This window comes from Schistocerca piceifrons, chromosome 8 (genome assembly GCF_021461385.2).
Source record: "Schistocerca piceifrons isolate TAMUIC-IGC-003096 chromosome 8, iqSchPice1.1, whole genome shotgun sequence".
In the NCBI taxonomy this organism is placed as follows: domain Eukaryota; kingdom Metazoa; phylum Arthropoda; class Insecta; order Orthoptera; family Acrididae; genus Schistocerca; species Schistocerca piceifrons.
The window spans coordinates 243,980,698-244,052,786 of NC_060145.1; the positions used below are offsets into that span (position 1 = coordinate 243,980,698).

At 41.8% G+C, this 72,089-nt stretch overlaps 1 protein-coding gene across 1 annotated transcript; it reads right to left on the reverse strand.

Moving 5' to 3' along the window:
- Positions 1–24,225: 24,225 nt before the first annotated feature.
- Positions 24,226–59,151, reverse strand: LOC124711823 (endocuticle structural glycoprotein ABD-5-like). The gene is made up of 3 exons (XM_047242050.1): positions 59,101–59,151; positions 40,327–40,448; positions 24,226–25,708 (listed from the first exon to the last, which is right to left on the reverse strand). Exons 1-3 carry the CDS (start codon positions 59,113–59,115, stop codon positions 25,465–25,467), a joined length of 381 nt encoding a protein of 126 aa, XP_047098006.1. The 5' UTR covers positions 59,116–59,151; the 3' UTR covers positions 24,226–25,464.
- Positions 59,152–72,089: the final 12,938 nt, after the last annotated feature.

The window sequence follows — 72,089 nt, forward strand, 5'->3', positions numbered from 1 at the left end:
ATGACCGGTATATTTGAAACGGCAATAAAAACCGTTTGTTGTAATATGCTTGGGACAACAGTACATTTTCAGGCGGACAAACATTCGAAATTACAGTAGTTACAATTTTCAACAACAGATGGCGCTGCAAGTGATGTGAAAGATATAGAAGACAACGCAGTCTGTGGGTGCGCCATTCTGTACGTCGTCTTTCTGCTGTAAGCGTGTGCTTTTCACAACGTGCAAGTTTGCTGTGGACAACATGGTTTATTCCTTAGAACAGAGGATTTTTCTGGTGTTGGAATTCCACCGCCTAGAACACAGTGTTGTTGCAACAAGACGAAGGTTTCAACGGAGGTTTAATGTAACCAAAGGACCGAAAAGCGATACAATAAAGGATCTGTTTGAAAAATTTCAACGGACTGGGAACGTGACGGATGAACGTGCTGGAAAGGTAGGGCGACCGCGTACGGCAACCACAGAGGACAACGCGCAGCTAGTGCAGCAGGTGATCCAACAGCGGCCTCGGGTTTCCGTTCGCCGTGTTGCAGCTGCGGTCCAAATGACGCCAACGTCCATGTATCGTCTCATGCGCCAGAGTTTACACCTCTATCCATACAAAATTCAAATGTGGCAACCCCTCAGCGCCGCTACCATTGCTGCACGAGAGACATTCGCTAACGATATAGTGCACAGGATTGATGACGGCGATATGCATGTCGGCAGCATTTGGATTACTGACGAAGCTTATTTTTACCTGGACGGCTTCGTCAATAAACAGAACTGGCGCATATGGGAAACCGAAAAGCCCCATGTAGCAGTCCCATCGTCCCTGCATCCTCAAAAAGTACTGGTCTGAGCCGCCATTTCTTCCAAAGGAATCATTGGCCCATTTTTCAGATCCGAAACGATTACTGAATCACGCTATCTGGACATTCTTCGTGAATTTGTGGCGGTACAAACTGCCTTAGACGACACTGCGAACACCTTGTGGTTTATGCAAGATGGTGCCCGACCACATCGCACAGCCGACGTCTTTAATTTCCTGAATGAATATTTCGATGATCGTGTGATTGCTTTGGGCTATCCGAAACATACAGGAGGCGGCGTGGATTGGCCTCCCTATTCGCCAGACATGAACCCCTGTGACTTCTTTCTGTGGGGACACTTGAAAGACCAGGTGTACCGCCAGAATCCAGAAACAATTGAACAGCTGAAGCAGTACATCTCATCTGCATGTGAAGCCATTCCGCCAGACACGTTGTCAAAGGTTTCGGGTAATTTCATTCAGAGACTACGCCATATTATTGCTACGCATGGTGGATATGTGGAAAATATCGTATTATAGAGTTTCCCAGACCGCAGCGCCATCTGTTGTTGACAATTGTAACTACTGTAATTTCGAAAGTTTGTCTGCCTGAAAATGTACTGTTGTCCCAAGCATATTGCAACAAACGGTGTATTTCTATCGCTGCTTGTTTAGTTTGTATTGCCGTTTCAAATATACCGGTCATTTTTGAAACACCCTGTATATACCAAATAAATTAATAACAGTAGCAATGATCCCCCATGGTAGGCCTACACAAAACAAGTCAGAACACTGTTTCAGAAGCAAAAGCCAAATTTAAAAGAACACTAAATCCCCAAGATTGGTGCTGTTTTACTGAAGCTCGAAAGTTACCGCGGACTTCAATGCGACATGCCCTTAATAGTTTCAACAATGAAACTCTGTCTCATATCTGCCGGAAAATCCAAGGATATTTTGGCCATATGTAATGTACACCAGTGGTAAAACACAGTAGTATCCTCGCTCTCCTGTAGCAGTGATAACGTTACCGATGACAGTATCACTGAAGCGGAGGTACAGATCATGGTTTTCCGAAATTCCTTCACCAAAGAAAAGTAAATACTCCAGAATTTCAATACAGAACAGCTGAAAATATGAGTAACTTAGGAGCACATTTCCTCGATGTTTTGATGTAACTGAATTCACTTAATGAGGGCAAGACCTGATTCCATATTGTATACCAGCTAGGTTCCTTTCATAGTACTGTGACACAGTAGCTTCTTATTTCGCAATCATATATAACCATTCGCTCGACGGAAGACGCGTACCTAAAGACTGGAGAGTTGCAAAGGTTACACCAATACTCAAGAAAGGAAATGGGTAAAATTGGCTGAACTATAGCCTCATATCATTGACGCCGATTTGCTGCAGGATTTTGGAACATAAATTGTGTTCGAACATCATGAATTACCTCGAACAAAACAGTGTATTCACACTCACCAAGGATTCAGAAAATATAGTTGTTATGAAACAGAACTGTACCTTTGTTCAACGAAGTAATGCGTGCTGTCGATAGCGGATCTCAAATTGATTCCATATTTTTAGATTTTCAGAAGGCTTGCGACACAGTTTCTCACACGCGACTTCTAAACAAATTACGTCCCTAAGAAGTATCGTCTCAGTTGTGCGACTGGATGCATGATTTATTATCAGAAAGTCCATAGTTCGTAGTAAATGTCGGAAACCTATCGAGTAACAGAAGTGATATCTGGCATTCCCCGATGCAGTGTCATAGCTTCTTTGATGTTCCTAATGTAAATGATTAGGAAACAATCTGAGCAGCAGTCTTCGATTTTTTTCAGATGCTGCTGTCATTTAACCATTTAACCACTTGTAAAATCTTCGGAAGATCAAAATCAGCCGCAAAATGATTGCATATAAATAGGGTGCCCCACATAACTCCGCCGTCTCATGTTTCCGAAACGGAATAAAATGTGAAAAGTAAAATTGGCCATGTTGTCAGAGGCTCACAGAAAGGGCAGAAAGGCAATATCCATAAATGTGAACAAACATCACTCCCGACAAAAGAAACGTCTTATTAATTGGCACATATATGTTTTTTCTACGGATATGAAAACTGGAGTTGCATTTAGTGACGGGAGTCTTTATTTCACTGTTCTGAACCTCATACCGTTTGAAATACGCGTACTTGAAAGGATGGAAACGGTGCCACAGTTTCTGCCGTAACGCGCAGAGCAAGTGTTGCCTGCAACTGGCTTCAGGACAGTGCAGACAACCCGCGTTACAACATTACGGCGGAAACTGTGGCACCGTTTCCATTATTTGAAATCTAGAGCATTCAAGAAGTTTTAACATTTACACCAGTGAAGCGAAGTATACCATCACTAATTATAACTCCATTTTTCATTTCGGTAGAAAAAACATACCTGTGCCATTTAAATAAACGTAACTTTGTGTTGAAAGTGACGTTTCCTTAACTGCAATTCCTGCCCATTGTGTGAGCCGCTGACGTAGGCACATCCCTGCTCAGGTGCATTTGTCACAACTTGTTTCATATCGGAAAAAAAGAAAGGCGGGATGTGGTGCGGATAGTGGCACTTGCGCCCAAATAATTAAAAGGAGAATGAGATTTTCACTCTGCAGCGGAGTGTGCGCTGATATGAAACTTCCTGGCAGATTAAAACTGTGTGCCCGACCGAGACTCGAACTCGGGACCTTTGCCTTTCGCGGGCAAGTGCTCTACCAACTGAGCTACCGAAGCACGACTCACGCCCGGTACTCACAGCTTTACTTCTGCCAGTACCTCGTCTCCTACCTTCCAAACTTTACAGAAGCTCTCCTGCGAACCTTGCAGAACTAGCACTCCTGAAAGAAAGGATATGGGGAGTGCTAGTTCTGCAAGGTTCGCAGGAGAGCTTCTGTAAAGTTTGGAAGGTAGGAGACGAGGTACTGGCAGAAGTAAAGCTGTGAGTACCGGGCGTGAGTCGTGTTTCGGTAGCTCAGTTGGTAGAGCACTTGCCCGCGAAAGGCAAAGGTCCCGAGTTCGAGTCTCGGTCAGGCACACAGTTTTAATCTGCCAGGAAGTTTCAATTAAAAGGAGACCTTTATATTGTGGTTGCACGATAAATCACATAAATCTAAAGGCTGTCAGTATAAGTAAAAACTTAAGGAATACAATTAAGAATAACTTAAATCTGAACGATCCCCCAGATAACGTTGTGACCAGTCTCTAGGTTTCATTGGTCTCACACATAGAAGCTACATCAAGTGTACTAAAGAGACTGCTTACGCTACGGTTGTGCGTCATTTCTGAAGTATTTCTGTGCAGGATGGGATCCGTGTCGGATAGGACTGAAGGACGTCGAAAGAGTTCAAAGAATGGCAGTTCGTTTCGTATTGTCGCAAAATGGGAGACAGATGTCACTGTTATGACACGCGAAATCTGGTGGCAATCATTAAAATAAAGACTTTTTCGTTGCATTTTTTTCGTGAAATTACAGCATTTTCCACTAAATTTCTCCTTCAAATGCGAGAGTATTTCGTTGGAGCCCACGTTCACAGGGCGAAACTGACGTCGTTGTAAGAGAAATCAGTGCTCGCATGCCAAGATTTATGAGCTTGTTTTTCCCATGTGTGGTTTGAGAATGAAACTATAGAGAGATAGGCTGAAGGTGGTTCGATGAACGCTACGTCAGGTACTTGAGCGCGGATTGCAAAGTAGTCACGTGGATGTAGATATAATGGACTCTGTTAGTAGTCACCCGTTCGCTATGAGAACTGATGATTACTTCTTCACAATTTGTCGAGTGATGCTGAACGTCGGCCACCTATGCCGAATAGGATAGTAAAAGTGCATTTTGCCCGTGCTTGAAATTTGGTCTTTGGCTTGAGAATCTTACATCCGGTAGAGATGCCTCGGCAGGCCTGTCTCATAAACCCACTTCAATTTCGCCTTTTCGGCTGCAATAGTGTTTTGCTGATACAGTACAGGTGATATCCGAAAGTGTTGCTACAGTAGGAAAATCTTTATATTGTGTAACATCGTTCCGTAAATGAAAACGTTCATTTTAACATCTATCAAATCTACTGGCGTTAATGAAACTGGAACAAGCTGCTGCAAAGATATCACACAATATTCACCGAATTTCTGTCGACACGCACATGAGATCAATATTCGCCTGCTTTATGTCACGTGCAGTAATTCATATCACTATAAATCGTACGACCATATCTGAAATAAGTACGTAGTGTCCGCCACTAACGATAATTACCGTTGCATATTATTACTAGTGAGTCTTGGGAAGCCTTATAATCGAAAAAACTGTTATTCTCAGGGATCATAAACTTTTTCTCTGACGGAACACTTCGAGAATCCTCGTAATTTGATGGAACATGCTTTTTTTTTGTTTTGAAGGTTAATAAAAACTATTAAAATGAAAGAAGATGTTTAGTAGGTGGTTACTTAAGTATAAAATCGTAAGTAGTAATACAAAGATCATAAAAAACAAATAATTTAATCTCATCGAAATGCCAACAGAACGCCATGTTATAGTTTTCCTCGGAGCACTTACTCTATTCCCAAGGAACACCAGTGTTCCGCAGAACACAGTTGGGAAACCGTGCCCCAGACGGACTGAGATTTATCGTACTGTAGCACGGACGCCATTATGCCGCCGGTGTTCCATTATTCCACGACAAGTAGTCACATTCCGTTGAGCAGACAAGATGAAGAGCTTACTTTGATCCGTCAATCACAATGTCTCGTTGATGAGCATCACTGCCTTTATCACTGCATTTACTTTGAGCTTCAGTATAACACTCAGACAGTACAGAGATCTAGTTCTACAATAATCAGTTTGTCCAAGAAAAAGGTACATTAGTATGTAGATGTTTAATGTCACCTGCCAGTTAGGGACCGATGACGTCTGCAGTTTGGTCCCTTAGGAATTCACACACACACGCACACACACACACACACACACACACACACACACACCTGCCAGTGTTTGTACTGTTGCCTTGGACAAGTTGGTTCTAGCAACACCAGAGCAGAAGAGTATCCGTATGTCATACTGAAACCGGACACAAAAATAAATACTACAGTATGTTGATTCTGCCAACTAATTTTTTCTTTGAGCAAATAGCTGTTACCCTTCCCTGCGACATCAGGTATTTACGTCCACAGGAAAGATGTGCGACTAAAGCGGAACAGCAATTGAAACAAGAACATATGAAAATCTTGCAAAGGAAGACTGATGTTGAGTGTCTCAGTTAATTACGTATCATAATGGAACTGAAAAGTGATGTGATATTGTGGTAAAATTCTGTAAGCAGTATCAGACGGCTATAAATATCACACTGGCGTTCATCTCTACTTTCACCAGAATGGGTGAAGTAACCAGTCATGTCTTTCACCCAAGTACTATCAAGGATTTGCCACGTAGATCGAATGCTTCAGTCTCGAACTGGACAATGCCACGTGTGGTATGGGCAGACAGCAGCATTCCTTATTTTCCGTAGCCAGGATATAGACGGGCAATATCTCTGAGAAATATGGGGAGATTTTCAAATGGAAGACATTACTTTGGCAGGCGTAAGCTATGGAAATACAAGTACTGAAATAAACAGGGTGTTTCTATAAGGGCGCGCAAAAATGTAACAGGAGATAGAGAATGCTCCACTGAACAATTTGAGATGCGTAACCTGGGGTCTAAGAAGTCAGTTAAGGAGATATGGAAGTAAACTTGTCTATCGCTTTGTCTAGCATTACTGTTTTCCAGCTTATTTACAGCAAACATGCGTACAAGTTTCCACATACTATGCTGTTCTTTTACATGTACATTCTTTATTTCCTGCTAGGAAATAAGGGGTACGAGCCTGATTAATAGTAAATCATGAAGCAGGTTTTGTTTGCTTTATTTGTCCATAAGGTGCCTCTGTTGCATCGTATTTGCACCGTTCCATGACAGAACGTCCTATGAATCAACGTCAGACGCAATCATTACTCAGTGCTATTCAGAGACGTACAGTACAATGCGTTGGAGCAGTACCGGTATTGTTACTGGTACCGGTACAGTACCGATACAGTACTGGTCACTGGATTGGAAAAGGAGGTCCTATACCACGGCCCACGAGATCATCTGCCCTGAATATCCTTGACCATATCCTGTGGGGATATCTAAAATCACTTGTGTATGAGACCACATTGGATTACCCGGAATTAGTTGCCAGAATTGTAGCTGCCTGTGATGTAATTCGTAATACACCAGTGATACTTGTCAGGGTGCGTCAGAAGTTTGTTCGCCGATGTCATGCTTGAATTGAGGCTGATAGCAGGCAGTTTAAGCACATTTTGTAAGATACAATGCAACTAGTACATTTATTGTGTCAATGATGGTATTTACAGTAAATGTAACTAATGCAAATAAAAACGTACACGGTAACGTTATTTTAATCCTATTATTTCCTTAAGCTGGCTTCTCCGACCTCATGTTCCTTACCTCAAATTGTTCAGTGCAACATCGTTTACGTCCTGTTATATTTTCGCACTCTCTTACGAGAACACCCCATATACACTTCATCTCTTTCCCCCGACGACCTATTTTCTTCATAAATGACTTTAAGGATATCCATAAACGTTCAGTGTTTTTGCCTGTAGACAAATGGAACGTAGGTTTAAACGGACTGTGTAGATTGGCTGACGAAGTCGATGTCGACGTCTTCTTCTCGCAAATTGCGACAACACTTACACCCATCTAATATGACTCCCGTAACAGGTAAAATAAAATGCTTTATCAGGGTACTAAAGTTGCCTCACCACGAGAGTACACACGAAGGACAGAGCACATCATCGATAGACTCTCTATGCCATCAAATACGCAAACGTGTTCGATTTCGTTTTTCAATAGACGTCCTATGCCGTGCTTCGGAGTTGCGAGGGGAAATTCGTCAGTTTCTACGTTGTTGTTGTGACCACGTGTGAGGGCATTTCCCGTTTCTAACACTGGCATAGTACACCTCTCGGTACAATATTCACACACAGCCTTGACGAATACTTCACTTTCAGAAGCAGTGGCTTCTAATGTACAGCTTCTCACCCAGCGGGTAACAGGAAGAACAGCTACTCATAGCTCAATTTTGACGAGTATTCATCTTTATTCACTTCCTTTCCTTAGATTTGGTTAAATACAGCTAGAAGGGGAACACATCACCAGATTTCTTATAAAGTTTAACACATGTCTGACCATGAAGTTATTAATTTATTACGCATTTGGCAGCAAACTCTACTTCCAACAAAACTTCAAGCACTTTCCCACTGTACGTATTCGAGTAATTAATTTCCGCCACGAAATTCTTAATTCCTTTCCGAGTGTTTGTGCCCTTGCATATTTAATTACATAAAATTCTTGCGTATACTCGTATTTGAGGGGAGTAATATTGCTTATTGATAGCTATAGAGTATAAATTCGCGAGGTCGTTAGTCAGTTGTTTGTTTTGGACAGCCAGTGCGGATTTGACACAGCAGCCGCTGGTGAAGTATCAGTGCAGCAGCGGTGCAGTAGCGAGTTGCATATTTAGCTTTCATATTTGTTTTTGATCTTAATTTCTTTCCTAGTGTTTGTGCACATGCATATTTAATTACATAAAATCCTTGCGTATTCTCGTATTTAAGAGGAGCAATATTGCTTATTGATAACCGTAGAGTATAAATTCGTGGAGTCGTTAGATATTAGCAGTAGGATGGATAGGGTGTGTGCGTGCTGTGTGTGGGCGCAGGAGGAACTGGCCACGGTTCGCGAGCAGCTGAGCGTGCTGTTGGCCACGGTCAGCCGCCTACAGGCTGCTGCCTCGAGGTGCAGCGACGGTGTAGGGTCTGGCGCGTAGCTTGAGACACCCCAGGTGTCGCTTGCTGCGTCCGATGACTCAGCCGCCGAGGCACCTTCTAGTGTACCCGGCGCATTGGGGCCGCCCTCACCTCAGGGTGAGTGGCGGACTGCAATGCGTTCGCGTCGCTCGAGGCGGAGCGCCAATGTGGAGGCTGGCCGGCTGGCCTCGCCCGTTCATCCTGTCAGTGGAAAGGTGGCCGCTCCTTCAGCAGGGCCCGAGCAGGCACAAGGGGGCAAAGGCTTGCTGGTTATTGGGAGCTCCAACGTTAGGCGGGTGATGGAGCCCCTTAGGGAAATAGCGTACAGGGCTGGAAAGAAATCCAACGTGCACTCGGTTTGTCTGTCGGGCGGCCTGATCCAAGATGTGGAGGCGGCCTTGCCTGCAGCTATCGAGCGTACGGCGTGCAGTCGTCTGCAAGTAGTTGCTCACGTTGACACCAATGATGCCTGTCGCTTGGGTTCTGAGGCGATCCTCAGTTCGTACAGGCGGCTGGCGGATTTGGTGAAGACTGCTGACCTCACACGTGGGGTGAATACAGAGCTCTGTATTTGCAGCATCGTTCCCAGAGTGGATCAGTGCCCTTTGGTTTCGAGCCGAGTGGAGGATCTCAACCAGAGGCTTCGTCGACTCTGTGACGGTCTTGGCTGCAGATTTCTAGACTTGCGCTATTGGGTGGCGAATTGTAGGATGCCCCTAGATAGGTCAGGGGTGCACTACACAAAGGAAGCGGCTACTCGGGTAGCAGAGTACTTGTGGCGTGCACATGGAGGTTTTTTAGGCTAGGCAGTAGTGCGAGGTGTCCTGATGATCACTCACCAGTCGACGTGCGGGCAGGGAAATCAGAACGCGCTCAGTGTAAAGACACTTCAGCTATCAAGATATTAGCAGTAAATTTTCAGTGTTCGGAATAAAGTTCCTGAATTTGCTGCCCTCCAGCAAGCGTGTGGCGCGCAAATTATTCTCGCGACTGAGACCTGGCTGAACCCTGAGATAGGAAGTTCTGAAATATTTAGTGAGGGTTGGAACGTGTATCGGAAAGACAGGTTAGACACCGTAGGAGGTGGTGTCTTCATTGCAGTTGACAAAAATATTGTGTCTACTGAGGTCGAAGTAGAGTGTGATTGTGAAGTTATCTGGACACGTTTAACAGGGCTAGGGGAAATAAAGTTAATTGTTGGGTGTTATTACCCGCCACCGGGTTCCACCGTGACTGTTCTGGAATCATTCAAAGGGAGTCTACTTTCTGTGTCGCAGAAGTACCCGGATCATGCTATATTAGTCGGAGGCGACTTCAACCTACCTAGTATAGACTGAGATGTCTATGGATTCATTACAGGTGGTACAGACAAGCCGTCGTGTGAATTACGTTTGAACACATTATCCGAAAACTGTCTTCAGCAGCTAAATAGACAGCCAACGCGTAATGGAAATATTTTAGATCTGGTAGCCACGAACAGACCAGACCCCATCGACGGTGTCAGTGTCGAGACAGGGATTAGTGATCATGATGTTGTCGTTACGACTATGGTTACCAAAGTAAAAAAGTCGGTCAAGAAGGCTAGGAGAGTATTCTTACTAGAAAGAGCAGATAAGCAGTTGTTAGAATCCCACTTAGTAAATGAATCGACTTCATTTACTTCCGATACGATGGACGTGGAAGAATTATGGGCAAATTTTAAACACATTCTAAATCACGCATTGGACAAGTATGTGCCGAAGAAGTGGGTTACGGATTTTAAGTGAGCTACAGCAGTTATTTGAAAGTATATTTTTCATTGTGATAATAGGACTAACTATGCAAAAGACAAGCGCGACCAACGATGGTTTACCTGTGCAATGAAAGTGTAGTACCCGAAAGTTTTCGTTTTAGAGAGCAAGATGGCTGCCGAGTGAGATCACAAGTATTTTCTTCGTCCTCTAAAAGAACTTATTGAAGATGAAATAGTGACGAATTTAAATTTTCTTTGTTTCGTATATTTGCTGTAGTGTCAGTTCTTGTCACACAACCGAATATTAGCGACCCAGCAGAGCTTATTCTTGAAAAAACTTCATGTTATCTGAAGTCCCGATTATCGCCACATAACCTGAAATTTTGCATGACATGAGCACAAGTGAGTAGAGGGATTTGTAGCCAATCTTCTAAGAAATATTTTCACTGGTGGGTGGGGGGGGGGGGGGGGATGCAGTAGGGAGAATGTTGGGAGAACAGAAGAGGCTCTCTCCTGGAACTGCAGAGTATGCAGTAGGAATATTGTGATTGGGAAACAGGAAAGGAAAATCTGTGTCCTTCAGGCACAGTTGGAGGAACCAAGGAAGGAACTGATAAGGATCAAGGGAGATAGTGGGAAGAGGGTGGCAGGGAACTGGCAGCTGGTACGAGGATTGGAAGAAAGAGAACGCGATCTGATAGTTTTATCATCAACACCAAAAACAGGTATCTACAACTGCCAGAGTTAAGTGTAGAAGAGCCTCAGGTAGAACGAGGAGCAAAAAATGTGCAGCACACTTCAACCAATGCCAAGAAGCCTAGGAATATACTAAATGTTAGGAAGAAGAAAGTGCTGCTGCTAGGTAGTAGCCATGGGCTCGGTGTAGGCCCTCAGTTACAGAAAAGTTGAGGGTCAGCGTACCTGACCACCAGTATCTTCAAGCCAAATGCAGGGCTAAGTCATGTGATAGAGGACCTAGGGTCTTTACGTAAGGAGTTTACAAAAGAGGCCCATGTGGTTACAGTGGGTGGGGCAGGAAACAGTTTGGATAGAGATGGGGCATTTGACATAGGTGGTGACAAGATTGCTTCCCTGACTCTTGGCACCAACGTACACTTTGTTGAGCTGCTCCGGCGTCATGATCGATCACACCTTGATGGAGCTGTGAGGTGAATCAGAAGTTAGGGATGGCTCTGACGGCAGCCAACTTTGCTCATGTTCCTCTGGTGCCCGTCGGGACTATCAAGAGATGGGGTTTCACTAGGCATGGCCTACATCTAAACAGGACTGGGAAGAGAAGACTGGTGCAGCAGATTCATCAAAGTATAGGGGATGGATCTCGCGCCACACACAGTCAAATACCTGTTGTCATGGGTAGGAGAAGCAGGTCTTTTTGGGATAAATCCAGACAACAGGTTCCGCTACCTAAAGACCACCTCCTGCTTTTTAAGAAATACTGAAAGAACCACTCACAAGACAGATTTTAACACTTCAAGTATCACACATACCAGATGTCACAAAGAAAAGCAAACCATTGGAAAGAGCAACATGGAGCATTTGACAGACTTAACAATCCCCCATCAAACATGCAATCAATAAAAAATAAAATACAACTATTAGACGTTGAACCCAATCTTTGAACTGCACAGTTGTTTCTGTTACCGAGACACAGATATTCAACATGCAGTATTATCATTGTATGAAATGGATAACTCTCACCGCAGAACTGCTTCAAGAGGTGAAGTATCACGCATTTATATCAGGAAACGAAAACTGTTCAAACCAAGACATGACCTCAGTATAGTAAGTGAAGACAAACTCTGTTATATATCAGCTACTGAATTAAAAGGGCTTGATATCACCAGGAAATTAATCAATTTTTGTGTGTATAGATCTTCCAGACACTTTTTCCAACAAATTAACAGAAGTTCTAGATAAAGTCTCAAATATAAGTTTCTGTGCAGGGACATGAACATCAACTTTAATAACATAAATGAATCCAGCAGGGCCATCGTAAATATCCTTCACAGTTTTGGCATGTCCCTATTGGTCAATAGTGCAAGAGGGGTTACTACAATGACTTCATCAGTAATTGACCATGTGGCCCCAAATATGAACATGGTAAAAGTGTGATGTAACTGTAAAAGATCTCGGACAATAAGACCATATCTGCGAAATAACAACAGTAAAATCAGGCATCGAACCATTCCCTAAACTAGAAGCCTACAAACGACGTCTATCAGAAATCAAAATAAAAGATTTTTCAAAAGAGCTAGAAAAACAAAGCTGGTATAAAGTGTATAAGGAAACCAATGTGAATAGGAAATTTTCTCAATTGTCCACATTATTTAAATTGAACTGTGAAAAGGTATTTCCAAAAGTATGCATGTCTGTAATAACATCACACAAAAACAGATGGATAACTGCAGGTATTAAGAAGTCCTCACAAACACTTAAGTACCTCAATTCCATGAAAAAGAGTCGCAATGAACCAGAATTCTTAAATTTCTGTCATTGATACCAAAAGATCTATGGGAAGGTGCTGATTGCTGAAAAAAAATTCATTTAATGACAAAGTAATACATAATGCAGAAAAGAAAAGAAAAGCAGCCTGGGATGTTATAAAAAACGAAACGGGGAGAGGCAAACAAATGCAGAACAGCATACTGCTAAGGGAAGGGGATAAGGTAATAAATGATCCACAGCACTTAGAAAACTATTTAAATGAGAATTTTTCAAGTATTGCAGAGAAGTTACCGCAAAAATTTCCCAAAACAAATAAGACACCTGTAAATAGTGTTGGACGAAATACAATGATGTTACTTCCGGCCAGAGATAATGAAGTCAATAAAGCTTTTCAAAACCAAAAAAATGGAGTACCAGTGTGTTACCAAAACAATGCATAGAGATTATACAAAGCCCTTAACAAATATAATAAATGTTCCTTCACACCAGGGACATTTCCAGAGCAGTAAAAACAGGCAAGAGCTGTACCTGTGCCTAAGAAAGGTAATGCAGAAGACACAGAAAATTACTGGCCTATTTCCCTGCTGTCACCATTTAAAAAATAATAGAAGCAATTATGAAAAGCAGTTTAATAAATTACCTGAATAAACACAATCTTTTAAGTGAATCACAGTTTGGTTTCCGAAGTGACAAAAATACAGTGTCAGCCATACTACAAATGATGTACTTGAGGTTCTTGATAAAGATGAGTGTGTCACAGGCATATTTTTGGATCTTTCTAAGGACTTTGATACAGTCGACCACAAGATTCTATTAAATAAATTAGAAGCATTAGAATAAAAGGGATAGCTAATGACTAGTTTCGATCATACCTAGCAGATAGGGTACAAAGTGTAGAGATAACACATACTTCAAATAGATCGAAACATTTAGTAAAACGCTTATCAGAACCAAAATACATTTATATAGGGATTCAACAAGGTAGCATATTATGACCAATTTTATTCCACATCTACATCTACATGAGTACTCTGCAATTCACATTTAAGTGCTTGGCAGGGGGTTCATCGAACCACAATCATACTATCTCTCTACCATTCCACTCCCGAACAGCGCGCGGGAAAAACGAAGACCTAAACCTTTCTGTTCGAGCTCTGATTTCTCTTATTTTATTTTGATGATCATTTCTACCTATGTAGGTTGTGCTCAACAAAATATCTTCGCATTCGGAAGAGAAAGTTGGTGACTGAAATTTCGTAAACAGATCTCGCCGCGAGGATAAACGTCTTTGCTTTAATGACTTCCATCCCAACTCGCGTATCATATCTGCCACACTCTCTCCCCTATTACGTGATAATACAAAACGAGCTGCTCTTTTTTGCACCCTTTCGATGTCCTCCGTCAATCCCACCTGGTAAGGATCCCACACCGCGCACCAATATTCTAACAGAGGACGAACGAGTGTAGTGTAATCTGTCTCTTTAGTGGACTTGCATCTTCCTGTGTCCTGCCAATGAAACGCAACCTTTGGCTCGCCTTCCCCACAATATTATCTATGTGGTCTTTCCAACTGAAGTGGTTCGTAATTTTAACACCCAGGTACTTAGTTGAATTGACAGCCTTGTGAATTGTACCATTTATCGAGAAATCGAATTCCAACGGATTTCTTTTGGAACTCATGTGGATCACCTCACACTTTTCGTTATTTAGCGTCAACTGCCACCTGCTACACCATACAGCAATCTTTTCTAAATCGCTTTGCAACTGATACTGGTCTTCGGATGACCTTTCTAGACGGTAAATTACAGCATCATCTGCGGACAACCTAAGAGAACTGCTCAAATTGTCACCCAGGTTATTTATGTAGATCAGGAACGGCAGAGGTCCCAGGACGCTTCCTTGGGGAACACCTGATATCACTTCAGTTTTACTCGATGATTTGCCGTCTATTACTACGAACTGCAACCTTCCTGACAGGAAACCACGAATCCAATCGCACAACTGAGACGATACCCCATAGGCCCGCAGCTTAATTAGAAGTCGCTTCTGAGGAACGGTGTCAAAAGCTTTCCGGTAATCCAGAAATAAGGAATCAACCTGAGATCCCCTGTCGATAGCGGCCATTACTTCGTGCGAATAAAGAGCTAACTGCGTTGCACAAGAACGATGTTTTCTGAAACCATGCTGATTACGTATCAATAGATCGTTCCCTTCGAGGTGATTCATAATGTTTGAGTACAGTATATGCTCCAAAACCCTACTGCAAATCGATGTCAATGATATAGGTCTGTAGTTCGATGGATTACTCCTACTACCCTTTTTAAACACTGGTGCGACCTGCGCAATTTTCCAATCTGTAGGTACAGATCTATCGGTGAGCGAGCGGTTGCATATGATTGCTAAGTAGGGAGCTATTGTATCAGCGTAATCTGAAAAGAACCTAATCGGTATACAATCTGGACCTGAAGACTTGCCCGTATCAAGCGATTTGAGTTGCTTCGCAACCCCTAAGGTATCTACTTCTAAGAAACTCATGCTAGCAGCTGTTCGTGTTTCATATTCTGGAATATTCCATTCGTCTTCCCTGGTGAAGGAATTTCGGAAAACTGCGTTCAATAACTCCGCTTTAGCGGCACAGTCGTCGGTAACAGTACCATCGGCACTGCGCAGCGAAGGTATTGACTGCGTCTTGCCGCTTGTGTACTTTACATACGACCAGAATTTCTTCGGATTTTCTACCAAATTTCAAGACAATGTTTCGTTGTGGAACCTATTAAAGGCATCTCGTACTGAAGTCCGAGCCAAATTTCGCGCGTCTGTAAATTTTAGCCAATCTGAACTTCGCATGCTTTTTCCGTTGCCTCTGCAACAGCATTCGGACCTGTTTTGTGTACCATGGGGGATCACTTCCATCTCTTACCAATTTATGAGGTATGAATCTCTCATTTTATGTTGCTATTATATCTTTGAATTTGAGCCACATCTCGTCTACTTTTGCATAGTCTGTTCGGAAGGAATGGAGATTGTCTCTTAGGAAGGCTTCTAGTGACACTTTATCCGCTTTTTTAAATAAAATTATATTGCGTTTGTTTTGGTGGATTTGGAAGAAATGGTATTGAGCATAGCTACAACGACCTTGTGATCACTAATCCCTGTACCAGTCATGATGCTCTTTATTAGCTCTGGATTGTTTGTGGCTAAGAGGTCAAGTGTGTTTTCGCAACCATCTACAATTCGCGTGGGTTCGTGGACTAACTGCTCGAAATAATTTTCGGAGAAAGCATTTAGGACAATCTCGGAAGATGTTTTCTGCCTACCACCGGTTTTGAACAAGTATTTTTGCCAACATATCGAGGGAAGATTGAAGTCCCCACCAACTATAACCGAATGAGTGGGGTATTTATTTGTTACGAGACTCAAATTTTTTCTGAACTGTTCAGCAACTATATCATCGGATATAATTCTGATATAATTCAATGATTTTCCCAGCACTGTTACTCATGGCGAAAAAATTCTGTTCGCTGATGACAGCAATATTATAGCCTCTGAGAAAACACTAGAACTCCTCACGGAGAAAGACAATAAAACTCTCAAGGAAGTTTACGATTGGTCAATAACCAATAAAGTGACATTGAACATAAATAAAACTAATGCCATGAATTTCAGTTTGAAGAGGGAAAATGACAGTGTTACATTACCTCTATAGACTGTGTAATAAATGCAAAATTTCCTGGAATGAATGCTGATTCTCAGTTGAAGTGGTGTGAACACACAAAGGTACTTGCAAACAGAATGTTATCAGCATGTTATGAACTTAGAATCCTGTCATCGGTGTGTAACAAGCGGTGTCTTTTAGTTACATACTATTCATGTGTACACTCACTTCTTAGCTATGGCATACTGTTTTGGGAAACAACTGCACAAAATATGAACACAGTTTTCAGACTCCAGAAAAGAGCCTTAAGAATAATAACCAAAAACAGTAGTCGAGCTCATTGTACAGATCATTTCAAAACACTGGCGATTTTTACTGCACCATGTGAATATATTTTCCACTCGGTTGTACACATAAAAAATAACGTTGGTAATTACTGCACAAAAAGCTCTGTCCACGACCGTGGAACAAGAGCTAGACTCATCTTACATTTACGAAAAAAAGAAAAAAACATAAAACTGAAAACAGCTTTTTCTATCAAGGAATAAAACTGTACAATAAATTACCCAAAGAAATTAAAGAAATTGAAAAAGTACAGTTCAAAAAGACAGCTAAAGCGTACCTGTCATGCAATACGTTTGATAGATTCAAGGATTTCTTATATAAAACCGAGTATGCGTTTGGTAAAAAAAAGTCATACAAATAAATAATAATAATGATTATAAAACATCCAACATTCCACATAACACCTTTACGCTATGTTTTTTCCTTCTTTTTTCCTATTCTATAAATTCTTACCCACAAACTACGCATAGCACAACACTAACACCTCTTCCTCTTCCTGTGCTCAACACCTCATACAGAGGGATGCTGACTCAGTTTTTCAGGATAGCAAATGGGAGTTGTGATACAGAAAATGCCCCAGAGATCACCAGTGTGTGTGTTTCTTTTATGTGTGTAGTGAGTGAAGTGTTGTGAAACAATGTGTGTGTAGTGTGTGCAGTGACTAATAGTGAGGTATGTGTGAACAGTGTGGCATTACATTACTTAATAAGTTATTTGTAATAAATGTATTGCATACCAGGAGTAAATCTATTCGACTGTAAATGTTTGTGTATGTAAAATAGCTTATTTTAAATTGATCTAAACTTGTAAACACTTAGACATGTCCTATATCCTTGTAAAAAGAGATATACAGATGAATAAAGCTACTACTACTACACCACTACTACTACGAGGGCAGTTCAATAAGTAATGCAACACATTTTTTTTTCTGAAACAGGGGTTGTTTTATTCAGCATTGAAATACACCAGGTTATCTCCCAATCTGTTAGCTACACAACACTATTTTTCATCGTAATCTCCATTCAATGCTACGGCCTTACGCCACCTTGAAATGAGGGCCTGTATGCCTGCACGGTACCATTCCACTGGTCGATGTCGGAGCCAACGTCGTACTGCATCAATAACTTCTTCATCATCCGCGTAGTGCCTCCCACGGATTGCGTCCTTCATTGGGCCAAACATATGGAAATCCGACGGTGCGAGATCGGGGCTGTAGGGTGCATGAGGAAGAACAGTCCACTGAAATTTTGTGAGGTCCTCTCGGGTGCGAAGACTTGTGTGAGGTCTTGCGTTGTCATGAAGAAGGAGAAGTTCGTTCAGATTTTTGTGCCTACGAACATGCTGAAGTCGTTTCATCAATTTCTGAAGAGTAGCACAATACATTTCAGAGTTGATCGTTTGACCATGGGGAAGGACATCGAACAGAATAACCCCTTCAGCGTCCCAGAAGACTGTAACCATGGCTTTACCGGCTGAGGGTATGGCTTTAAACTTTTTCTTGGTAGGGGAGTGGGTGTGGCGCCACCCCATTGATTGCCGTTTTGTTTCAGATTCGAAGTGATGAACCCATGTTTCATCGCCTGTAACAATCTTCGACAAGAAATTGTCACCCTCAGCCACATGACGAGCAAGCAATTCCACACAGATGGTTCTCCTTTGCTCTTTATGGTGTTCGGTTAGACAACGAGGGACCCAGCGGGAACAAACCTTTGAATATCCCAACTGGTGAACAATTGTGACAGCACTACCAACAGAGATGTGAAGTTGAGCACTGAGTTGTTTGATGGTGATCCGTCGATCATCTCGAACGAGTGTGTTCGCACGCTCAGCCATTGCAGGAGTCACAGCTGTGCACGGCCGGCCCGCACGCGGGAGATCAGACAGTCTTGCTTGACCTTGCGGCTATGATGACACACGCTTTGCCCAATGACTCACCGTGCTTTTGTCCACTGCCAGATCACCGTAGACATTCTGCAAGCGCCTATGAATATCTGAGATGCCCTGGTTTTCCGCCAAAAGAAACTCGATCACTGCCCGTTGTTTGCAACGCACATCCGTTACAGACGCCATTTTAACAGCTCCGTACAGCGCTGCCACCTGTCGGAAGTCAATGAAACTATACGAGACGAAGCGGGAATGTTTGAAAATATTCCACAAGAAATTTCCGGTTTTTTCAACCAAAATTGGCCGAGAAAAAAAATGTGTTGCATTACTTATTGAACTGCCCTCGTATTTTTACCTCAAAGATACCATCGATATCAAAAATTCAGCTGTAAATATTGAGAGAGGAGAGGTTACTCTCTCACTTATTTTCCACATAAGCACCTTGAGCCATACTCTAGAAAGTTAACAGCCTGAACAGACTCTGATGGAGCCAGGTAGGGCACTAAAAGCATGAGGTGTTTTTATGGTTCTTAGCTCATAGAAACGACATATTTGGAGTTGAAAGCAACTGGTGGCATACTATCCCTCAGTAAACCTTGCCGGACAGGCCCACAGCCATACAGGACTGGCAGGGCGGCCCCTTGTCGAGACTAGGCAGGTCTCCAGCAGAACAATGCCGAGCTACCTGTCTTGGTGCCTGTGGAAGGCAGGGCTAGTGGCGACCTGTCTGAAGGAACGTGTCTACACAGTGGAGTCGTGAACTGGGCTTGTGTGCAGAGCCACATATGGTAAAAATTCACTTGTTTTTATATTTTCCGATAGTGCAAGTAGGACTGTGAACCACTTCCCCAGCTGCCTCAGTTGTAGTCCGTTTTGCAACTTGCACCACGCACGTAACGAGCAGCCCTTAGTGACTCACCATCAGTTTTATTTATCTTAAATAGCTTTGTGACTAATGCCCTTTTGGCATACTTATTATTTTATAAATGATGTATAAGTACTGTCAGTCTTTTATGATGATTTCGTACTGTACCTTATCATACGTTTTTAGACGTTATTCTGTGACTATGTTATAGACTATAGATCATTCTTTGCTTTAAATTCTGAAGAAGACACTCCTAGCAGTGTTGAAAGCAGGTTGATTTATTAAAAATATAGTGACTGAGGGCTGTTTCTCTTTCAATTGTAACTATTCACGGTCTCTGAACGTGCAGCCATGTTCAAAATTTTGTATAAGAAAAATCCAGTGTCTGAGAAACGTTTGGAGATAGAATCCTGATTACACCTCATAGCTAGGACTAACAAGCTCCAAGGCACAGGCGATTTAGATAAAGATGTTTAAGATTGTATTTGTTCGTGGGAAGTGACACGACTTCGGGAAAAATCATCTTTCCCCTCCGCAAAAACTTAAAAAACCAGTAATTGGCGGTTTCTTTTTTTCCAGAGATCCAGGTTTCTTAACTCTTGCCTTGGCTCGATTAGAGTTTGTGCTGTCGTGTCGGAGGGACGATGTAGTGCCTCTAGAGCCCTGTGATTGGCTCAAGACGGCGTGAAGGTAGTGTCGTTTGTGCTCTTTGCGGGAAAAACGGATTTTTTTCTGATGAGCTGCGAAGCACTCGGGTGCGGGACCTTGGCCTGGTAAGCACTTGTGTTCGATGTTCTGGCACGTGTGATTGGTTCTTGGGACCTGTCCTGACATTGACTTCACTTGCCAGTAATTTAGATGGGGGGAGTCTGTGGAGAAATTCTTACTGTACCGACAGGGAGGCTTCAAATGTCTCGGACTACTTGTCTGCTGAGGGCACACATATTCGTTTTTGGTTTTCCAGTCCTGACGTTTGATATCTTTGGGCGCTCTTTCGTATGAGTGAGCCAATTGGTCCTTGGTACGACCAGCGAACAGGTGTGTCACACACTGAAATCAACCATGATTTGAGGGCTCTGGTAGATAGTAAATTGCGATCCGTCTGCCTGATCGCTAGACCGTGAGATTTTTGCATTTATTTCGTGGCCGCGACCGATTCACAGGTGCTGCCTCACGTCTCGCCTCTCCGACAAACATCTCGCTCGTCACATCACCTCATGAAGCACACAGGGTACTGTACTGCTACTCCGGTATTTTCAGGGGCGTACAGCTCTCAATCGACATTTGCTCTCAGCTGCACCTGTGTAGTGAAACTACAGTAGAGTTGATCAGTCAAACTCCGCTCAGCGTCAGATTGACTCAGGTTGCGTTATACACCTCTTCACGGCCAGAGTACTTGACTTACTGATCACCTAGTTAAACTGTCTTTGCCAACTATGGTCCACCCAGTGGAGAATTAAATCATCTGTTAGTTGTTTAGGGTATGCAGTCTATAACTTGTTTAGTATAATTTATGTCTTGTTTTAAAAAATAAGTGTTGTAAATTGTACTTCACTCTCAGTCATTTTATATAGCCCCCACAGGGTTAACTTTCAATAAAAAAATGTAGCCAGACCAGGATTCGAACCAAAATATGATGCTTCTAAAGAGCTCGAGCATTAACAGTTATGCTGTCTCCAAGTTTCATTGTCTCTAACGGTTCCACATTTTTCTCAGTAATTATCCTCTAATTGTTTCGATGCGGCTCGCCTTAAGTGTCTCACCTGAGCCAACCTCATTATCTCAGAGTAGCAGTTACATGGATTGTACTCAATTATAGATTGAATGTATTCCAATCTCTGTCGTCCCGTACAGTTTTTGCCCTCTACATCTCCGTCTAAAACCACAGAACTTACTTCCTGGATCCTTAACATACTTCCTGTAATTCTGTCCCTTCTTCATGTCAGTGTTTTCTAAACCTTTCATCGTCGATTCTGCGGAGAATATTCTCATTTAATATCTAATATCTTTCTTACCTTCCACCTATTGTTTCCGAAGATAGCAACCAGGCCTGCTACCATGGGATGGGTGTGAACAGCAGCACCCGTGGAAAACATGTGTTGAACGATTGTGGCTTTCTAAGTCTCAGTGGAGATGTATTACATGAATAAGATTGATTTACATTTTAGTGAATGTAATTCAACTGAAAAAAGTGGCATTACAAGCAATGTTTAATACCCTCTATTGTGAAATCGTAGCACAGAAAGCATCCACTATCAGTATAACTGCTGTGGTACGTCGCACGGTCATGTATACAGCACAAGGACACAAACTAAAATGATTGCACTTAATGTTTGTAGTCCTGGAATAAATTCGTATTTAGAAGGAAGTTTCAAACCCCATTAGAAAGACAGAAGTTACTTCTCCCCCAAGTTACATAATAAGCCGCGGCGGCTCATTTCACTTTCCCAGTGCAGTGCAGGCAGTTTACGTGCAATCTTCGCACAGTGTGGAGCCGGGGCCAGCGGCACTGCTTGGAGCAGCGGACACTGGGTGCGGATGGACATGACGTCTTTTCCGGGTCGTCGTTCACACTTTCTCGCCAGGACACCGTAGAAGCCAAAGAGTTTGGTTGGTCTGTACCATGCATATCTGGTTATTCAAATCTGTGCAACGTTTGGCCTCTCCGCAAGCTGTTTGAGCAGATGTTCAAGTTTATATTCATTGAGTCGTCATTCACGCCTATGTTATTTGACTTTGTATTTGGTTCTAGGACAAATTTATGTCCTGTCTGCTCTATGAGTTTTACGAAGTGACTTGCTCTGACCAGTATTGTCTCTAAGAGTTTACTGTGGCTAATATTGTTATGGCGATTTTTGTCACTATGTGACGTACGTAGCTTTTGCGCATAGTTTTTTGAAGCCTATGAGTTAACTAGCTGTTTTATGGCAGAGAACAAACTGTTTCTCAATTTTAATATTTGTTTTCACCGTTTTTTAGAAGATGGTGTGCTCTCTGGTATTATTAGTATCCGGTCCTTTAAGTTTTGCGTGTTATGGCCTCCAGTCAAGACCTTAGGGAGTTGTTATTTATATTTCGTCTGGGAAGAATTTACTGTTCTCTTTGATTAGTTCTCTTTCACACCTTACATTTTTAGTAAGGCTTAATTCCTGGGTCGTATAACCTTACTGCAAAGGTTCTTTGTGTCCAGTCGTGGTGAAACGATAACTTTCAGTTGTAGTGTAATCAGTAAGACACTTCGGTGTTTGTTGACAGCACCAGATAAGCTACCGTTAGAGCATTCCGTGTCGGCTGCTTCTTGCCGCTTGGGCCTGGATCGCTTGCGGCTACGTGCACGGCTCTGGAGCATTTCCTAGCGCGAACAGCTATTTGTCTGCAGTGGCGTGTCATGACTGTCTGTGCTCAAATTGAGTACCTTATGTTATCTGAGTTGCAAAGTAAATACAATTTTGCTGGTGGTCAAGAGGAATTTATACGATTAAACTGTCTTTTCACGGGGAATTTTCCCTTTAATCTTGTTGTTTTGTTTAATACACATTGTAAGCTTGTTCTAAACTTTCTTCTAAATTATTTAGTGTAAAACTTTTGAGTAAGCCTTAAAGGCGAACTGTTATTTTTTGTTAACTAATTAATATCAATCTCTTGGGGACCAACTTGATGTTTCGGTTCTGAGCTTGCTTGTAAAAAATCATCTAGAAGTCAGTTTTAATTGTTTGCTGGTTTATTTAAATCCTTTTTTTTAATTTAAAGTTTTTTAAAGGCCAATATTATTAAAGTGATATATTCTTGCCTCTTGTTTATGGCCATTAAAAGAGTAACTGTGTTTTTTAACATTTTTAACGCTTTTCAGGTGTTTAAATTTAACGTGGCAAAATATCTTGGAATATGCCTATATGCTTTTTCTAAAGGTGACCTGTTGTTAGTTTGAAAAATAAGCGTTTCTTGTCAAATGCGTAAATGGTGTTAGTTAAAGGGGCATAGTCCTTCTATGTCATCTCCTTGATCACGTTAATTAACGATTACACTTAAGCTAAGTAGTTGCTTCGTTCGTAATTGAGGGAGACGAATGCCTGCACCACAAAGGAAGTGGAGCTCACTTAAGAATGGCTTCAAAGTGATCTGAAAGTTGAGTTCTCTATTACTGCTGTTTTTAAAAACGTTACTGCTTTCGCATTTATAATGAATCTTATAGAGAAAATAACTGTTAATGACGGAATGTGTTCTGAAACTATTTTGGAGTACGTAGTATGTGTAGTTTTTTATGAATAGCATATCAATGTGTTTCTGGCAGGAGTACATGTTGGATAGAAATCGAACTAGTACAAGCTCTTTTTGCTATGGCATTAAGTGAACATTAAATTTGTCCTAAGATTTATTGCACTTTCAAAGGCTTTAGAGGCAGCAAAAGTATGATAATGAACACAATTTTATTTATGTTACATTCCATAAATTAGCACTTGTTAATATCGTAATATTAGTCTTTCACAATTCTAAGTTGTCACGGACAGAATCTTTGTAATAGAAAGAGATGAGATCGACAGAAAACATTGTACGATTCCCAATCGTAACGTACTACGCGATAGGAACAGAAAGTTTAAGAAACTTAAGTTCTTTCTCAGAAGTTCTGAGACATGGCACCTACTCAGACATAATTTATTTGTAAATACCTTGATCGTTTATAACTCGTTAGTCACAATAGCTTATTCACAATGGCCAGCTTCGGTTCACTGCCACCATCAGATCTGTTCTAAAAATAGAAAAAACACTAATGTGGCAGTAATACAGTTCATTACATACGGCGCCTAATAACTTATAAAAATATGAAATTAAGAATACTTGAAAAAGGATAACTTTCCACTAAAAGTATTCTGGTGAATTAGTTTTAATTAATGATTGTGAGTATTTTATGCTATTAAATTTATGATGCTGATTACTTATGTGCCTCAGAAGTAGCTTCCTCTGCTGGTTAGAGTTGTGTATGTATAAATACAGGACGCTCTCAGGCCATCACTAGCACTTAACATTGATGCTTGCATCTGATTACATTCAATGGCACGTTATCCTTTTTTATGTATTCTATCTGTTCTTACACATTTCTTTTTTACAGACACTTATATTTTCTGTAAATTAGGTTTCAATCTGTTTCAACTTATTATTCTCACTTTAGAATCTTTCCCTAGTTTTCGTAACGGATCTGATGATGGCAAAAATCAGGAACCGATCACTATGAATTATTTGTACTGTTATATGCAATCAAGAGGCAAATTTATGAATGAAGTGTCAGAAACATATGTAGACTCTTTTACAGACTGACGAAGTGGCTTGTCACGAACTTTCAACTTCCAGAAAAATTCATGCAGCGATATCGTCTTTCAGTTTGTCACACTACTTCAGAGACGATGAAATTTCAAGAAGATTCTAAGGTGTAAATGTCCCACTGACACATTATTCATAAAGCTATCTTTGACGTGTGATATTAGAGCTCTAGGAACTGCGTCATGTAGCTGCCGAAAAGACAACAATTTTTATTGGACACACATTAGGAAATATTTGATGATAAATCTGTGGACTCCATACAACGTGAGGATGATCCTTGACACTGATACCAAACGGATTAATTTTGAAACCATAGAAATTGATAATCTGTCAGTTTTCGTGACATGATCCGAAGGTTGTCCATTAAAACAATGAGTAGAGCCTACGAGTTTATCTCATCTGTACCATCGCCTGATCGCATTTGTATGTCTCATAATATCTGCAGGAAGGCTTCATTTGTAAAAGTGTTATTTACACACTATCTCAGAAGGACAGAAAATGAGTTTTCGGCATGTGGTACGTCGTATATTGGTAAGAACAGCGGGGTTCTTTAGCGGCCGATGAGCGACAGTTTGGCGTTGGGGCTGAGGAGGACTTGCTTCTCGAGCTTGGGCGGCTCCACCGTCTCGTCGACGGCCTCCAGCTTGGACTGGTAGCCATCCTTGTCGGCGACGTAGTTGACTGTGTACTTCTGGCCGCTGGGCGACTTCCATAAGTAGCTCCCGACCGTCTTGAGGAATCCGTCCACTATTCCACCAACCTCCTGTCGCTGGCTGCCGTCACTCGACTTGTAACTGCAAGAGAGGATCTTGAATGAGAATAGTATGTTAGGTACGTGTTTGGAACCTCCTCCTTTATCATCAACTCGTTGAGATGAAATTCTAATGCTCCTAACGTGCGAGGTCGCAATCTTTAATTGATGGTACATTCCTGTACTGAAAGGCTTAGGACAAGGCTGTAACGGTGACAGGTTAACACAGAAATGGAGAGCAAATACCACGTTCTTCATCTCATTTACACAAAACATCTAATTTGAGTGTTATTTATATCCTTAAGGACTATGTGCCATGAACATAACATACTAACAACCCTACATTTAATACAAATAAAACTGGAGCAGTGGTTTTCAGACTTTTTCGGCCCACGCCGCTCTTGGTCCAAACGTCAATGTTCACTGCTCCTTTTGAATCAGAAGCCGACTCGAAATGTGGGATAAATAGACTTACGTTTATAAAGAGTTAATAAGAATAGTAGCTTCTTCATTAACACCAAACACTTTAATCTACTTTTAATGTTAATGTACCTTATTCATGTAGCGATCTGAAAAGGACGAATTGCTTCTTCATCGCCCGTTCTTCAAATCTAGGCACGAGATTGGAAACTGTGACTCTTACCTCTTTCTCCACACTCATTCCTGAACTATACTTCGCGTTATTGGCTTGAAATTCAGAAAAATCCGCCTTAGATAACGAGGTTATTACAAAAAGTGTCAAAACTCCTTGCAGTTTGTTTTTAAAAGGTGCGATTTAAAAGCTTCCGCTCGGATGCCGCCGATCCAGAATTTTTTTGCCTGCAAAACTGACGTAGGCACTGAGGCCATCTCCTCGTCCGATAAGAATGCTCGACGCTTCAAGGCCTATTTTTCAGGCACTGAAGACCTGATAATGGCAAGCGGAGAGGACTGTGGGGCGAGTGCTCTCACTTGAGTTGGCGTAACTTACGCATTACCACTGTTTTCCAAAGATATGTTTCCCCATACACATACTACATTCACTGATAAATGTCTGCGGTATCTGTTCTTCCGCAGCCAAGGAAAGAAGGACAGCACGGTGGCCCTGATTGGATGCATCTGGTAATAATGTAGCCATAGTACACGTTAGCGCATTTACCGTCGCAGGTCGGAAAGACAAGAACACCACACTTACCCTCCCCTTTTTTTAATCTTAGGTGGAGCCCCTTCACGACCACACCAGTATGATGGCCAACTCAAAAGTTCTACTGCCATCTCTGCATAAGGGTTAGTTTTCACTAAAGTTAGGTGGCGCTGGATGGGGCTACTGCGATGTTTGCGTACGTCTGGTTAAGATTAACCATCTATACGCGCTCATCTGGAGATAGCTTGGGTCGAAAATCGAGCGAAGGGTAGCGGTTTGAAGGGTAGAAGGAAAAAAGTGCCAAGGCAAGCACCAAGTGGAAAAAAAAAAGCTCTGCGATAGTTAGGTCAGGTACTAAGAGCAGTAGCGGATGTCTTGCTGACTGCGACAGTTCATGCAAGGGTAGGTTATGTTAATAGCGGGTATCGCGCAAGAAGAAACCGTGTCAGTGCCATGTTCGTTATAATAAAACGAGTCCGGTGGGGCAACGCAGTGCGTTGACTTACTCCCTCTGCTGCGCTGTGTCTTCAGTAACTTGGCACAGCTTCATCAGGATGGTGCTGAGTGGCGGCAGCTCGCTGTTGGTCGGCGTCTCCTGCTACTGCGTGGCGCAGTTCTGCCGCAGCTGCTGCTCAAGCAGCTCTGCTTGCTCAGTGTGCTGCGTCGCAGTGTTATCGGAGACCTGCAGGCCGTTCTCTCGCGCTTATTCGATGTAGACTGCCCTTTTGACTTCTCGGTCCCTTGCGGGGCTGCCGCCGATACCGTTGGGGCGGTAGTTATCTTCTTTGCACCCTTCCCCTGCGGCGCTGCTGGGGCGGCTGGCGGGGCATGCGAATTTGCAGGAGCGTTCGTAGAGTTTCAAACCACTTCTGCTGCACTATTGGGCAACGGAAAATCCACGATGGCTGCGACAAGTGATCATCAGCGACGTTCGCGGGTTAATGTATGGTGCGGCATTATGGGATGAAGGATAATTGGCCACCATTTTATCGATGGCAATCTAAATGGTGCAATGTATGCTGATTTCCTACGTAATGTTCTATCGATGTTACTACAAGATGTTTCACTGCATAGCAGAACGGCGATGTACTTCCAACATGATGGATGTCCGGCACATAGCTCGCGTGCGGTTGAAACGGTACTGAACAGCATATTTCATGACAAGTGGATTGGTCGTCGAAGCACCATATCATGGCCCGCACGTTCACCGGATCTGACGTCCACGGATTTCTTTCTGTGGGGAAAGTTGAAGGATGTTTGCCATCGTGATCCACCGACAACGCCTGCCAACATGCGTCAGAGCATTGTCAATGCACGTGCGAACATTACGGAAGGCGAACTACTCGCTGTTGAGAGGAATGTCGTTGCACGTATTGCCAAATGCATTGAAGTTGACGGACATTTTGAGCATTCATTGCATTAATGTGGTATTTACAGGTAATCACGCTGTAACAGCATGCGTACGCAGAAATGATAAGTTCACAAAGGTGCATGTATCACATTGGAACAACCAGAATAAAATGTTCAAACGTACCTAAGTTCTGTATTTTAATTTAATAACTTACCTGTTACCAACTGTTCGTCTAAAATTGTGAACCATATGTTTTTGACTATTACAGCGCCATCTATCACAAAGCGAAAAAAGTGGTCCAACTAAAACATTCATATTTCTTTACATACTACACGAATATGTATTAAAAATGGGGGTTCCTACTTAAAAAATATGCAGTTGATATCCGTTTGACCTATGGCAGCGCCATCTAGCGGTCCAGCCATAGCGCCATCTGGTTTCCCCCTTCAAGCTAGACGACTTTCGTTCTTTGTAGTTTTTCCGTTTGATGCTTATTTCGTGAGATATTAGGCCCGGCCACTATCAATGGCCCACCTTGTAGACAGACTTCGGAGTTGCGCTACCTTACAGAATCATGACACTATTTTGCAAAAGGATACTGGTCCTCTATAAATGGCATGCGTCTCCATGAACTTCGGCAATGTGATGAGCTACTCCCATGGCCTGTAGTGTTTCAGGATTTGTCTCCTTTGAAGCGTGTGTGGACCCCACCTAGACGCCTACGGCGTCGCAGTGCCAGCATTGATTATCAAGGACCTGTTAGAACAGTTGCGGGCCAGCTTCCTTCTATAGAGGATAGAAAGGCAGGACACCATTACCAACCGAACCAGTGCTCGCATCCAGTTGAGAGGGGGTGCAGCGTAGTACTGATAAGTGGTCCCAGACTGCCAAGTCCTCTGTAAATTTGAGTCGATTGTGTGATCACAGAAGTAAGATCATACACCCTCTCAACCCGTGAAATTTAATCTCGTTTCTTCCTCCACTTGCGAGTCCTACATCTTTTTTTCAGGAAATGTAGTTTTCCATTACAATCTGACATGTTCGATGTCCTTATCTCAGTGGTTGGAGAAAACTACTCTATGTGTCTTTGATTTGAAGATGAGTGGTGATGACCAAACTCGGTGATATCTTATTGAAAGCGTGTTTGATCGTGTCGGGAAACGAACGAGTTTCAAAATAGGCATTTCAACAGTCATTGACGTCCACAATATGACTCGAAAGTCGTTGTTGCCGAAAGCAAATAACCATATTCCTCCATTGATTACTAATGTCAGATTACTCACTTAAAGATTCTCAAACATTTGCAAAATTTTGACTCAAAAGACTACAGATTTTAAGAAAAGTCTGTATCGCAGTCTTAAGTCAGTCAGTTGTAATGGACAGTTCTCATTACTCACTGCCCACTAACATTAATACGAGGAAGGATCGGAGAGTAACGCACAATAATTTTTTTCTCCTGGTATTGCAGCTAGAGTGTTCAAATTTCACGACGATATTGTCTTAAGCTGGCACTGCGGAGAGTATTTTGTTTTCATGTACAATTCTACTCAGAGAAGCCTGAACTACAAAACAAACATGGTGCGCATGTTACTATCGTCCAATTGTAAAGAGCAGGGAAGTGTAGTTCGATATCTGTGAGCCAAAGCGCATAAACCGAGTGAAATTCATAGGAACATGCGTGGTGTATAAGGGGACGACTGTATAGATCGGAGCCATCTCTCCACGTGGCTTGCATTCTTCAAAGGTCGTCTGAACCTTAGTGATCCGTCATGCTCCGGACGGTCGGTTGCAGCTGCAACCCCGCAGGTTGGCGTATCCATTGAGCCAGCAGTTTTTAACGACTGTGGTGAGCAATTGCGAACAGCATTCAACATTTCCTATAGTGCGGCGTACGATTTTGTTCATCATACGTCGAGATTTCATAAAGTTAATCTTCGCTGTGTGCCTAAGACCTGACAGAGAACCGCAAGGGTCAGCGAATGACGACAAGCTTGAATCATTTAACGCACTACGCAGCAGAAAAAGGCATGACTTTCTGAACAGAATTGTCATTGGTGATGAGTCGTGGGCGTACCACTACACGCCTGACGTCAAGCAAGCCTCTATGGAGTGGCAACATGCTGATTCCCCATTACGAAAAAAATTCTAAGTTAGTCAGTCTGCTAGCAAATTGCTTGTGAATGTGTTCTCGGATTTGAGTGGTGTGCTATTGGTGGACTTAACTCAAAACGAGACCACTGTAAACGCTGCAGCCTACATTAAAACTGCGGTTCAGTTCCGTTGTGTTCTTCGTGACAAAAGCCACAACATTAATTCCGACGGTGTCAAAGTTTTTCATGACAATGCTGGCACCCATGTGACTGCTCCTGTTCTTGAGAAAATTTGGATAGGAGGTGCTTCAGCATCCACCATGCTGTCCGCACCACGCACCGTCGGACTTTCATCTGTTTGGTCCCATGAAGAAATTCCTGGCCGGCCAGCGCTTTGTGACAGGTGTGGAAGTGAAACTAACAGTCGGCAGGTGGCTATACTCCAACCAAACGGACTTCTACGAGCAGGGCGTATTGAAACAGGTATCACTATGGTAGAAATGTGATGAGAACGTTCGCAACTATGTAGAAAGGTAGATAAAAGATGTAAGTTCGTTTGTGATTTTGTTATGTTTTGATGCCTGTTAAAGTTTTTGGTAACAAAATTATTGTGCGTCACTATCCGATCTTCCCTTGTATTAGTGTGATCATCTGTAGAAACCTAAATAACCCACCGTTACAATTAATGGATATTGCGTTCCTATGTGGCCAGCCACAGCAGCTTTCAGCAGAACCATCGGCTCAGCGACACATAGCAGTAAGCGGCAATGTAAGAGGGTCATTCAATAATTAAAGAGACAAACTCGTCTGGAGAGAAAAAAAACGTTTAATTTTAAAAAAACTATACTTTTTCTCCTCTTTAGTATAATTCCCTAGAACATTTATGCACTTGTTCCAACGGGCTACAAGCTTTTTTTTTATTCTGGCTGCAAAGATCTGTTTATCTTCATGTCTGAACCAATTTCCCACAAACTTTTTCATGTACCCGTTGTCCAGGAACCTTTTCCCACATAATTCGTCCTTCAGTGTACGAAACAAATCACTGAGTGCTAAATCACGAATGTAAGGGGGATGAGGCAGTACTTCCCAGCCCATTTTGTCGATGGTTTCACGGGTTTCTTCAGCAATATGAGCACGTACGTTGTCTTGCTGGAGAATCACATCTCTCGTCTGTGATCCACGACGTCCCTCGCTCATGGCTGGTTTCACCATGTTTAAAAGCAAAGCCGAGTAGTATTGGCAGTTCATTGTACGCTGTTCTTCGAGGTAATCACAAAAAAACTGTACCTTCAGCATCCCAACACTTTTCCTGCTGATGCTTGCGTTTTGAAATTTTTCTTGTCAGGTGAGTTGGTGTGCTTCCATTCCATGCTTTGTCTTTTTGATTGTGGCTCACAATAGTGAACCCAAGTTTTATGACATGTTAAAATTTTGTTGAGGAAGTGCCCACCTTCCCTTTCTTAACGTTCCTTTAGCTCTGTGCACACTCTCAACGTTGTTTCCTTGTGTAGCCGTGTCAACTCCTTTCGGACCTATCTTGCACATGTTTTGGGGCACTTCAGCTTGTTACAGATAATGTAATGAACTGTACCAGTACTAACTTGTACCTTATAAACTATCATTTCCTCAGTCACGCGGCGGTCCGCACGAATAATGTCATCAGTCCGACTTTCAAGTGAGGGAGTTGATACCGCAACTGGTCGGCCAGAACGGTGTTCGTCAGTCACTGAGAAGCGACCATTTTTGAACAGCTCTACGCACTTGTAAATATTTGCACGATTCATACAACCTTCACCATAAATTTAGACATTCTGCAGTATAAATTCACTTGTTCCTCGCCTTCAGCAAATAAAAAGCGAATAACATAACTTTGTTGAACTAATGTGGACGTTTCAAGGGGGCTCACCATCTTGAAATGTATTTTTCAGGTTATAAACAAAAAAATGTTGATACATCAGCTGATGAGGGCTCATCCCAGCTATGTCAGCTTAAAGCCATGAAAGTACGAAACTGGCCCTACTAACAGTTTTTCCCCAGATCAATTTGTCTCTTTGATTATTGAATGACCCTCATAGAAAGATGTAATATTGACAATGAAATTGATAACGAGACTCTAAAATGTAGTAATCTGGAGAACAATTAGAAATATTTCTCTTAAAAAAAGCGCGAAAGAGACACAAATCAGGTGGTCAAATTTATGGTAACACCAAAAGCACTTCACATTATCGTGCATAAAGCGTTGTTGGCACTCTCGAAACAACCTCCAGTCCTCTCGGAATGGATAAATATAGGTCTTTTATGGTTTTCAAGAAGCTCTTATACCGTTCTTCCTGCAAAACAGTAGCAAATTCATGTAACGATTTTGGGGTTGGGTAGCGATCACGCACCCTTGTCTCCAAACTAGACCACAAAGTCTCAACTATACTGAGATCTGATTAACTTCTCACGGTCGAGGTTTACAGTCACAAAGAATTTTTTTAAAGCAATAGCGAATATGTTCATTAAAAAATATTCAGATATGAGGACCGTTATGGCCAGGGAGATGTGACAATTAATCCCCGTGCTCTTAAAAACAGTCCTGGATTTTGCGAGCTTTGTGAACAGTGTCTCAGTCATCTAATAACAGCATCCCTATTGTATCTAATAACAGCATCCCTATTGTATCATGGAGTGGATCGTATCATCAAACATAGTCACATCTTTCTTTGGCAGTAACGCGACCTTGCAGAGTAACGACAGGGCCCACGATAAGGTTGTCCAAAGCATCATTGAACCCCCGCCTTCTTTCACTCGTGGGACGTAAATTCGGCCAGAAGTTGGAAAAAATCTGAAGTAACACTCATCTGACCATATGAATTTCTTATGTTGCTACATTGCCGAAATGTTGTAATGGCTTTACCACTGCAGTTTCGTTTAACTGGGATTTATATGACTGAAGAATGGTATTGTATTTCCAGATCGCCCTTACGGAACCTCGCTTTGCGTTCTTTTAGCGCTGACAGGGTTCGCGAGTGTGACCAATGTTACGATAATTCATCGCACACTTCCCAGCGCATTGTGACTTAGCGGAAATGTTTTTTTGCGTTTTGCCTGTATGAGGTACGAACGTTCAGCTTGTTGCCTTTTACAACACCCAACACTTCAGCTACCTTGTTTACGGAAGATCCCACCTTTTGAACACCAACAATTTTCACACGTTCCAGTTCACTTAGCTTCGATAATGCACTTAGAACTGCACTGTTCAGGTCACGGCTATCATTTGCCTGAGGACAATGCGCAGGTGCCGTTTATTGTCACATACACAGAGCAACCTGCAGGTTTCTCTAGCTTATATGTTCATGCATGAATTTCTCGCGGTGTTTCCAAACTTTTGTCCAACCGATGGATATTACTGATGAAAAGCTTGCAGGTTTCCAGCGGCATTGCCCTGCCAAGACACCGCGACATCTCGACGAGTATCATACTCATAATTTTCTGCCGAAGTTAATGAAGAATGTGACACTGGTCGAAACTTCGCGGTATCTTAAGGCCGTCACCCTGCAGGAAACTCGGGAGCTACTCATCAAGGAACACACTACTCAGAACACTTCACAAATAACGTGTTAGTCTAAGTTCATAAGAACGATAATCGCGAAAAACCGACGAAAAATTTATACGAAAGTTAAAACTGCGTATATGTTACTCACAATATGGAAAAAATGCTTTACTAATGTTGCTGTCAAAATGAAGAAGACGATAACAGTTTTGAAAATAACTCTTTTTCTCTTGGGTCATCAGTCCTCTGACTGTTTGATGCGGCGCGCCACCAACTGCTTCCCTGCGCCAACCTCTTCACTTCAGAGAAGCACTTGCAATCTATGTCTTCAATTAATTCCTGGACATATTCCGAAGGTTCAAATGTGTGTGACTTCCTAAGGGACCAAACTGCTGAGATAATCGGTCCCTAGAATTACACACCACTTAAAGTGACATATGCTAAGAACAACAGACCCACCCTTGCCCGAGGGAGGACTCGAAACTCCGGCGGGAGGGGCCACGCAATCCGTGACATGGCACCTCAAACAACGTGGCTATTCAGTGCGGAGGATGTATTCAAATCTCTGTCTTCCTCCATACTTTTTGACGCCTACAGCTCCCTCTAGTACGATGGAAGTTATTCCCTGATGTCTTAACAGATGTCCTATTATCTTGTCCCTTCACCATTCAGTGTTTTCCACATATTCCTTTCCTTTTTTATTCTGGACGGAACCTCTTCATTCCTTACCTCACCAGTCCATCTAATTTTCAACCTCCTCTTCTGTTCCGGTTTCCCCACAGTCCATGTTTCACTACCATACAATGCTGTGCTCAAAATGTACATTCTCAGAAATTGCTTCCTCAGTTCAGTATGTCCTCATTGCTCCGTCCGTCATAGGTTATTTTCTGCGTAGGTAGCAGAACTTTTTAACTTCATCTACTTGGTGACCATCAATTAAGTTTCTCGTTGTTCTCATACATGCTGCTGCTCATTACTATCGTCTTTTTTCGATTTACTCTCAATCCATATTCTGTACACATTAGATTGTTCATATCATTCTGTGTATCATGTAATTCTTCTTCAGTTTCACTCAGGGTAGCAATGTCTTCATTGCTTCTTCGATGTACAAATTGAACAGTAGGGAGGAAAGACTACATTCCATTCTTACACCCTTTATAATCCGAACTCTTCGTTCTTGTTTGATCACTCTATTATTCCCTCCTGCCTTTTGCACATATTGTATATTACCCGTCTCCCTCTATAGCTTACCCTTATTATTCTCAGAATTTCTAATATGTTGCACCATTTTACATTGTCTAACGCTTTTTCCAGGTCCACAAACCCTAAGAACTTTTCTTTATTTGTCTTTATTCTTGCGTCCATTATCAACTGCAACGTCAGAACTGCTTCTCTGGTGCCTTTACCTTTCCTAAAGCCAAACTGGTCGCCATCTAACACATCCTCAATTTTCTTTTCATTTCTTCTGTATACTATTATTTTCAGCAATTTGGATGCATGAGCTGTTAAGCTGATTGTACGGTTCTTGCAGTCTTCGGAATTGTGCGGATGACATTTTTCCGAAAGTCAGATGGTATGTCGCTCGACTCATACATCCTACACACCAATGTGGATGGTCGTTTTCATCCCACTTCCCCCACTGATTTTAGAAATTCTGATGAAACATTGTCTATCCCTTGTCCCTTATTTGATCTTAAATCCTCCAAAGCTTTATTAAACTCTGATTCTAATACTGGATCCCCTAGCTCTTGTAAATCGACTCCTGTTTCTTCTTCTATCACATCAGACAAATCTTCTCCCTCATAGAGGCTTTCAATGCATTCTTTCCACCTATCCTCTCCCACCTCTGTGTTTAATAGTGGAATTTCCGTTGCATTCTTAATGTTACCACCCTTGCTCTTAATATCGCTGAAACCTGACTCTCCTGTATGCTCAGACAGTCCTTCTGACAATCATCTCTATTTGGATTCCTTCAGATTCTTTATGCAGCCATTTCGTCTAAGCTTCCCTGCACATCCCATTCATTTCATCCCTCAGTGACTTGTATTTCTGTATTTCTGAATTTCCCTGAACATTTTTGTACTTTCTACTTTCATTGATCTATTGAAGTATTTCTTCTGTTACCCATAGTTCTGTTATCCACAGTTACATTCTTTTTAACTATGCATTTGTTTCCAACTTCTGTGATTGCTGTTTTTAGAGATGTCCAGTCCCCTTCAACTGTGCTGCCTATTATGCTATCCCTTATTGCAGTATCTATACCCCTAGAACTTGAAGCGTATTTCGTCATCTCTTAGTACTTCTGTGTCCAACTTCTTTGCTTATTAACTCGTCCTGATTAATTTCTTGCACTTCAGCCTGCGGTTGATCAATACCACATTATGATCTGAGTGTATATGTGCTTCTGGGTACGCCTTACATTTCATATATGATTTTGAAATCTTTTTTGCAAATATATCTCCTCCTATTGTGATTCTTGAACAGAGTATTCGCTATTACTCGCTGAAATTTATTACAGAACTCTTTCCTCTCTCATTCCTTGTCCCAAGCCTATACCCTACTGTAACCATTTCTTCTACTTCTTCCCCTATAACTGTATTCCAGCCCCCATGACTTTTAGATTTCCATCTGTCTTTATGTACGGTATTACCCTTTCAATATCCTCATATACTTTTTCTATATCTTCATTTTCAGCTTACTATGCCGGCATGTACACCTAAATCACCTTTGTTGGTGTTGGTCTACTGTCGATTCTAACAAGAACAACCCTATTACTGAATTTTTCTCTGTAACCGACTCCTTACCCTAGCTTTCTATTCATAACGAATCCAACTCCCATTATACCATTTTCTACCGCTATTGATATTACCCTATACTCATCCGAAGAGAAATCCTCGTCTTCCCCTGCCATTTCCATTGAAATTTTGCCTTCAAAATGTCAGGAGGAGTTCGTGTCGAAATATCGGCTGTTTTCGACGACGTCATCGAGCTGCATTCCTGTATGTTACCTGAACAAGGCTACACCCTGACTATAGGTCTATGTTTCCTACATAGCTCATGCTTTCCACAGAGGGCGTCATATAAAATGTTAACACATCGGTGTTAGAAGCTACGGAATTATTGGTCTAAGGTATTCAAAGTGGATATCCAATGATTATGACACGCGTCTACTGATACGTTACTGAATGACTGTGTTTTATCAAGCATTCAGGAACGAAAGGAAATATTGGAGAGTAATTTTTGATTAATGTCCCCTACGCTTCGCCTATAACCAATAGTTATGAGGATGGGTGCATACAATAGGACCTAGGTCACCCAGTCGATTAGTTCTTAAGTTGCAACAGGATGTCTCTAAAGAAAATCACGATTTTTTTTTTTATCTTTGTTGGAACTGCTATGATATTGTTGACAATGACGAAGTGTTTTGACGAGAAAAGTCCTTTGACATTCCCGCTTAAACTACAGCGTATGATCACCGTCTGTATGTGTGTGTGTGTGTGTGTGTGTGTGTGTTTTGGGGGGGGGGGGGGGGTGGCGGCTCTCAATACTCTCTGGTTTCCTCACGCCACCAACTTGGTCGGCTGTTTCGTGAACATTATTAAATTAATGTTTCCCGTAAGGCTAATGAAAGGAAAAAATACTTTTGTTAACGGTATACAAAAACTAATTACGTTGATAATTCAATCTAAGCTTAACCCTTGGAAGCAAGGTGGTTTATTAGCAAGAAGGACAGAGAAACAAAACGTTTGTTTTTTAATTTCATGCTGTCGATATTGACAATATTTTGGGAAAAAATTTTGCACAAACGTTAATTTTACATTTCGCAAGTGCAAGGAAATGTGGTTTTCCATACTTAAGGATGATTTTAGCCAAAACCGCGAGTGACGCACATGGGCAGTAGCTTAGGTGAATTTTGCAGGACAATTTTTAGATTGTTTCCCGGCTTGATACATCAGAAGTCTCCTACATTATTCTGATACTCTTCACCTCACCTACATCACTACGATATGTTGTAAACAGTTATCGTATACACACTGTATACCACACTATAAAAACTGCAGTTATTTATCTCTTGTACTGAAACAGAATACACGACGGTGCTTTTGCTTTTTGAATTCACAGGTATGAGAAAATCAAATAGTCCACAGGAGAAGCACAACGTTGACGTAATTGTGTAATTGATGTTCGTGCAACATTGGTACTAACTCAATAACGAACCAGTGTATGTAAATTGAAGGGGGTCCCTGCTATCAGCTGCAGCGGGGCATTAAGCGGAACCAGCGGCGACGAGTGAAAATGTGTACGAGACCGGGATTCGAACCCGGGATCTACTGCCTACTATACAGTTGCGGTAACCACATCACCATCCGGGACACAGCATATTCGCAATTGCACGTATTATCTCATTAGGCCTCATTGCCGATCCACACTCCCATCGAACGGCACCAATATGCAGTCGCTGTCTCTTACCATCAAGTGTTGAAAAAGATTTGTAGATCTCGTTGCCCTTGTAAAAACATACAGGGTCATTCAGATGCTCCTACTCGTGGGCTTTATGCTACCCACAACACCTTCGCCATTTCAGTAGTGCAGGAAAAATGAACCTTTTTGTAGGAAATTTAATGTAGCTAAATTTTGAACTGGGATACATTTTCGCTAGAGGCCATTGTTTTCAAATTAATCAATAAGAACATGCGACAGTGACCTTCTGGCGCAATTTTCTTGAATAACTCGAAAACCACAGCCTCCAGTGAAAACGCATTCCAGTACCAAATTTTACGTTAAATATGCTGCAACAAGGATCTGCTCATTTTTCTGAAGCACTAATAGTTTGCATGTAGTGAGGAAAAGAATATGGAAATCTCCAACACGATTTTTGAAGGTGTTGCAGGTTGCATAAAACCTATAGTAGAGGCAACTTAATCACCATGCATATACAGGGTGTCCCAAAAATCTTGTGATAAGCTTTGAGGGTTTGTAGAGTGTGTCCTAAGGAACAAATCGTGGATAGGAACCCATGACCGGACACGTTACCAAATGGCGCTGCAGAGCTTTATAGATGCCAGCGCCTGCCAACAGACCACGCCTTCGGCATTAAACGTGACTTTTTACACGGATGGATCGTAGGAGGAACATCCAGCAACGTTGTTTTTTATTCAGTGATCGTGACTGTTACGATCGCAAGTGGAGAAGATGGAGGTAGCAGCTGTGTAGACACATCTGGTCTCATGTGAACGTCACGCTCTATTGCGTTGGTGGATGATGGTTTCGGACACGGGTTTCCATCTGCAGGTTACTTCTCCCCTGTATACTCAAAAACAATGGAGGTTTTAGAGGCTTCCTAGAAAAACACAAGCAGTCGATGGAACTGCGTACAAAACTGTTATCGACCAAGGCATCAGAACACACATTCATAGGAGACCAGGTCTTTTTGTGCAGCAGCTAGCTTCATCTTCACCAATAGCGATAGAGGCAATCAGTCTCGATCAGTGAATAACAAACAAGTGTGACACTCCGCCTACAGGCAGTCAGCATAAAAAGTCACGTATGCTGCCGAAGCATTGGCATAGTGACAGCCCCGTGGAACTTTGATACTCTGTAGCATCGTTGGGTGATGTTATCCGACACGCATTTCTGTCCACTGTCTGTTCGTCAAAAGATCTTCTACAACGCCTCTAATTTGTTTCGAAAACATTTTGGGACATCTTGTATATTACTCTCCGTGCTGATCTGAATATTAGGCTGCTACAAGTGTCGCACTACCAACTCTGATGAAATGTCCGCTCGTATTTGCCAGGACCTGGTATGAATACTGTAAAACTGAGATCACTCTTTATAATTTGATGCGGCACTTTCATTTTTTTAACATCTGAAAACATGAGCTTTACAATAACCGTATGAGGCTGAAATTGAATTTACCATCGTCCAATACACCCAGAACGCCAGGCTATTCCAATTTTAGCAAATATACTTACCATTGCACTCTATAACTCATCATAAATTGCGGAATTGGTACAACAGATTCTTGTGTCATAGACCACTGCTAACCAGACACTGGATCAGACTTCGTTCAAATGACTTGGTGATACATCCCTGTTCGGGAGACAAATTGTTATGACCACATTTTTTTTTCTTTACGTTCTTTGACAAATCTACAGCGAAGGTTATCAAACAGAAAAATAGTGTTTTGTGTTTTGTAGTCCAAAATTTCTCTTTCGTAGTGGGATTTATGACTCATGAACATAACATGAAGAACAAATACCAACCAACGGAACACTAGAGTGTAAGTTCTCTCATTTTGGATTTGACGAAAAGTCCTTTCTTTCACGTACAGTATTAGTACACGGAGCAGAAAACATTGAGAAAATGAGACACCGTATTTCTCTTCGAAAAGATCTAAGTCTATGGTTATTCTTCTGTAATTACATGATACTGAGCAGAAGCGCTCTAAACGTCTTTAGAAAGGTTGTTTCCACTGAATCCTCATAACTGGAGCTGAGTCCTTCCCAGTGTTTTTATGATATTCAGTAAAGTTACATATATTTTAAATGTGACTCTATACCTCCAGCGCCAGTTGTCGACGCCATTGAAGTCGTTCTCCTGCTCCAGAATAGTAGCGTCTTTCGGATTGTCACGTTGGGGTGCCGCCAACACAACAGTCACCAACGTCGCTAGGAGGAACAGCTGAAAGCAAAAAGCAGAAAATAAGTAAGCACGATTTTGTAGCCCTGATTTATACAAGAACTAACGGCCGGCTGGCTATTCATTACTTTGGGTGTACGACGTTAGTCGGAATGTAATCACTTCAAGTTCATTGTGAAAGGAATACTAGTCAAAAATGATTATGAATGTCGTATTCACAGCACACACAAAAGTTGTCACTGGGGATGGTAATTAAAGATGTCGAAGAAAGAAATGGCGTACATATGTATACAGATTTTATAGTGTGAGCTCAAAAATGTCAGTGGTAGTTCAATGATATAAACGTGTTATAGAAAAACGAATAGACACCAAACATAAAGGCTTATTCAACGTGCAATAGAACATTATCAATGGCAAGGGATTTATAGGCCCACCCTGATATGCGGTGGTCAGACAGGTCCCATATAGTCTTTTATAAACACGGACTGACAGGGAGGAGAGCATTATTAAGTGCTCAACTGAGAATGCTTCTGGGACATCTAAAACCGATACAAGTATTTTTCCCAGTGGTAATATGGAAGGACGATGTACTTGCATTGTAAACGAATAATGGTGATCGATTGTATGATAAGGCAGTGAAGTTGGCCATATTCCAGTTGCCACAGAAGGCTATTTTAAATAACATTCCGTTTATCAAAGTAGAATTTGGCTACCTGCACAGATTGAGGTAAGCAAATACTGATGTAATGTATTGGGTAAATCGCATTGCCATGGAGAAGGAGAGCAGCTAAAACCATAAAAGGAAACTAATACAAAAATAGTTTGCTACGTACATCGAATGATATGTTAATTAGTAGATTACGGCTATGGAATCGAGTTCCATTTAGCTAAAGTACCTTGAATGTATCTAGAAATTTTTCAATATTTTAATTAATTATCATCGTATAAAATATAATAGTCATCTATCCGGTTGGCTGACTATTACATTTTATATAATTGCATACACGGTTGCTGAGCTCATAGCGACAAAATGTTTAAATTATCATAATTAACATTGTCTTTTTTACTTAACAAGTTACTTATATAGAGGTATCAAGGTATTTGGCTGTTGTACTTATAGTGAGGTAACAACTGTTTCAGTATAAAGAGTAAAAAAATTGGTTGAGTTATGCACTCTACCAGACTTGGTGGGATTACTTAACATATGAACTGTGTACTGTGTTAGTTGGAGTCTAGATCTCATGGTGGAGACAATTCCTGCAAAATAAAGACTTATGTCCAGCACAGGCAGACTCGTTTCCCCACCATTTTCCCCCACCCTAGACCGCCATCTTGGGTTACGTCACTGAAGGGATGAGAGTACTTTCTGGTGGCAGTACTGTATACTAGGTTAGTTGAACTCTGGACCCCATGGTAAACACACTGTACTGCCATTTCCCCCCACCATCTTGGATTACATCATGGAAAGAACGACAGCACACACTGGTGGCAGTAGCGTGTCCTAGGTCCAGACTTCATGGTGAACATACTGTTTGCCGCCATCTTAGATAATGATACTTGCGTCATCAGCTGACTTCATGGCTGTCATCTTGTATTACGTCACAGAATTGACGACAGTGCCCTCTGGTATTGGTACTGTGTACTAGGTCATTTGGGCTCTGGACCTTGTGGCGAACGCACTGGATGGCAGTAGTGGCTCAAATTGTTTAAGTGAAGACTGGTACATGATTTCGACAGTTGACGATTAGCAAGCATGTTTGCAGAGTCTTCTAGTGGTTTGCGTGCCTGTAGGCTGTGTGGTGTGACCCAAAGCATGTCCGAGCATGTGTTTTCTATCAGTGTAATAAGGATACTATCTCTCAAAATCCGTTCCTAAGTAAATTGTTCAAAAATAAATAAAGTACACTCCCTCCTCTCTCCAACATGGTAGCACTGGTCCTTTACCCGTGAATCCCTAGGAGGAGGTGGCAGACAGGTGACTGAGGTTAGTCCAAATGTCCTTTCTTTCCCGCCATTTTCTTACATTAATAGATATAGCACAAGTAACCTTTCTTTAACGCCAAAATTCAAACTTGGCACCAGTTCCTAGGAGGAGGTGTGGTCAGGTGACTTAGGTTAGTGTAGGTTGTCCATGTGATTTCCTGCCATTTTCTTAGGTTAGTAGAAATAACTGTGATGTGATGCATTATCCTGTTGGAATTTGAACTTCCTGTCATTTTTCTAGGGGAGGGGAGGGGGATTAGGTTAGTGGAGGTAGCCCAACTGATCTCTCACCAAAATTCAAACTTCCCACTAAAATCCGTCAGCTTGGATGGCGCCACAGCCGCCATTTTGGATGACATCATGCGGTGTTGCTACATCTACAAGCCGCAATCTTGTATGACGTCATCGCCGCCATCTTGGATACATCTGGCAACAATACGGAGTGGGGCCGCACCTCTATAACCCTACTGCTGCCCTGCAGTGAGTGTGACCCAGCAAATGCAATGGACTGTGCAATGCCACCTCGCCATCTTTCCTGCATCTTTATTTCTCTGCAGTTCACTATGAAGTACCTGGCTGAGGGTTCATTGACCACATCTAAGCTATTTCACTACCATTCTACTCTCGAACAGCGTGCAGGAGAACAAATGATTAAATGTTTCCTACGAGCTCTGATTTCTCTTATTTCATTAGGATGATCATTTCCCCAGTTCAGGTGGACACCAACAACATAATTTCGCGTTCGAAGGAGAATCGTGGTGACTGAAATTTCATCCGAAGATCTCGTGTTAAAGTGAGACGCTTTTGTTTTAATGATTGCCGCCTCAATTCGTGTATCACACCTGTGGCACTCTCTGTCCTTTATCACGATAATACAGAACGAACTGGCCTTTGAAATTTTTCGATATCTTCCGTCAATCCTATCTCAAGGTTAACGCACACTGGATAGCACAGGAAGGACAAGTTTAGTGTAAGCAGTTTCTGTAGTAGATCTGTAGCATTTTCTAAGTGTTCTGCCAATAAAGATAAGTGTTATGCATTTAGTTAAATTGAGAGCTTTTAGATATGTGTGTGATTTATTGTCTAACAGATATTTTGCAGATCCTTTTTAGTACTCATGTGGATGGCTTCACACGTTTCAATATGTAGAATCAATTACCAGTTTTTGAAATATACAGATATCCTGTCTAAATCATTTTGAAATTCCGTTTTGGACGATGACTTTACAAGAGGGCTGCTCATTTTGTCTCACAAATCGTTTGCACAGATCTGGAGCACAAGAGACAGAAAAGCCAGTAGGGAGAGCGCGTCCCCCTTTTATTCGCCACCAAAACTCAGTTCTCCATTTTTAAAAATTTCTGCATAAAATCATTCATTTTTTGGAGAGAACAACGGAGATTTCCCGTAAATTCTACACAAAAAAGATTTTGTGCATATTTTAAGTCAGACGAATAATTTTCGAAATATGAGGGTTGGATTGGATTCTGCCTTCGATATTTGGTCATTTATGCAAATAAAGAGAGTAATTTGGTATGTGGAAATATTTCGCAGATTTTTAACATGAAAAAATTTCTTGTGCTTTCAGTACTGTTCGAGTCAGGATTAGGAGCCCAACAATGAAAACGGGGAGTTCCCATTCCCATCTGTCACCGTTCCCGTGGAGCTGTCGCTGTCGTTTCTAACAAATAGCATCCAGTTTAGTTGACTTTATGTCGTGCGCTTATTAGAGCCGTGCGAAATAATTACGCCTGTTGTGTTATGTAATGCTGCTTCTTACGCTTTTGTTCTGTGGACTGAGAGAGAGATCATACTCGACCCTACCATCTGTTTTATTTGAGGTAAATTTATTTCGTAAAGAAAGGAGTCAAAAGTGACGAAGGCGTTAGAAAATTTTGTACGTGTCACCAAGGAACGGAAGCATGAAGCTCGTACTCTTCTACAAAATGTTGACATGAATGAAGTGAATAAGCTATGTCGACGAGACTATATTAAGAAACGTAAGATAAAGAAATTAGTTAACCAGACATTGATACAAGCAGATGATAGAAGTTTAAGATCGTCTTCGTCTTACCAAATTGAATTTCAAGATAAGTTCTTTGATAAGTAGTGAGAATTGTGACATGGAATTTGAAATAAAAAAGTTTCCAGTCCTGAAGCCACTGCGAAAGCGGAAGAAAAATACATTCTCTCTCTCTCTCTCTCTCTCTCTCTCTCTCTCTCTCTCTCTACCTCTCCCTCCTTTGTCTCTCTCTGTACATAAAACACGAAATAGTCGTAATTGTGCCACCTTAACTCATAAAAATTGTCAATATTTTAATGTGTTCGTGGGTCAAGCAAGCAATGCTTTCATACTCTCTCGTTTGCCACCCACCACTGACGCAGGACGCCTCAACTCCTTCCGAGCGTGTCTACAAGTCCAGCTAGGATTGGGTAACAGCTTGGATCCCAGAAACTATAATTGGAGGGAATAAAACTCATCACGCTCTCCAGTTCAAATGAAATGACTGCCATCTACAGACAAGATAATACTAGTAATTTCATGTTGCTGCACTCAAGGTCGCGGAAGAAAATGCATGTATATGAAGGCTGACTTATTCTGCACAACAGCGTGTAAAATCTGTCGAGCATGGAGATGAACCAGCATGACTCGCACTGCTTTGACAGAAGTTTCAGAGGAGAGCTTTCTGGAAATAATGATGCACAGCGGCTTATTTGTTCAACAGATATTGCAGTATTTTAGCTGTGTAGGTGTTGTGCATACAACGAGACGACAAATGTCGTGGAATAGCGTTATGCACATGTGCAGATGGCAGGTTTAAAAAGGCAGTACATTAGCGGAGCTGTCATTTGCCATCGAGTGATTTATGTGTAAAGGTTTCCGACGTGATTAGCGGCACACGACGGGAATTACCAGGCCTTGAACGCAGAATGGTAGCTGGAGCTAGACCCATGGGGCATTCCATTTTGGAAACGTTTAGGGAATGCAATATATTCCGAGATCCACAGTGCCAAAAGTTTGTCGACGATACCAAGTTTTAGGAATTACCTCTCACCATGGACAACGCAGAGACTGACGGTCTTCACTTAACGACCGAGAGTAGCGGCATTTGCATTGGGTTGTCAGTGCTAACAAACAAGCAACACTTCGTGAAATAACCACAGAAATCAATGTGGGATGTACAGAATGTAACCGGTAGGGCAGTGCGACGAAGTCAGGCGTTAATGCACAGGGTCCCCTGGTCCAACTCAACCGATAGTTGACTGGAAATGTTTGTGTTCGGCTTCTTGGAGACCTTTTGCAGTCATAGACCATTAGAAGTCATTCACGGACTTGACGCTCCCACACGTCGACGGAGTTTTTATGGATGAGAATGCTTCATTTCACGGGATCACAGCCGTTGGCGATTGGTCTGAAAAACATTTGGACAATACGAGCGAATAATTTGACCACCAGAACACCCGACATGAATCCAGTCAAACACTCATGTGACATAATCGAGAGATCAGTTCGTGTACAAAATACCGTACCTAACACTTCCGCAATTACGGACGGCTATGGAGGCAGCATGACTGAATATTTCTTCAGAGTACTTCCAACAATTTCTTGAATCCATGCCGTGTCAAGTTGCTTCACTATGCCGGGCAAAAGGAGGTCCGACACGGTATTAGGAGGCATAACGTGACTTTCGTCACGGCAGTGGATGATCATTGTAAATGTATTATAAAGACAGTAGCTGTTACATAATTCTAGAACTGTTATTAAATTTATTGACAAATAATTTTAGGTCCAATATAAATATTAAGGTGCATAACACTGAATAAAAATCTGTATTACAGAAATGTTCAGAATCAATAAATGTCAGTTTTAAAAACAACTTCTCTCTCCCCCTCTTTTTTCTTTAACCCACTTGCTTTAGTACAAACATTTATGTGATACGTATATGTTTCTAGATGTAGATATATGTTTCTAGTTGCATATAAAGCAAACAGGTCAGAAGAAATAGAGGAAATATTTTAATGAATTAAAATCGAAGTTGAAAATTATGCCCAACACGTAGGCTAATGTATTTTTACTCTTCCAGCTAGAATGTCTCGGAAATTAGTTATCGTCCCTAATACGAGGATATAACCTTCTTTGAACAGAATATCAATATGAATATTTTTTGTCATGGCAGATATCTGTGAAGAATGAGACGTTTCTCGTAAAAACCGAAAAGAGGTAGAAAGAAATAGTCTTTCACCTCTGGGGAAGGAAGTTATTTGTCTCTTAAGACTACATCTCCTATCAGTGTTTTCCCAAACTTCAAGAACTTTATAAATTACTTCCCTGAGTTTGCGTATTTCGTCTGGGGTAGTGGACGAGGCTCCATATTACTGCCGTGCTCAACAGACGATGCTGTCAACAGCAGCTGCGGCCAGGCTGGACCACGGCTTACGGAAAATGTCTCTCGCCCATTGGAAAATTGAAATCCGTGGGATGCTGGGACGCTGACACACCGGCACACCCCATCGAGTACGACTGATCAACTTTTTTCTCGATGTCCAGCACGGTTACAGCCATTGCTGCAGCCAGAGCCTGGTTGGAGTCCAGGCCACGAGCACACATAGCAACAACACTCCCAGCACCTGAAGAAGATCACTGGCTCGGTCGTCGAAATATTGTGCAGAAAATGGAAACGGCAAGTCAGCAGAACGCCCCAACGCACATTATGTACATTTTCGTATGCTCTTTATACGAAGACTGGAAAATACGGTCCGATCGCTGACGACATTTGTCGTAGCGTTATACCAACTTTCCAACACTCTCGTCATAGAAGGCAGCCGCCTGTGCTTTCCGAAAATTCTCTATGCTGGTCTGTAGCGAGTTCATATCCAGCGTTTCGTGTGAATAGAGATGATACTCAGGACGAGCCAATTAGGGCTGTGTTGTGGGTGGTCTAACACTTCCCGTCGAAAAGGCTGCATAAGCTTCTTCACTGCCCCCGCAGACTGCATCTGAGAATTGCCATGAAGCAGGGAGTACGTAGCGGTTGTGTTATGTGGGCTACATACCTTGAGGTGAAACCTCTCAGCGGGCCCTCATACTTCGTGGGAGACAATGTTGTTCTAGGAACCTTTACTCGCTCATTGCGTTCAGAACTGAAACGAGCGATTTTATGCGATCGCCGGGCATATTAGAGACACTGCCCAAAGCTTTGTAGGATTTGCACAGTGGCTTCCATTTCGTGCCCAATCAGATCACATTTTCCGAATAGCCCTTGTAAATACTGTGAAAGGGTACTTGTTTTTATTTTGTTTCCATTATCGAGCGCAAGTCGATCTGCAACCCAGATGTCGTTTCTCATAGGCAGCGTGATCGTCATCCAAGAAATGTTAAATTTTATTTTTCATAGTTATGTGTGAACGACCTCATCACCAGGATGTGCAAGCCCAATGGGTGTCTACGGGTCGCTTTTATCGTCAGCGTGATGCGGTGGGAGGGGCATTTAGACAGCATACTACTCTTCCTGCTGTTTTGCAGACTTTCCAGACAGTGGAGCCGCTATTCTGCGGACAAATAGGCCCACAACGGAACTTAGGAGGCTGAGTGCACCCCGTATGGCATCCATTTACGCTGAACACTCAGTTGTGGAGGCGGACGTTCTTGCGTATGTTCGCTGTCAATCTGATTGTGCTATAGTTTTGGCATTTATCTATCCATGCAATGTTCCGTATTGTGTGCATCTTACTCTTCCTAAAGTTCGGTGGTTTATCGTTAGTGTCTTAGACCACACACGCTACTGCACACAAGTATCACTGGCAGTAGCAGTTTGGTCCTGGCGGAGGTTCGAGTCTTCCCTCGGGCATGGTTGTGTGTGTTTGTTCTTAGGATAATTTAGGCTAAGTAGTGTATAAGCTTAGGGACTGGTGACCTTAGCAGTTTAGTCCCATAAGATTTAAAACTCATTTTTCAGTAGCAGTTACGGAAAGATGGTAGTGAAAGATGAAAGAAAGCAGATCTCTCATTTCCCATAAGTGGTCTCTGATAACTTTCGCCACGCTGTTGAGCCAAGAGGAATTGCTACTTTAACAGATTAAAAAAAGAAAAAAATCCTGCCAAGTAAACACGTTAAGACAGATCCAAGGCTGTCAACAACTACTAATTATGTGACAGTAGAGTCCAGCTGTAACATAAGCTTTTCTAGATCTTATCTACTTAGGTACCCCTGGCTTGATATTTAAATTGGAAGCCTAGGTCTAGTAGATCTGACGTCTTCAGGAGGCAGGTTAGTTGGCAAGCACCTACTCGCCACATGGTCCTAGAAGGTGACACGTTAGTCCAGCGTTAAAGTAAGCAAGTAGATTATCAATGCAGACATTTTTCAGAGTTTTTACTATCGACTTGCTGGGTTAGAATTGTTCATGTGCTTTCAGAAATTTGCTGAAGAATATTCATGACTTGTGTTCTACAGCTTCCGATGTTTAACTGATGGAAACGTAGACGGAAAGTAATACTCGTATCTCCCGACGATCTCGAAGGTATATGAGATTCCCTTACTGTTCGTCTCCAAGGAAAAGTTGCAGGTAGCGCGCGTTTTTGTACAGAAGGCCTGCACATTCGTTTGACGTCGAAGAAACAAAATCATCTTGATCCATAACCATTTGATGTGGTACATATTCCGAACATGTTAGCTGTGTGGCACTAGCTGTAAAAATGGAAGGCACAGTACTACAAGTCGATCCATGTATATTAGTATCTGTATTTAAGTTCCATTGTAACTTAACACTTCTTGTGTTACGTGGTAGAAACAGATTATGAAACTTTTCTTCACTGACAGATAACGCCAATAGCAATATGTTATCTTCTCCCATCCTTTCGGGACACGATATTAGGTCGAATGAAGATACACTACTGGCCATTAAAATTGCTACGCCAAGAAGAAATGCAGATGATAAACGGGTATTCATTGGACAAAGACATTATACTAGAACTGACATGTGATTACATTTTCACGCAATTTGGGTGCATAGATCCTGAGAAACCAGCTCCCAGAACAACCACCTCTGGCCATAATAACGGCCTTGATACGCCTGGGCATTGAGTCAAACAGAGCTTGGATGCCGTGTACAGGTACAGCAGCCCATGCAGCTTCAACACGATACCACAGTTCATCAAGAGTAGTGATTGGCATATTGTCACGAGCCAGTTGGTCGGCCACCATTGACCAGACGTTTTCAATTGGTGAGAGATCTGGAGAATGTGCTAGACAGGACAGCATTCGAACATTTTCTGTATCCAGAAAGGCCCGTACAGGACCTGCCACATGCGGTCGTTCATTACCCTGTTGAAATGTAGGGTTTCGCAGGGGTCGAATGAAGGGTAGAGCCACGGGTCGTAACACATCTGAAATGGAACGTCCACTGTTCAAAGTGCCGTTAATGCGAACACGAGGTGACCGAGACGTGTAACCAATGGCACCCCATACCATCACGCCGGGTGATACGCCAGTATGGCGATGACGAATACACGCTTCCAATGTGCGTTTACCGTGATGTCGCCAAATACGCATGCGACCTTCATTATGCTGTGAACAGAACCTGGATTCATCCGAAAAAAAATTACGTTTTGCTATTCGTGCACCCAGGTTCGTCTTTGAGTACACACCATCGCAGGCGCTCCTGTCTGTGATGCAGCGTCAAGGGTAACCGCAGCCATGGTCTCCGAGCTGATAGTCCATGCTGCTGCAAACGTCGTCGAACTGTTCGTGCATATGGTTGTTGTCTTGCAAACGTCCCCATCTGTTGACTCAGGGATCCAGACGTGGCAGCACGATCCGTTACAGCCATGCGGATAAGGTGCCTGTCATCTCGACTGCTAGTAATACGAGGCCGTTGGAATCCAGCACGGCGTTCCGTATTACCCTCCTGAAGCCACCTATTCCATATTCTGCTAACAGTCATTGGATCTTGACCAGCGCGAGCAGCAATGTCGCGATGGGATAAACCGCAATCGCGATAGGGTACAATCTGACCTTTATCAAAGTCGGAAACGTGATGGTACGCATTTCTCCTCCTTACACAAGGCATCACAACATAATTTCACCAGGCAATGCCAGTCAACTGCTGTTTGTGTATGAGAAATCGGTCGGAACATTTCCTCATGTCAGCACGTTGTAGGTGTCGCCACCGGCGCCAACCTTGTGTGAATGTTCTGATAGGCTAATGATTTGCATATCACAGCATCTTCTTCCTGTCGGTTAAAATTCGCGTCTGTAGCACGTCATCTTCGTGGTGTAGCAATTTTAATGGCTAGTAGTGTAGTTGCTGCCATGTTTTCCTGCAACATGGAGAATAACTATATACCACGAGGGCGTGCTGGAAAGGGGGAGCTCCGAATTTTTTATGTGAAAAAGCTCAAAGTTTTTTAAATAAAACAATATTAACATCCTTTGTCTTCATTCTTTATGTCTACATAGTTATTTGTCAACATAGTCATCCAGGCGATAAACACACGCAACCAGTTACGTTTGTTGATACCGTCACTGTAGAACGTTTGCCGGCCGAAGTGGCCGTGCGGTTAAAGGCGCTGCAGTCTGGAACCGCGAGATCGCTACGGTCGCAGGTTCGAATCCTGCCTCGGGCATGGATGTTTGTGATGTCCTTAGGTTAGTTAGGTTTAACTAGTTCTAAGTTCTAGGGGACTAATGACCTCAGCAGTTGAGTCCCATAGTGCTCAGAGCCATTTGAACCATTTTTTGTAGAACGTTTGACTTTGTTGACTGGGCCACAATCTCACCTCTCCATACATCCATACAGCACTTCATCACTGTCAAAGGGAAGTCCTCGCAAACTGTTCTTTACGTTTTGGAAACGGAAGAAAATCGGATGGGGCTAAGTTGGGAGTGTATAGAGGATGATCGATGACAGTGAACGCCAGGCGTCGGCGTTTGCGGTCTGTCATTGCTTTGCTGAAGGAGAGGGTGCTCCACGTGTGGACGAACTCTTCGAATTCGAAATTCTATCGCAGCACGCTGTTTCTAACGTACCAGAGTAGCTACGCTGCTCACCACCATGGTACACACTACAATTCGAAACAATCTACCTTCAGAGGTCTGAAAAGGTGTGAACGTGCAGAATAATGATGTAGAATGTTACGTACGTTTGTTTTATTTAAAGAGCTTGGGTAGATTTCACATAAGAAATTATGAGGCATTACCTTTCAACACACTTTCGTAGATTAATTTAGTGTCTTGGCTGACTGTTTAAGGATTCACGCGAAAATTTAGTGAGTGGGCTCTTCATGTCATCAATTGCCTTAATAGCTGGCCAAAGAAGTACTATTGAGTATAGTTGCACTATCGCTTACGAGCACAGTGTCTGGAAATTATTTGACAGTTGCTGTGCTCTTAATATTTTTTGTCAGCTGCCAGTCTTCTGATTTCTCTGCTGTGCCAAACTCCTCATCTCAGAATACTATTTGTAACCCACGCCCTCAATTATTTGCTGGATATATTCCAATCTCTGTATGCCTCTACAGTTCTTACCGTCTGCGGCTCCCTCTAGTACCATGGAAGTAATATCCCGATATCCTAACACATGCCGTACCAAATTTTTGTCCTATATTCTTGTCAGTGTTCTCCATAGATACTTTTCTTCGTTGACGCTGCGGATTTCCTTACCAATACCATTCCACCTAATATGCAACACCGTTCCGTGGCACCACGTATGAAACGCCACGAATCTCTTCTTTGTGGTGTTCTCACAGTCCGCGAGTCACTGCTGTACAAAGCTGTGCTCCAAACGTTCATTCTTAGCCTGGTCTACTTCATACTGAGGCCTAAATTTGGTACTAGTAGATTTCTTTTGGCCAGAAATACTGTCTCTGCCTGTGAGAGTGCTTTCTACGCCCCCTTGCTTAATCCATCATACGTTATTTTACTTTCACGCTAGCTGAATTCCGCAACTCCTTTACTTCGTTGTCACCAATTTTGAAGTTAATCGCAAATTTTATTTCTGGTACTCCTCATTACTTATTTCGTGCAGCCATATATCTCCATAGTTCCCTTGGCATAATGACAGAGGTACCTGCTACGGGCGATGGCCTTCAGTTAATTTTTATGCGTTGTAGGCCTACTGTTTGCACGCAAAACACCTCGACTTTTTCTCATAATGAAAACGCAAGAGGCTGAGGAGCCGGTGACGACACAGCGTGAAATACCACGTTCCAATATACTGCGCAGCTTGAAATGAAGAATCTGGAATGTAAGATTTTTGCCTCGTGGATAGGAACGTGAGTTGCGACACCGTTTTTTCACCACAAACAGAACGGAGCAACCATATTGTATTAAGCTGCGTATATGGTGGGTTTTCTGTATTATGCAATAAGTGATATGAAGATAAGGTTCTTCAAACCATTGGCCAGTTGAGGATCTCTCTAAGGTGCGTCATTCTAGCTACCATTTGCTTAGAATGAGTGGAAATTACATACTGGTAGATGAGGGCTTCCTACATTTGATATATTAAGTGTTACATCTTGTGTACTCTGAAAGTATACCGTTTCAATGCTACGGCATTTGGTGATCTATCAAAAGTGCATTGTTTTGATACAGTTTGTCACAGTTAAATATCAAATAATGGCGTTTGTAGACAGTGACAGTGTATACCACACACGAAGGCTTGGTTGTCATGTTGAAGTCATAGTTAACTTGACTTCCCTCCCTAAGGTTTCGTTGAAGACTGTTGCTCCAGAAAGTACATAAGTCCACAAAGTTAGCCAAAAAATAAAAGTTGACAAACCTTAAAAAGGGAGCCGCTAATGGTGGGATAAACGCTAGGGAAAAGAAGATTAACAGCAGCTGAGTAATCAGAATGCTTCCAATTGGAATTTTTATAGCTTCGGAATTAGCATCTGAAGATGAAAAAGTCATTCAGACGCATTAGAGAAATCCTTATGTTCAGGTTTAACTGTAATCAGGCCTTAAGTTGATTATATTTGTTCACATGTTACGCTGATCATTTACGTTTTATCTTATAAAAAAACATGTATTTCAATTTTTTAATGTCCAAACGATGACCAGAATAACCATGTATCGTAGCGACACTGCTTAATATGTCAGACCACGTTCATTTCCTACTTTAAATTGCGTGATACATCACCAATCCTGTCTAGTCTTGATATTTACTCTATATTTTTGTAGCAGGGGAGTCCACATCTAATGCAAAGTTTCTCAGGAACAGCTATCTGCTGCACAGAATGTCGTTAGCTGGGATAGAATACCCTTTCGTTCCACTATTGTCATCCCATTATACCGTTTCATGGTATAAACAAATTTCCTCTAACGGGAGAGTAATTTGCTGCACCGTCACTGTAGAATAGTTGAGTATGTTGACGAAGCAACAACTTCACCTCTGTTTGCACCGCTTTGTCAATATCAAAGTGAAGTCTTCGAAGGAACAGTGATCCCGTGGCTTCGGATTATTGCAGATGTCGTAGCACAATTCGTGGTGTGACGCTGTCAAGCTGAAGGAGTGCGTGGAAGAAAGCTTAGAGTACGTGATTTTAGTTATCTGAGCTGTTTCTCATGCACCGAGATAATTACGGTACCGCATGTTACACGCAATAGTTCTGAGCCATTTAGCGGAAGAGGGCTGCAAATAAGTAGACGTGAAGGTAAACATGAATGTTAACAACGATTGTTTTAGTTATAAAGCTTTAAGAGGTTCCATATAAAAACTCGGAGGGATTACTTTTCAGTAATCCCTCATATTTAGCTTACAGTCAATACGCTCTAGTCAAAGAGTGTTAAAATGTAATGGTTTGGCCGGACTCTAAAATTGAAACTTAACGGCAAGTGTCTGAACTATTAAATGTAACATGAAGAATGAGAAGAATTAAAAGAAAGGAAAGGATGGAGTTGAAATTCCATTTGAAAGATCATCGAGACGGGAGACTTGTTATGAGAACGAAGGAGGAAGAAATCTGGCTGCGGTCGTGTTGAAGAAAGTAAAACAATCATAGAGTTGCAGAATGACAGGAAATGTAAATGAAAACTGTCGGTCTGACCTATCAGTAAGAGAAAAAGAAACAATCACACGCAACAGGAGAAGGTTGAGAAATTATCACTACTGGCCATTAAAATTGCTACACCACGAAGATGACGTGCTACAGGCGCAAAATTTAACCGACAGGAGGAAGATGCTTTGATATGCAAATGATCAGCTTTTCAGAGCATTCACGCAAGGTTGGCGCCGGTGGCGACACCTACGACGTGCTGGCATGAGGAAAGTTCCTACCGATTTCTCATACACGAACAGCAGTGGACTGGCGTTGGCTGGTGGAACGTTGTTGTGATGCCTCGTGTAAGAAGGAGAAATGCGTACCATCGCGTTTCCGACTTTGATAAAGGTCGGATTGTAGCTTATCGTGACTCTGATTATCGTATCGCGACACTGCTGTTCGGTCGAGATCAAATGACTGTTAGCCGAATACGGAATCGGTGGGTTCAGGAGCTTAATACGGAACGCCGTGCTGGATCCCAACGGCCTCGTATCACTAGCAGTCGAGATGACAGGCATCTTATCCGCATGGCTGTAACGGATCGTGCAGCTAAGTCTCGATCCCTGAGTCAACAGATTGGAACGTTTCCAAGACGACAACCATCTGCACGAACAGTTCGACGACGTTTGCAGCAGCAGGGTCTATCAGCTCGGAGGCCATGGCTGCGCTTACCCTTGACGCTGCATCACAGACATGAGCGTCTGCGATGGTGTATTCAACGACGTAAATGGGTGCACGAATGGCAAAACGTCATTTTTTCGGATGAATCCATGTTCAGTTTACAGAATCATGATGATCGCATCCGTGTGTGGCGAAATTGCTGTGAACGCACATTGGAAGCATGTATTCGTCATCGCTATACTGGCATATCACCCTGCGTGATGGTATGGTGTGCCATTGGTTACACGTCTCCGTCACCTCTTGTTCCCATTGACGGTACTTTGAACAGTGGACGTTCCATTTCAGATGTGTTACGACCCGTGGCTCTACCCTTCATTCGATCCCTGCGAAACCCTACATTTCAGCAGGATAATGCACGACCGCATGTTCCAGGTCCTGTACGGGCCTTTCTGGATACAGAAAACGTTCGAATGCTGCCCTGGCCAGCACATTCTCCAGATCTCTCACCAACTGTAAACGTCTGGTCAATGGTGGCCGAGCAACTGGCTCGTCACTATACGTCAGTCACTACTCTTGATGAGATGTGGTATCGTGTTGAAGCTGTGTGGGCAGCTGTTCCTGTACACGCCATCCAAGTTCTGTTTGACTCAGTGCCGAGGCGTATCAAGACCGTTATTACGGCCAGAGGTGGTTGTTCCGGATACTGATTTCTCAGGATCTATGATCCCAAATTGCGTGAAAATGTAATCACATGTCAGTTCTAGTATAATGTCTTTGTCCAATGAATACCCGTTTATCATCTGCATTTCTTCTTAGTGTAGCAATTTTAATGGCCAGTAGTGTAAATACTGAGAAATGCACTTCATTAATCTGTAAATGTTCTTCTTTCAATTCATATAGGAAAAGAACACATTGTACTGCTTTAACCCTTTTCTGCCCAGCGTGACATGTATGTCACGTAACATTCTACCATTGTTTTCTCTTGTTAGCAACAACGCTTGTATTTTATATGCCTATTGTTGTATGTCTCTCAGTTAACGAAGCTCTACTATTGATGTTTAAGCGAGTTTCTACCAGTTGAAAGCAGGAAGGGGATAGTGTCAGTCTGATAGTTCATGTACTGAAAACATTTTCTCAATAGGATTATGTCTTGAAATTAGAAGTAAATACTATTTTCTGAAGCAATATACCATAGAATTTTTAAAACAATGTTAAATGTGTTGAAATTTATATTAAAGGTTAACTACAAAACGCATTTCAGTATTATGGTTCCAAATACAGTTTTTAATTGAGTGTTGCACGTATCTTCCGCTAAGCAGAACGTCTAATATAAATTTTCCTTCTTTCTTAGAGGCTTGTCTTTGCATGAAATCCTGGTTGTTCTTGAGAAGGAGGAAGGAGATGTAACGAATATATTTACTGGGCCTTCTGAAGCTAATGTAGAGTCGGATTAGGATTCTGATGGAAAATAATGCGGAGAGATAGACAACCTTGGACCAAGGTAAATTCGTGCTGTTGCAGAAGCGGTATTAACAAATAAAAACAGGTTAGGTGGTGAACCTGAGACCGAGTGCTCTCTTGATCATAAATGAGGAAATGCCAATTCAAATGAGGTCGGAAAGATACAGATCTCAAAAACTGTAATAAGAGCCGGCCAGGGTGGCCTAGCGGTTCTAGGCGCTACAGTCTGGAACTGCGCACCGCTACGGTCGCAGGTTCGAGTCCTGCCTCGGGCATGAATGTGTGTGATGTCCTTAGGTTAGTTAGGTTTAACTAGTTCTAAGTTCTAGGGTACTGATGACCTCAGAAGTTAAGTCCCATAGTGCTCAGAGCCATTTGAACCATTTGTAATAAGAAATTGGAAGAGTGATCACAGTAAAGACAGAATTTTGTCTCCAGTTCAGTGCTTTGTACTGTTTTGGAGTGACGAAATAATTGATTTTCTCAGTATTGAATGTACAAAATACGCTTTGTTCAAAGACTACCCAGATCCAAAAATAACACTTGAAGAGATAAAAGATTTTCTATGAATTCTAATTCTCTCGGGCTATAAACTTCTACCTAGCTGAAGATATTACTGTGTTTCAAAATCAGATGTGCGAAATGAAATGATGCAAAACTTGATGAGAAGAGACAGATTTGAAACAATTATGAGATTCAATCATACATGTGGTACTACACAAATCAATGTAAAGGATAAAATGTGGAAACTTAGTCCATTAACAGAGATTTGCGCCTGAGCAAGATTTAGATTACAATGAAAGCACGGTAAAGCATTTTGCCATTTGATCAATCCAGTGAGCTCTGTGAGCCGATGTTCAAGACAAGAGAAGAAAAGAATACTTGTACCGCGACCATATGAATACAACAAAAATATGCGGGCAACAGACAAAACGGACGAAAATATAGCGTTCTAAAGAGTGAGCATCAGAGGAAATAAATGGTGGTGGCCAATTATTCCGTGGTTACTGAATGTGTCTCTACATAATGCGTGGCTTCGCTACAGAAAGACACGTATGAATATGCCACAACTGCAGTTTTGGCATTACATTGTGAAATGTTACCTGACATCCAATGCAACAAACACTAGAGGTCCTGGTCGCCCTCTGGGTAGAGTGCTGTATAATCAAATACGGCGAAAGAATCGTCTGGTAGTTATGGTGCCACAAAAAAAAGCAAGATGCTGCGCAGCAGAAAACTGCAAAAGAATTTCAGAATAACGTACTGTAAATGTGTTGGTTAGTGCACACAGCGTTTTAGACAATACCACACAAAATGAATGCTGTTGCCAAAACCTAATGTAAATGACATACACTGCTTTATTTTATTTACTGTCATGTATTTCACTTAAAATGTACGATCTGATTGGCGTGACATATATGTTACACCCCCTTTTGCTAAATTATTAATTACTTTTTTGTTTAGCTTGTTGTAGTACGTTTCATTAATGACAATGAACAAATGAATATCTGATTTGTAAAAGAAGAGACAATTAATTCAGGCAGAAATGGACTAAAATGCGCAAAATTAATTCGGGTTACAAACAATATGCATGCGAATCATAAGACAGCTACATGCTCTGAATCCGATTACAGTTTATTTATATTGACAGATGTTAAACATTGGTTCTGCCGCGAGGGCAGGGGGGGGGGGGGGCGGATGCGAAAGGGGAAGAGAGACATTTATGTTGGATCTTTCCTGTGCTGTGTGAAACTGGACTCTGCAGCATTACTGACGGAATGTTTTCCTTAATTCTTAGACAGTAGAGTAACAATCTTGTGCCACGTAACTGTCTGGTACATAGCAAATTCAGGCAGAATAAGTGATCTGACTAACCTTCATATTTGCAGCGCTAAATGCGTTCGCAGGACAACAATCGATCATTTCCATCATCAACGGAGAAAATCGCTCTGGGGCAGGTGCACAAATTGAGGTCAAAATTGTTGAGGTGAACGCGTGAGACGGTGATTTCAACAGTCAACTATCAGTCGACATTAGGATAGTTATCGGTGCAATACAAAGTCCAATGGCTAAGGAAGAAGCGAAATACGCTGATGCTTAGTTGTAAAAGCCACAACAGCGAGCGTCCTCTAGGAAATCACGACGGACTAACAGTAACTTTGAAATCACACCTGGCGAGCATACGTCTATTGTTGAGCTACTACACCGCCTTGTTGGCAAATGTAAAGGTGAAATCGATTAACACCAGCACTGCAGCACAGGCCATCACACTGCCAGAAGTCTCCGGTGGAACGTACTCTCCAGCTACTTTGATCGTAAAGTTTCGCAAGCGGCGGGTAGCGGTAAATCCCAACTTAACTCCAGGTCCCGACGTATTCAAGGACGGCTCGGTCCTAAAGGATACAGCGTGGTGGCAAATGGAGACTGAGTGAAAAGGTCGCAGGAGCAAGAAGATGCGCAAGGTCGAGTTGAAGAGTCCAAAACGAGCGCGTCGTGCCAGCGGCAAATTCTGAAGGTCACGTCAGAGCAGTCTTGTCTGTATGCACACGTATGCGTGGGAGGGTGACTAGGCGACCTGGGCGCGTTACCTACCGTACCGGCGGCCATTGCTGTGGCAGATGCTCCTGTCGTGGATGAACGAGGACGACTGAGCTCCTGCGCCTGCCACGCCGCTTTTATACCGTCGTCACGTGTAGGCACCATGTCCCACTTCCACTTGTGCTGCGTCTCCAGGGTTACACAAGTATGGTATCAATGAGTTCCATCTGCAGTCGACTACCATAAAACTAGAAACCATTGAGGAAAGTAACATAGATTATTTACGAACTTTTATTTCCAATTTTTATTTTATATTAGGAGATTGTAAAACACGCTCCCGAATAAACTGATTTGCAGTCCTTACTTCTCGATCTCTGCAGTGCCACAAAAAGCAATATGTGAGAAATTTTCTCGGCAAGTACTACCTTTAAGTACGTACGAATTCATCTTGTTTATTGTATTAAGACGGTGTTATTGGTGCCTTCTTCTGTTGCCTCATTCAGTTTCACTCTTATACATTTTTAGAGTACCAAAAGTTTTCTGAATGTAATAAGTATGGTAGTGAATACTTCTTAGTTACTGGAGCTAGTTTTGCAACATACATCTACATCTATATCTACATGGTTACTCTGCAATTCACACTTAAGTACCTGGCAGAGGGTTCATCGAACCATTTTCATACTCTCTACCATTCCACTCCCGACTGGCGCGTGGGAAAAGGGAACACCTAAATCTTCCCATTCGAGCTCCGATTTCTCTTATTTTATTATGATAATCATTTCTCTCTACCTACGTGGGTGTCAACAAAACATTTTCGGATTCGGAAGAGAAAGCTGGCGAATGAAATTTCGTAAATAGATATCGCCGCAAAGAAAACCGCCTTTGTTTCAGTGACTGCCACCCGAACTCCCTTATCATATCATTGACACTCTCAGCTCTATTGCTCGATAATACGAAACGAGCTGCCCTTCTGTGGACTTTTTCGATGTCTCCGTCAATCCTACCTGGTAAGGAGCCCATACCGCGCAGAAATATTCCAGCAGAGGACGGACAAGTGTAATGTAGACTGTCTAAAAATGGCTCTGAGCACTATGGGACTTAACATCTGTCCCCTAGAACTTAGAACTACTTAAACCTTACTAACTAAGGACATCACACACATCCACGCCCGAGGCAGGATTCGAACCTGCGACCGTAGCGGTCACGCAGGTCCAGGGAAGGGCCTAGAACCGCACGGACCCGGCCAGCAATGTAGACTGTCTCTTTAGTGCGTTTGTCGCATCTTCTAAGTGTTCTGCCAAGAAAGCGCAGTCTTTATTTCGCCTTCGCCAAAATATTATCTGTGTGGTCTTTCCAATTTAAGTTGCTCGTGGTTGTAATTCCTAGGTATTTAGTCGAATTGACAGCCCTTAGATTTGTGCGATTTATCGTATACCCAAAATTTATCGGGTTTCTTTTAGTACTCATGTGGATGACCTCGCAGTTTTCCTTGTTTAGTGCTAATTATCACTTTTCGCATCATACAGAAATTCTCTCTAGATCATTTTGTAATTGGAATTGATCAACTGATGATTTTACTAGACGGTAAATTACATCGTCATCTGCAAACAATCTACGGGAGCTGCTCAGATTATCACCTAGATCATTTATGTAAATCAGGAACAACAGAGGCCCTACGACACTACCTTGCAGAACGCCAGATATCACATCTGTTCTACTCGAAGATTTACCGTCTATCACTACGAACTGTGACCTCTCTGAGAGGAAATCACGAATCCAGTCAGACAGCTGAGACGATACTACATATGCACGCAATAAGACTAATAGTCGATTGTGAGGAACGGTATCAAAATCCTTCTGGAAATCTAGGAATATGGAATCGATCGTCATGTGTCTTCTTTTTCTCTTATGCTACTATTTTCTACAACAGTTCCATACATGACCAGGTTTTACACACGCGCTTCCGCTCCTGTACGCATACGTCACATGCATTTCACAAATAATGTAAAGTATTTCCTGCATATATTTAAGATATTTCACACATATCTGTTCACATTTTCCGTGTGCATATGTAGTGAATTTTCCATGCAGTTCCATCCCCGTCCTGCAGAAACTGTCCAGTGTTTTACACCATGGGACATGAGAGAGGACGTTAAACGTAATGCTGATATTCCACGGTGTGGCATGATCATGGGCCCCAAAGCATGCTGACACAACACCTGCCTTGCTACGTTGCTGATTCTCGCGTCCTGTTTGACAGAATGAACATCACAATTGCCCGTATGTGGCCAAGGTTGTTTCGAGTACGCTGGAGAAGTTTTGCTGGGAATCCTTCACACGTGCTAGATACAGTCCTGACGTCTCCTCAAACGATTTCCAATTTTTGGAGCCTTGAAAAGAGACATTCGTAGCCGTCAATTAGCTTCGGACGACGAGTGCACGCCTGGGACAGCAAACATCTTTCCGTGAAGGCACTGGTCATCTTGTCTCACAGTGGAATAAATGTATTAACAGTTATGCCGAATACTTTTGAAATGCTGAACACCTCACTTACTTTTTTCATCTTCCTCGTTTCCATTTGACTGCTCGTTTCATACTAAGTTTTTTATAGCACCACTAATACAAAACTAGCAGCCATTTGAAAAATGATCAAACATTTTGCAAGTGTCTCTTTGTCTTTATTAGGACTCGGATCTGTCTCTTTTAGATGCTTGTTCGGTTTGACATAACTGATAATCATGTTTTGTACTCATTCGTTCACAGTAAATCAAAAGACATGTATGACGATCCTGTGAATAATGTTAGTCGATAGAGACCAAAAGACATGCTGGAGTGCAATGTAAGGAGACAGATATAAACTCAGACTTTCATGTGCTATCGATTTTCGAGTGATCTCGGAGATGTAAGACAAGGAAGTGTTGAGTGTCAGAATATCTGCAATCATACTGTGCCTTCATAAAATAAGTGATTATTGCTTCATATAAACCTTTAGATAATGACTAAACTGCCACACATTCTAATAGTAGTATGATAGTAACATACGTACAAATAACCTTGTAACGTGCAAACCATAGCAGCAGAACTCAGAGACAACGAGGCTGTAATATCATCCTGGGCTCAATAAACTATGGATTAGTCAACGTGAATCCCATTAGCTTTGAAAAAAAAAAACTGACAATGAACTCATATGACCTACAGCTGCTGAGAATGGTCGAAACAAACTCTTTCTTTTTATTTTATTTAAAGCCGTAGAAGAGGCGTATGTAATTAATTATATTCAGCTAAAATTCACCAATGGAGCCACAAAAATTAATACGAATCCCTGGATCCTCAACTGCTGATTATTTTAATCTCGATTTTTAAACTGCTAATCACGCCAAAATGGTGGTTTTCTCGAAATCTGAGGCTGTTAGCAGATGGTCGTTTACCTGAGACATTTAGCCCCGAGAAACGCCTAGAAAAAGTATCGAGAGAAGAAGAGCGAAAGAGAGAATACGGAACGTGTCACAATAAGGGCATACATTTGCAAAATATTAAATTAGAAACTGAAAAGTATCAAGAAGATGCAATAATAGTGTTGCTGACCCCAATAAGTTCACTGCTTTACATTGGAAAATCTGCAGAATGAATCTGTACGAAGCTGACAAGTACGAGTATAAAATCCAAAGAATCACTGTCTCTTCTAGAGCCTATGATTAGGTCTGCGAAATCATTTACTCAGTGTGTCTTGGCTACACATTCCTAATGGGGGTGTGTAGACATCCATTACATCCACCCTGTGTTTTGTGAATTTACAGAGAATAACAAAACAAAAAGAAGAATTTTATATTTTTGAATCTCTGGAAACGTTACTAGAGAATTGTTTGTCATACATTTACATACAGCAGTACATATACTTAGGAAATGACAATTAACTTCAGAAGATCATTAGTTTGCGAATCCATGGATCGTATTTCTACGACGCCGTAATGAATAAAGTTTTTTCTTGATTCACTAGAAAATGTAGCATAAATTTACCAGCTATGATTTAAAATTGTGTTTTTCATTCCAGAGGCAATGGTTTTATGCATAGTTGCAGTAAGGGTTCTTCGCAAGACGATCACTTAAGTCTATGAGCTAATTAGGATTTTCCATTCATGAAATACAGAATGTAAGATATATTTAAAATGAGATATCATTTTGAGCGTTGTTTCAGTATAGTCTACTTTTTATTCATGTACGAAAAGGAGGTTATCTCTTGTGTTTTACTGGAAAGTATCAGGATAATTTTCCCAAAACATACATTTTCTTTATACTTCTGTTTTCTCTAGCTCCGGAAACAATTTTTGTATTACACTCCTGGAATATGCCTCAATATAATTCATGTGTGCTGTCAGTCGCTCTACATTCTCGTAATTGGTAGTGTCATTATTGAAGCAACATGACTTTCAGCCCGTATATAAACGTTTCAGTCTTTGTGTAGATCTCCTGCCAATCATTATGTGGGAACTGTTATGTATGTTTCTCTTACGCAACTAATTTTTTATTACTACATTTGAGTTAACCACCTCTATGCCTCGGTATGTTTTAGTCGTAATGCGGGAAGGACTATAATGCGGGAAGCACTATGAACAATTTGCAATACAGTCCCAGTGTATTTTTCACGATTTTAATTCTAATCACCTGTTTTAGACTATCTGGTGGTATATGTTGCATAGTTACACTGCTAAAAGAATATTTCGTCCTAAAAAAATCGTTTTCTTTCAACTGCACCTTTATTTATTGGAAGAAATGAGTCGGATGGGCGAACGCCACGCTTGCAGGGACTTTGTTGACGAACTACGCGGTGTAGATATTTGATGCGTGTGTAGCGCTGACACATCATGAACCAACGGATAAATCATTTAACAGCCCGAGACAAGAATAGTTGCACTTGTTACTCTGCAGTAGCTGTTTTTTGAGATTTAGGTACTCGTTCTTCTTTCTGTTACAGCGTAAAGGGTTTCCGAAGAAAGGACGAAGCTACTACGTATGTCATGTAGTGTGAACATAAAAGTGTTAACCACTTGTCTAGAACCACACACAAAGCAAAGCTTCCTTAGTAATGCCGTAGACAGTCTTCTAAAATAACTTATAAACACTAATAAGTGGTAGTATGGAGTAAAGGTGGGAACAGAAATTCAAAACATCAAATTCTTTAACCAGATTAGTGGAAAAGAAGAGTTTGACATGTTGGCAACGTATATGCACTCACCGCTTTTGCTAGACGATGGAGTGATAGACGCTACTGGTTTGTCTGATTTAGAAAGATGGAACAGTTCAGTATTACAGGTTGTATTCCATGGTTTGGTAATATGAGTTTTTAATAGACGAAAAGTATTAAAACATGGTGTACATAAAAAATGGGGTGGAAATACGAGGACACCTATTCAAGAATAATCAGGCGAGGTGATGCCCTGGCTGAACGTTCGGTTTTGAATTCTCCAGTCTTTTTTTTTTTTAATCTATTGACCCTTCAAAGTTCCAGTTAATATAGATGTCTAATATTGCAGTAGTTTTTGCACTGTAACCTGCAATTTCTCCTATTCCTATACACGCAATGTATCTTGACCCGTTTCTGGGATTTAGTGTAAGCCAGATGATTTCGGGTCGGTAAAGAATATTTCAGCCCCTTATAAACCTTATCTTCTGTCCAGCACAACACAGTGTGACTCCAGTCTGTCTGTCTGCCATGGAAGAACAGGCATATCATCCATCAGTCAGCAGTCCATAAGCTAGGCGCCGATTGCGTGTTTACACTCTCACCATCTCTTGAAGATGGTTGGCTCTGAGCACTATGGGACTTAACATCTATGGTCATCAGTCCCCTAGAACTTAGAACTACTTAAACCTAACTAAACTAAGGACAGCACACAACACCCAGTCATCACGAGGCCGAGTAAATCCCTGACCCCGCCGGGAATCGAACCCGGGAACCCGGGCGTGGGAAGCGAGAACGCTACCGCACGACCACGAGCTGCGGACTCTCCTGAAGAAGAGCCAGTATTTGTACCATCATGAGTATAGCGTGTGTGACACGTACGTCCCACTGGACTCGAGAATGAATAAATTTAGGCACCCGCTTTAAGAAGAAAACTGAATGACACTTGTAAACAGGGAGAGTGATACTGAGCCAATAAGATTCTATTACTCACACGACAAGATAAATTACTTTTTTGAAGTCAAGGTTTGTTTCTAAGTGAAAAACTTGAAATCCTTACCTTATAAGCTTTTCTCCTCTTACAAGAGCGCGGCAAACGACTCTTGATCCCACTGCCGGCCGCGGTGGTCTCGCGGTTCTAGGCGCGCAGTCCGGAACCCTGCGACTGCTACGGTCGCAGGTTCGAATCCTGCCTCGGGCATGGATGTGTGTGATGTCCTTAGGTTAGTTAGGTTTAAGTAGTTCTAAGTTCTAGGGGACTGATAACCACAGCAGTTGAGTCCCATAGTGCTCAGAGCGATTTGAACCATTTCTTGATCCCACTGAGAACCATTATATTACAGTTGTTTACAATTAAGGTAAATATGACAAAATAACAAAGTCGGCTCCATATTTTAGGTACTTGATTTCCAAAAGGGCTTTTACACTGTACCACACAAGCGGCTTGTAGTGACATTGCGTGTTTACGGAATACCGTCTTCGTTATGTGACTGGATTTGTGATTTCCTGTCAGAATGGTCACAGTTCGTAGTAAATGACGGAAAGTCATTGAGTAAAACAGAAGTGATATCTGGCGTTCCCCAAGGTAGTGTTATAGGCTCTCTGCTGTTCTCTATTCATATAAATGATTTAGGAAACAATCGGAGCAGCCGTCTTAGATTGTTTGCAGATGATGCTGTCGTTTATCGTCTAGTAAACTCTTCTGAAGATCAAAACATATTGCAAAACGATACATAAAAAGTACCTGAAAGGTGCGAGAATTGGCAATTGACCCTAAATAATGAAAAATGTTGGGTCATTCACATGAGTGCTAAAAGGAATCCGTTAAACTTCGGTTACACGATAAATCAGTCTAATGTAAAGGTCGTAAATTCAACTAAATATTAGGAGTTAGTATTACAAATAATTTAAATTGTAAAGAACACAAGAAAATATTGTGAGACAGGCAAACCAAACACTGCGTTTCATGGGCAGAACACTTAGAAAATGTAACAGATCTACTTTGCGCTTGTCCGTTTTCTTTTGTAGTACTGCTGCGCTGTCTGGGATCCTTACCAGATAGGATTAACGGAGTACATCGAGAAAGTTCAAAGAAGCGCAGTGCGTTTTGTAGTATCGCGAAAAAGGGGAGAGAGTGTCACGGACGTGACACAGGATTTGGGATGATTAAACAAAGGCATTTCCCCTGCGGCGCAATCTTGTCGCGAAATTTCAATAATCAACTTTCCCCTCCGAAAGCCTACATAGGCAGAAACGATCATTATAATAAGATACGGGAAATAAGAACTTGCACGGAAAGTCACAGGTATTCGTTCTTTCCGCGAGCTATTCGAGAGTAGAATCATAAAGAATTATTGTGAAGCTGGTCCGATGAACCCTCTGCCAGATAGTTAAATGTGATTTGCAGAATATCTATGTGGATGTATCTGTAGATGTACCTCAGCACAAGTTCATACCAGGAGAAACAAAATATTTCATAGAAGTACATAAGGCATATAAACATTCAGATTCAGTTACAGGTACAAATAAATGGCCAATATGTGATATCCTCTTCACACTGGTTACTGGACCATCTGGACATTCGAAGGACTAATGTATTACTGAACACTAGTGCTGAATGGTATACATGTAGCAAATAACGAAATCCAAGTGCAAGTAGCTGAAAGTGCCTCTATGGAGCGCAGTTGTTACTTCAGTATAGCAAGGAAAAAACTCATGCTACAGGTACATCCACCAACAAATAGCAACATCACAAATATGTGTGAAATTCCAGTCCTTTGGGCAATGGGAAATAGTGATCGTACTCCTGAAGTCATTAATGATCAAGTGTGGGCAGACTAAATGAATAGTGTGTAATTAGTTCTTTCATGTTACATTATATACAAGTACAAGAAAACTATGCGACAGGTATTACCGAATAAAGTAGTGCATTTGTAAAGATTCTGTCCTCAGATTCGGGAGTATGGAGGCTCATGATCTCTCCGGCCATCCTGATTTATGTTTTTCGTGATTTTCCTTAGTCACTTCAGACAAATGCTGGGACTGTACTTTAACAACAACATAGCGGACTACTCGTACTCCTCTCTTTAACCATTCGCGTCTGTATGTGTCATTCCCTTCTACTAGAATAAGCTGGCAGGTCCTATATCTCTCTGAAATTATCGTTGGCCGAATAAATAGTTAACAGTGCGAAGTTAACTGCACAATAGCGTCCCACAGTGCATGGAAGGATTTAGGTAAATACTGGGCTGTACTTCTCCAAAAGGACACAGCCGCTTTCGTTCCTCATCTTTGTTCACTCAGAGTTTGTGCTAACCCAGTTGTCAATAAGACATTAAGTCCTAAGGTTCCTTAGGAACATGTTGATAGGTGCCATGTATACGTTTTGGTATCTGAATCGATCGTGAGCAAGCAGCGATGTTGTTAGCTACATCGCAGAGGTTAAGTGAGTATCTTTGAGCTGCGCAAGGGCGCAGTGGAGCAGACATTAGCTTTAGAGAGACAGAGTCGGAGTTAAACTGTGTTAGAGTTAGGCTGATAATGTAAAACAGTGTTAAAAGTGATGACGCTATGGGAATATTATGATTCAAATTAAATGTCACAATGTATCATTTCGTTCAATCAACTCGATTATGAAACTGATATGCGAAGGAAGAAATCTAATGTAATCTCAGGTAAATACAATAATGTCATTTTTTTACTACTGTTGCGCCATCGAGCGAACTTGGTTATTGTACTTAAAGTTGTTAGATTTGAGAGGTAGGAAAGTGTATTGTTTGGATGTTGAGAAGTTCATTAAATTTAAAATTTGCATTGGGCACTTTTTCTCAATATAAAAAAAGATAGTGCTGTCATTTTTGGGCATATTTCATTTTCTTGCCAACCTTTCTCTTACAATTCGTTTTATTGGATCATCCAACCAAGTATGTTTGATTTGCAATTAACAGAGAACTTATTGCACTGTGTAGTTACAGTAATTTTCAGCTTTAGCATAGCAGAGAGCAAGACAGAGCAGTACTGCAACGCGTTGTCCAGATTTGCGCAGAATAGAGGTAAGAAGAAAAGATAATGATTTTTTGTTTGAATCAAGGCCAACTTACGTTATTCAGACACAGTTTTTGTGATCAAATTTTAAAAAGCCAATTACTCTAGGTGTCATGTCCAATTTAATTATTGAGGCTATTTATACTGTACAAAATTCTTGCAGTCATATTCCTAACTTTTACAGCATGAAAGACTTTCCTTTTCATTACGACAGTTACTCACTTTGACAGTGCACCTTGTCTTTCACATTACGTCAGCACAAGTTTCATTACGACACTTCATTTACTATTATAGCTCAGAGCTTATATTCAGAAACACAATACTTCAGTACTTTTATTTATTCAGATAACTTTATGGATTACTTCCCTCTTGTCATTTTGTCCTGACATCAATAGGATCTTCGTTCAGTATTTCCACACATACATCTACATGACTACTCTGCTCTGGTAGAGGATTCCCAGAATCACTTTCAGACTTTCTCGACCATTCCACTATCGAGTAGCACATGGAAAATATGAAAATTTAAATATTTCTGTACGAGTTCTAATTTAGTTTATGTTATTACGATAACCATTTCTCCTTATAGAGGTTGGATACAACAAAATATTTGGCATTTAGATCAGGATGTTGAACACTAAAATTTCGTGAGAAATATTCCCGTAACGATGAAAACAGTTAGTTTAATGATTAATGACTACCATCCAGCTATCTTCTCCTATCAGTAACATTTTGTACCCTATTTCATGACGGTAGAAAAAGAGCTGCCCTTCTATGATCTTCTCGATGTCTTCCATCTATTCTGTCTGGTAACGATCCCATACAGCACCACATTACTCCAGAAGGGAACGGACAGGCATAATGTAGGCATTGTCTTTGGCGCTGTTGGTTCTTCTAAGTGTGCTGCCAGCGAAACACATTCTCTGATTCGTGTTTCCTGTAACACTTTCTGTGTTGTGGTTCCAATTTAAGACGCCTGTAATTGTAGTTTCTAAGTATTTATTTTAATCTATAACCTATTAATTTGTGTGATTTATTGTGTAACCGACAGCCAAAATTTAACGGATTGTTTATATTATTCGTGCCGAGGACCTCACGCTTTCTAATGTATTACCGTCAACTGACGTTGTTCTCACCATACAGATATCTTTTCTAAATTTTTCAATTCATTTTGATCATCTGATGACTTTAATCGACGGTAAATGACAGTATTATTTGCGAACAATCTAAGACGACTGCTGTTTCCTAGGTCATTAGCTCATATTAGAAACAGCACATGGTCCGTAACACTTTCTTGGTGCTGGCCGCGGTGACCGAGCGGTTCTAGGCGCTACAGTCTGGAACCGCGCGACCGCTACGGTCGCAGGTTCGAATCCTGCCTCGGGCATGGATGTGTGTGACGTCTTAGGTTAGTTAGGTTTAAGTAGTTCTAAGTTCTAGGGTACTGATAACCTCAGCAGTTAAGTGCCATAGTGCTCAGAGCCACTTGAACCACTTTCTTGGTAACCACAGATATCACTTCGCTTTCACTCAATGACCCGCTGTCAATTACCTTAAGCAGTGATGTTTCTGAAAAGAAGAAAAAATTCGATCATGAATCCAGCCACGCAACCGAGATGATACTCACCCTGACTTCAGAAGTGTGACATGTCTGGTTAGCGGATCCAGAGACAGACCATTGCAACAATGACTGGAAACGTCGATTTTGTATTGTGACATTTATTTTCCAACGTGACGCGGCACGATACCGAGAAAGCGTCAATGTTAACTCATCTTACGACAGCTCATATTTTTGTGTTGTCCGTTTAGAAAACTGATTATAGATACACTTCTTACAAAGAGGAAAGCTATGCAGATTATAATCTCACAGCTAATCATGGCGTGACTGCAGTCCTTGAATCCAAGGTTTTTTCGACTGGCTGTCAACAGAATGACCACAAATTTGGAGAGGTAAAGCCACTGTTGATTCGTCAGCCTTGTCATCGTCCCTTCTGAATAGCTCACTTAACTAAGATCACGCACTGAGATTTTAAGAATCCCAAATGTTTCATTCGCAAACAGAAAGAAATGCATGTAACTTATCACCAACAATAGAAGGTGATATAATGAAGTAGACCTTTTGGTTTGATCCGTCAGTATTTTAGTCCCTGACAGGAGTGACATACGTTTTCAGCAAACAGGTCACTGTGTTTGCATTATAAATATTCACAAACGACACTTCTATTCTGCTTGAAGGCGCTGTAACTGTTTTGATAAGTTCAAGGACATCGTAGCAAGCCCCTGACAGCACTTCATCATGTAACTTAATACTATTCACTGCGACAACATAGTTCTTGATTATGCAGATCTTGAAACGCCTCTTGACTCTTTGTATCTGCCTTTTAAATTTACGCACATTAATGATATAGAATTAGGAAAATGAAAAACTCTTTATAAGGAGGATTTAGCTTATATAACTAAGTTAGCTCAGATCTGGAGGATAGTGTGGTCATTAGAGTGCGGTTTAAGTAGGTAAGGGAGGGAAGTTAGCCGTTTTCTTTTCACATAAACCGTCCCATGACTGTGATTGACCAATGAAGGGCAACCACAAATAACTTCTCATTAGCAATGGCTGTTCATAGGTAAAGACTGAATGTAACTTAGTCCTTCACCAGGAAAGTAAGGAAAGATGCAAAGAATACGTTAAAGAAACACAAACATCATGAAGAATGGTAGAATAAAAATCTACTTTCTGCTACATATAAAAACTTGGAATTGCGGTAGGATATAGAAGAAAAAGCTTCTGAAATTGAACTTCAGGACTACGCTACTGCAAAGAACTTCGGATCCCTGCAAAATTAGAGAAGAAACAGAAGTTCTTTAAATTTCAGGGAGTTAAAATTTAGTTGACAAAGCAATATTTCTGCAGATACCACACAAAAAAAGACGACACACCACGAAGGAATTACCCGAATGGAACGGTAATCGGTGCATGTGACATACATGTACAGGCAAACAAATGTTTACAATTTCAGTAAAATTAAATGATTTATCGAAGGGAAAGAGCTTCAAAAATTGAGAAAGTCAATAACGCGTTTGTCCACCTGTGGTTCTTATGCACCCAGTTATTAGGATTGGCATTCACTGACAGAGTTTTTTCAATGTCCTCCTGAGGCATATCGCTCCAAATTCTGTCCAACTGGCACGTTGGATTGACAAAATTCCCAGTTGGTCAGTGTCCATAATTATTCACACGTTTTCAGTTGTGGAGAGTTCCGGTGACTTTACTGACCAAGATACGGTTTAGCTAGCAGCAACACAAGCAGCATAAACTCTCGCCAGTTGCGAGCGGGGATTATCTTACTGAAAAGTGAACCCGGATCGCAGAGTATCGTCGATGTACCAATTCCTTGTAAGGATGCTGCGGATGACACCAAAGGGGCCTTCGTATGAAATGAAATGGCTCCCCAGACGTTCACTCCCTGGGTTGTCGGGCCAGTTACATTGGTATCCCACAGCTGTTCGGAGTGTCTCCGGGCAATTCTCCGCTGGTTATCGGGCCACAGTTGTAAGCGGGACTCATCACTGAAGACAGTTCTCATCCACTCAATGAAATTTCAGGCCGAATGTGCCGGACATCACTGCAAACCGGCTCGTTGGTGTACAGAGGCCAATCCTAGTCATCGTAAGGGACACGGTGAGCTCAGACCTCTTCCTATGAGCCGCGTATTAATTGTCCTTTTGGTCACTGAAACATCTGTTGCACATCGGATCGATGATAATGTAGAACTGAGGCTCTGAGAGCCTCTCTGTGGGTTGCTCGGCTCTCAAGTTCTCTCCAGGT

What these genes read in the sequence shown, in the direction of transcription:
- LOC124711823 (XM_047242050.1), bottom strand. An exon ending in GTCGACAACTGGCGCTGGAG is followed by an intron (nt 25,709 to 40,326) that starts GTATAGAGTCAC and finishes CCTCTCTTGCAG; the next exon opens with TTACAAGTCGAGTGACGGCA.